Raw genomic sequence first — 72,089 nt, 5'->3', positions numbered from 1 at the left:
CATTACTAACTGCTACTGTCCTGGAAGTGGGGCAGACATTGTAACCTGAAGTTGTTGAAGCCGTGTTGTGTCTGGCAAGGGGTCAAGAGCTGAATCAATGGGTGAGTTGCTGTTATGAAAACCTTCATTGACCTTCATTCAGATGGTCAGGTGGTTGAGAGCAGGGAGGTCAGGGTGTGAGTGCGATGGAGAAGTAAAATAAAACATGACTGAGGTCTTGGAGGGTGGAAGAGAGTATAACTGGGGTGGTTGGGGTCTTCGATTATGTTGGTTGGAGTTAGTGGATGGGAGCTGAAAATGTGTTGCTGGAAAAGCGCAGCAGGTCAGGCAGCATCCAGGGAACAGGAGAATCAGCGTTTTGGGCATAAGCCCTTCTTTAGTGGATGGGAGGCTGGTTTGTATGACAGACAGGACTCTCTGTAATTGTTTGTAGTCTTAGGAAGACCAGTTGCCAAATCACACTGTGATGCATTCGGATAGGATACTTTCTATGGTGTATCTATAAAAATTGATAAGAGTCATTGAGGACATGTTGAATTTCCTTAGCCTCCTGGGGAAGTAGAGATGTTGTTGTGCTTTCTTGACCGCCATGTTAATACGAATGGACCAGGACAGATTGTTGGTGATCATCGCTCCCAGGGAGTTGATGCTCCCAGTTATCACCCCCTCAGCTCCATTGATCCAGACAGGGGTGTGTCCTCCACTCTGCTTCCTGAAGTCAAAGACCAGCTCCTTCCGCTTGCTGATATTGACACTGAGATTGCTGTCTTACACCACGCCACTAAGCACTCAGCCTCTTTCCTGTATTCTCTCTTGTCGTTGTTTGAGATCCGCCTGGGTCAGTGGCACTGTCAGCAAACATGTAAATGGAGTTGGGGTGGAATTTGGTGACTCAGTCGTGTGTGTATAAGGGGTACAGTAGGGGGCTGTGTACACAGCTTAGCAGGGCACCAGTGTTGAGGATGATTGTGGAGGAGACGTTGTTACCTACTCTTACTGATTGTGGTCTATGGGTCAGGAAGTCGAGGATCCAGTCACAGAGTGGGGAGCAGAGAACTGGGTCGTGGAGTTTAGAGATGAGATTGTTTGGGATTATGGTGTTGAAGATGGAGCTGTAGTCAATACGTAGGAGTCTGACCTAGGTATCCTTGTTATCCAGATGTTCCAGGGGTAAGTGTAAGACCGGGGAGATGGTGTCTGCTGTGGACCTGTTGTGCCAGTTGGCAAATTATAAAGGGTCAAGGTGGGCCGGGAGGCTGGAGATGATGTGAGTCATGACAAACCTCTCGAAGCTCTTCATAATGACGGCGGTCAGAGCCACCGGGTGGTGGTCATTAAAGATGCTGCATGATTTTTCTTTGGCACCAGGTTGATAGTAATCTTCTTGAAGCAGGTAGGGACTTCAGATCAGATAGGGAGAGGTTAGTGATGTCTGCGAGCATTCTGATGGTATCGTGAATGGTGTCAAAAGAAGAAGAAGCTTTCATCAAATCAGAATCTTTTCACCTCGGGTCACAAGTTCCACAAGTAGGGACCTGCATCTCTGATTTCAAAGGAAACTACTGAAAATGGAAGATCAGATCCAGTTGTTTCAATGCCAAAGATTAGTTCTGCAAGTTGCAACTGTAAAGAACAAATTACTAAGGTTTCATAATCAGTCTGTTTTGGAGTCAGTATAATTGTCAAAAAGCTGATATTTCCTAACATCAACCTGTCTCAACTAGTGCCATGAATGTGGACTGCTGTCTGTCTAGTTATATGATGTACTCGGAAATCCATTATTAATTTGGAATTGGGAAAATTTCATCTTCAAGTGATTAATGTTACATCATTACAAAGATGAGAAGGAACTGCAACAATTCCAGTGCTCTTCCGGCCTGCTTCCACCCTCTGTAAACTTCAGTTCATCCAAAACTCCGCTCCGAAATCTGATCCACACCATGTCCCATCCATTGGTGAGTTGTGAGGATAAGTGACTAAATTTGGGAAGGTACAGTATCAAGAAAGATCTGAATATGCAAAATGATAAAGTGGCTGGTGCGGCAAGGAGTAGAAAGTACTCGTCTAAAAAACTCAACAAGCAAGGCTATAGGCCATGAAAACAGTCAAAATGCAAAACTATGGGGTCTGTCGCTGAACGGAGGCAGCATTTGAAACAAAACTGATGAACTGATGACTCCAGTAGAAATAAATGTGGTTGCCAGTGTCAAGATAGGGCTGCAGGGCAACATCAATTGCATCCTGAAGACTATATGACATTTGGGAAGGACAGGGTGCTGGGAACAGGTGGAGAGGTGGCTCTGTTAGTTTATGATATTAATATCAGAATAGAGTGATTCAGGAAAGTAGGATGTGAAAGCTGTTTGGATGGACACAAGAAATGATAAAGGCAGGAATCGACTTGTGGATGTGGTGTACAGGACTTCTAAAAGTAACCAGATGATTGGAAGTGTATAAAGAATGAAAGAATGGGAGCTTGGCAGAATTGCACAGTGATAGTCATGTGGGATTTTAATCTCCATAGAGTTTGCAAAAGTAAATAGTCAAATGCAGCCTAAATAAAACGTTTATAGAATGGAATGATTTGAGAACACTATCTTAGAGCACATTCCAGAGTTAACTATGGAGCAGGCTATACTGCAATTGGAATTGTGCAATGACATTGGACTGATTAGTGACCTCATTATGAAGGGATTTCTAGAAAGCAGCAATCCATAATATGATGGCATTTTATCTTCAGTTTATGGGTGAGAAGAGTGAGCCTGAAGTCATATTCTAACCTTAAACAAGGCTAGTTCAGAGGGCATGACAGCAGAACTGGATAAAGTGAACTTGACACTCTTGACACTCTCCACCTCAGCAATGACCAGCTCCTTCATTTCACTGACGTTGATGGAGAGATTCCTGTCTTTACACCACGGTGCTAAGCACTCAATCTCTTTCCTGTATTCTCTCTCGTCTGTTGTTTGAGAGCCGACCTACAATGCTGGTGTCATCAGCAAACTTGTAAATGGAGTTGGAAGTGGATTTGGCCACACATTGGTGAGTGTATAAGGACTGGAGTAGGGGGCTGAGTACATAGCTCTGCGGGGCGCCAGTGTGAGGATTATGGTGGAGGAGGTGTTATCACCTATTCTTAATGATTATAGTCTGTGGGGCAGGAGGTCAGAGGGTGAATTGACAAATTAGATTAAGGCAGTGATCACTACAGGCGCAGTTACAGAGTCATAGAGTCATACAGCACAGAAACCAACCCTTTGGCCTGACCAGTCCACATGGACCATGGTCCCAAACTAAACTAGTCCCACCTGTCTGCGTTTGGCCTATATCCCTCCAAACCTTCCTTATTCATGTACCTTTCAAATGTCTTTTAACTGTATCCACCACTTCTTCTGGCAGTTCATTCCACACACAAACCACTCTGTTTAAAAAATGTTGCCCCTCATCTTTTTAAACCTTTCTCCTTTTACCTTAAAAATATGTCCCTAGTTTTAAACTACCCCACCCCAGGGAAAATACCCTTGTCATTCACCCTGTCGGTGCCCCTCATGATTTTATAACCCTCAATAAGGTCACCCGCCAACCTCCTACACTCCAATGAAAAAAGCCCCAGCCTATCCAATTTATTTTTATAGCTTAAACTTCCCAATCCCAGCAACATCCTGGTAAATCTTTTCTGCACCCTCTCCAGTTGAATAATATCCTTCCTACAGCAGGACGGTCAGAACTGGGTACAATACTCCAGAAAATGCCTCACCAATGCCCTGTACAACGTCAACATGACGTCCTAACTTTTATACTCAAAGGTCTAAGCGACGAAAGCAAGTGTGCTAAACACCTCTTAACCATCCTGTCCACCTGTGATGCACATTTCAAAGAATTATATCAGAGATTTAAGGAGCTATTTCAGAAAACAACAAAGATGTATGATGCTGTTAAACTTGAAAGAGTGCAGAAAAGATTTACAAGGATATTGCCAGGATTGGAGGGTTTGAGTGAGAAGAAGACGCAGTGGTGAGGGAGGGGGCTGAGAGGGCAGATGTTGTTGGGGGGGGGGGTCTGAGCAGTTGTTGGGGGGGTCTGTAGAGCTGTCAGAAAGCTGTCCCCTCCCAGTGACAGTTCGTTCGATCAGACACTGAATGCCTACAAATGAGAAGCCCTGCAGCTATAATGGTGGGGAACAGGGGTGACAGATTGGCAACAGGTCTCTCATCAGTGAATGCTCAAACCCCTATTAAACCTACTGGCACACAGAAAGTAAAATTCAACTTGTGATAAAAGAGAGAGCATTTCACTTTGACAATGAAATATTTCTTGTGTTCTGTTGTGTTGTTCATTGAAATGTCCTGAACTGTTCCAGTTAGTTTTTGAAGCAGATTTTCTGTGAACAAACACAGTGACAAGCCTCAATCAGCGAATTTTCAGGAAATATCCTGTTTCTGCACAAGGAAATGCCAGATGACCGATTCAGTACTCTGTTCTAACTCCTGTTGGATGTGTATGAAATGTTGTTGAGGGGATGTTCTGAAGTCCTGTTACTGCATTTTTTCCTGCTACCTGAAGAGGGCAGTAGGGTGCCCATTTAGCATTTTACCCAAATAGTTGTACCTCAGGTAGTGTTGCTCTCCTTTGGTGCCACATTGAAGTCTCACCCTATGTTGTGCTGCTCCAGCTTCCAGAGTGCATTTTGAGCTGACATATGTCAAATCTCATAGAGCAAAGAAAGGCTACACAATGTGCTGTCCTTTCATCGGCACGTCCAGTTTATTCCACAGCCCAGCCTTTTCGCCCATAACCCTGCAAATTAGTCCACCAATACACGTCCAATTGTCTTCTGACTGACCGTATGAAATCTACATTCTCGACCCTAATACCCCTTTGTGTGGAGACACAGTCTCAATTTCCCCTGTAATTATTTTGCTGATTATTTTATATTTGTGACTCTGGTCAATGATATATCAAAACTCTTTATTCTAGAATCCAGAACTAAGGGGAACTATTTTAATATGAGGCTGCTTTAAAGAATGCACAGCAGCAATACCTTTCCAGGTCAGGATGGTGAGTGGTTGGTGATGATTTATGATGTATTGGTCTTCCTGTGTGTCTGCTCCATTAGAACTCCCCTTAACCCTCTTTGCTGAGACACCGGTTCCCTCTTGCTGCTGCACAGCCACCTATGGGTCTTAGTCTCAGGATAAGTGATCAGTTGTTTATGGTTGAGAAGAGATGCCTTCACTTAGAGGATGGTAAATCTTTGGTATTCGCTACCTAAAAGGGTTGTGTTGAATTGAATATGTTCAAGATTGAATCGCTTAGTTATTTGAGGGATTCTGGTGTATGGGGAAATGTGGCAGGTTAGAGCTGACCAACATGATCTTCTTGAATAGTGGAGATGATTTGAGGGTCAAATGGTTGACTCCAGCTCTGTTTCATAGATTCCTTGATCTGAAGAAAGGAATCTCATCTCAGAGCTTCCAAAATCCAAAGCCCTTCCTGCCCCACCTTTGGTGTCAAGGGTCAAGGGTCAAGAGTGTGGTGCTGGAAAAGCACAGCAGGTCAGGCAGCGTCCGGGGAGCAGGAGAATCGGCGTTTCGGGCATAAGCCCTTCATCCTTGGTGTCAACCCTGACAGGTTTTCTGCCTGATAGCCTTCTTAAGATTGACAACCAGAACTGGTGCCACCTTCCAGCTGAAGCCTAACTCAATTCCAGATGTGATTCATTGAGTTAAAGTCCTACAGCTGCTGTGGAGGGATTTGAGCACATGGGCCCAGCACATTAGCCTGGATTGGCAGTTGGGTTAGGATGCTGCTGTCAAGCACATTGTTCTACCTGTCACACAATGAGTAAGGTACAAGTTTAGTGCTGGTGTGATGTAGGCCACAGCTACCTGGACTACACCTCCTCCCACCCCGCCCCCTGTAAAAACGCCATCCCATTCTCCCAATTCCTTCGTCTCCGCCGCATCTGCTCCCAGGAGGACCAGTTCAAAATACGCACAACACAGATGGCCTCCTTCTTCAAGGACCGCAATTTCCCGCCTGACGTGATCGACGATGCCCTCCACCGCATCTCCTCCACTTCCCGCTCCTCCGCCCTTGAGCCTCGCCCCTCCAACCGCCACCAGGACAGAACCCCACTGGTCCTCACCTACCACCCCACCAATCTCCATGTACAACGCATCATCCGCCGTCACTTCCGCCACCTCCAAACGGACCCCACCACCAAGGATATATTTCCCTCCCCTCCTTTATCAGCTTTCCGTAGAGACCACTCCCTCCGCGACTCCCTCGTCAGATCCATACCCTCCACCAACCCAACCTCCACTCCCGGCACCTTCCCTTGCAACCGCAGGAGGTGCAACACTTGCGCCCACACCTCCCCCCTCACTTCTCTCCAAGGCCCCAAAGGAAACTTCCATATCCTCCACAGATTCACCTGCACCTCCACCCACATCATCTACTGCATCCGCTGCAGCCGGTGTGGCCTCCTCTATATTGGGGAGACAGGCCGCCTACTTGCGGAGCGATTCAGAGAGCACCTCTGGGCCACCCGGATGAACCAACCCAATCACCCTGTAGCACAGCATTTCAACTCCCCCTCCCACTCCACCGAGGATATGCAGGTCATTGGACTCATCCACCGCCTAACCACAACAACGCGACGGTCGGAGGAGGAGCGTCTTATCTTCCGACTGGGAACCCTCCAACCACAGGGGATGAACTTGGACTTCACCAGTTTCTTCATCCCCCCTCCCCCCAACTTGTCTCAGCCGAATCCCTCCAGCCCGGCACCGCCTTCCTGACCTGCAGTCTTCTTCTTGACCTCTCCGCCTCCACCCTACTCCGACCTATCACCCTCACCTTGACCTCTTTCCACCTATCACATTTCCAACGCCCCTCCTCCAAGTCCCTCCTCCCTACCTTTTATCTTCTCCTGCTGAACACTCTCTGCTCATTCCTGAGGAAGGGCATGTGCCCGAAACGTCGAATCTCCTTTTCCCTAGATGCTGTCTGACCTGCTGAGCTGTTCCAGCAATAAAGTTTCAGCTGATGTAGGCCACCCATCCCAAAGATCATTCCAAACAACACATCTCTTTAGATGATACTGACAGATTAGCCCCAGTTTACGAAACGCAGTGTTCAACATTAGGTGTGATTCTGTAATTAGATAACATTTGTTATACAATCCTGAGTGCATTAGGAATTATGCTGACAACTAATTTAGGATTGTCAGTCAGCTCACTTGCCTATACTGGAAGCTACATACGTGGAATGTCAGGCAGCATCCAAGGAGCAGGAGAATCGACATTTCAGGCATAAGCCCTTCATCAGGAAGGGCTTTTGCCCAGTACGTCGATTTTCCTGCTTCTCGGATGCTGCCTGACCTGCTGTGCTTTTCCAGCACCACACTCTTGACTCTAATCTCCAGCACCTACAGTCCTCACTTTCTCCCATAAGTAAATGGGGCCTGTTCTTTATTGCTAGAAAGAACACCTACACACACTGCAGCTGTTTCAACTCAACAAAATATTGACAGCCATTTTCTGATTCATTCCTGAGGGCAATGTCTTGACTTATCAGAGTCAACCTGCTAGGTTTAAATTTAAAGAAATTTAGCAGTAATTGTCACTCATCATCTAACTGGTATGTTCTCCGAGGTAATACCACTATAATAAGAGGCCCTTTGGCTACCAGTTAGCAATCTCCTCTCATACATTATAAAATGTTGGCTTCCCTTTGTAAGGGAATTCTTGCAAAATGTCCTGGTGCATACGAGACAAAAAAAAGCTTCAACTTAATGTATTTTTTCAGGAATACACCGTCTGTTTTGGTGATGGATAAATGTTGAGCCAGATACCAGAGAGAATCACACACCGCACCCCTCCCCCAACTTTGGAAATAATGCCTCAGAGTCTTTTGCCTTCACGAGGGAGTGTGAGTCGATCTTAGTCTGAAATCATATCCAAAATGATGGCACCTCTGATAGTGCAGCTCTCCCCCACCTGACCAGTACATCTCACTGTATCTGTACAAATTTCCACTGTCTTTTCTCTTTCCCCGTAACTATTTCCATAACCCACTTTCAAACATTTATCCAATTACTTTTTAAATGTTAATATTGGCTCTGTTTCCCTCATCCTCTCGGGCAGTGTGTCCCAGATTTCTGCTCTCGTTGTTTTGTAATTATCCTAAAGCGGTGATCTCTGGTTACAGAGCAGTTCTGGGTGACAATGTTCCATGCCTCTTGTGCTCCTGTTAATTCCTCTCTGAAGACAGCACTCAAAGTGGGCCCTTATAGAGAATGGTGTTCATAAAGCAGCAATTATTCATTGTTGGAGACTGTGACACTGGGGAAGGGGATGCATTTTATGTTCCATTTTCCAGTGCAAATAACTTACAACCAATCGAGATAATGAGAATGAGGTACAATGAAACTCTTACAGAAGATTTATTTTGTACGAAGGAAACTTTTCTGTAAACCTGAATTAATCTGAGAGACAGATCCAGAACAGTTTAAGGAAAGAAAAATGAAATTTCAAGATTGGACGTATTTACCATGCAATTAAGGATGAGAATCTGGCTTCCAGTGAAGTGATTTATAATTCCTAATCCTGACTGAATGACAGACCCAGCTGGGAGGTAATATCACAACTGCATAGCCTCTGGGTCAAGTCCCAATGCATAGTGGGCGGCACGGTGGCACAGTGGTTAGCACTGCTGCCTCACAGCGCCAGAGACCCGGGTTCAATTCCCGTCTCAGGCGACTGACTGTGTGGAGTTTGCACGTTCTCCCCGTGTCTGCGTGGGTTTCCTCCGGGTGCTCCGGTTTCCTCCCACAGTCCAAAGATGTGCAGGTCAGGTGAATTGATCATGCTAAATTGCCGTAGTGTTAGGTGAAAGGGTAAATGTAGGGGAATGGGTCTGGGTGGGTTGCGCTTCGGTGTGGACTTGTTGGGCTGAAGGGCCTGTTTCCACACTGTAAGTAATCTAACCTTAACTAAACATGAGTACAAGGATAAGGCAGACACTTCACTGTAGTACTGAGGGAACGTTGCAGTGTCAGAGGTGCTGGCTTTCACATGGGGCATTAAAACAAAGCCCACTCCACTCGCTGGGTGGGGCTAGAAGCACCTGTGTCACAGTCCAGAGGATGAGCAGGAAAGTTATCTTTCTGTGCCCTGACCCAAGATTTATCCCTCAATTGAAATCTAATAAACAAGTCATTATTGAGTCACAGCTTTTGGGATCTGACTGGTTTGTTCTAAGACATCTGGTGGCTGTGGGAGGTGCTATATGAATGCAAGTCTTTCCTTTCTTCCCAGATGGAATTCTGACATGCCTACAGTTTGAGTGAGACAGCAGGGAAATGGCTTCAGGCTGATAATGAGCATGGAGTCACTGCTCACCAGCTTGGAGATTTGGGCTCCAATCTGGCCCAATGATCAGGTGCACAGCCTTTTAAAACATTTCTAATGGGCTGTGGGTGTCACTGACAATCCTGACATCTATTGTACACCTTTATTGCCCTTGAATTGAGTGTCTCACTGGGCCATTTCAGAGTCAACCCCATTGCTGTGAGACTGGAGTCACACAGGTAGGGGCAGACTGGGTACTGACAGCCAATTTCCCTCCCTAAACGATATTAGTGAACCCGGTAGGATTTTACAACAATCAACGATTATGTCATGGTCACAGTCACAAAGACGAGCTTTCAATTCCAGGTTTTATCCAGGAATTGTAATGATGGGATTTAATCATAAGGAATTAGCCTGGCCATCTGCAATCAGCATTCCAGTGACATCCCAGCATTCCATTGTCACCTTCCAAACTAACAGGCAGCTGTCACAACCAGTTCCTGGCTATGGTTCCCGACTGGGTTACTGTCCTTGATGGGATAATCCAAATCGCTAAGCTCCTGGTGAGAGGAGATGAACTAACCTAAGGGGTAACGTTTTCATGCAGAGGGTGGTGTGTTTATGGAATGAGCTGTCAGAGGAAGTGGTGCAGGCTGGTACAATTGCAACATTTAAAAGGTATCTGGATTCGTTTCAGAATAGGAAGGGTTTAGAGGGATTTACCTTTTATTACTTAGAGGGATATGGGCCAAATGCTGACAAATGGGACTAGATTAGGTTAGGAGATCTGGTCGGCATGGATGAGTTGAACCGAATACAGCTCTATGACTCTATAACTCTACAAATCCCTTTCTCCATTCACACACACACCCCCCAGATTGGCTGCAGCGAGGTTACTCTATCAAGATTGCCCTCCAGTTTTTTGTTCTTGGCGTGCATATAGATGGTGTACAGGCAACCACCAACTGATCCGACCAAACACACTGATCAGAACTTTGGATCCAGTCCTTCAGAGCTCCCTACGCGCCCTCATCCCACGTATTTCTCATGTAGGCGACATCTACTGCCTTCCAAAGGTACACAAAGCCAACACACCGGGACGTCCCATCGTGTCAGGCAATGGGACCCTACGTGAGAATCTCTCTGGCTATGTGGAAGGCATCTTGAAACCTATTGTACAGGGGATCTGCAGATTCTGTCGCGACACTACGGATTTCTTACAGAAACACAGCACCCACGGACCAGTCGAACCAGGAACATTCCTCGTCACAATGGACGTTTCCGCACTCTACACCAGCATCCCCCACAAGGATGGCATCGCGGCAACAGCCTCAGTACTCAACACCAACAACTGCCAGTCTCCAAACACCATCCGACAACTCATCCACTTTATCCTCGATCATAACGTCTTCACCTTTGACAACCAATTCTTCATCCAGACACACGGAACAGCCATGGGGACCAAATTTGCACCCCAATTTGCCAACATTTTTATGCACAGGTTCGAACAAGATTTCTTCTCTCTGCAGGATCTCCAACCAACATTATACACCAGGTACATTGATGACATTTTCTTCCTCTGGACCCATGGCGAGGAGTCACTGATAAAACTACACAGTGACATCAACAAGTTTCATCCCACCATCAAACTCACCATGGACTACTCTCGACTGTCTGTCTCATTCTTGGACAGGTGCGTCGCCATCAAGGACGGACACCTCAGCACCACACTCTACCGCAAACCCACAGACAACCTCACAATGCTACACTTCTCCAGCTTCCACCCAAAACATATTAAAACAGCCATTCCCTATGGACAAGCCCTATGCATACACCGGATCTGCTCAGATGAGGAGGAACGTGATGGACACCTGGAAGTACTCAAGGATGCCCTCACAAGAACAGAGTATGATGCTCAACTCATCGACCGCCAGTTCCGACGTGCCACAGCAAGGAACCGTAATGACCTCCTCAGGAGACAGACACGTGCTGCAACCGACAGGCGTTCAGTATTTCCCAGGGGCTGAAAAATTACACCATGCTCTTTGTGACCTGCAACACATTATCAATGAGGATGAGCACCTCACCAAGACCTTCCCCACACCTCCACTACTTGCCTTTAAACAACCGCCAAACCTCAAACAGATCATTGTTCGTAGCAAACTGCCCGGCTCTCAGGACAGCTCCATACAACCCTGTCACGGTGGACGGTGCAAGACGTGTCAGATTGTGGACGTAGATACCACTATTACGCGTGGGAACACCTCCCACCTTGTACATGGCAGGTACTCATGTGACTCAGCCAATGTTGTCTATCTTATACATTGCAGGCAGGGATGCCCGGAGGCATGGTACATTGGGGAAACCGAGCAAAGGCTACGACAACGGATGAATGGGCACCGCACAACAATCAACAGACAGGAGGGTTCCCTCCCAGTTGGGGAACACTTCAGTGGTCCAGGACATTCAGCCTCGGACCTTCGGGTGACCATCCTCCAAGGTGGACTTCGGGACAGGCAGCAGAGGAAAGTGGCTGAGCAGAGGCTGATAGCTAAGTTCGGTACCCATAGGGAGGTCCTCAACCGGGACCTTGGGTTCATGTCACATTACAGGTGATCACCATTGCACTACACACACACACACACACCCCCACAGATATTCCTACACACCTACACTCGCATACACACGGACACAGATACACACAGACGCGCACACAGACACCCACACACACACCCTTATAGACACACACTCCCACACATGCACCCCCTCACAGACTTAAGACACTCTGCACTCACCACACACACACATTCTCACACTCACAACCCCCACCCCAGACCGACACACAGACAGACAGACAAAGACCCATATGCACTCATATATTTTGTGTGGTGAATTTGTACTTGCAGAGTTACATTGCACTTTGCTCAAAAACTGCATACATTCATGTAGAACTCTGAGCTCAAAATCTGCATGAATTTATGTAAAACTCTGTTATCTCACTGTTTAGATTAGAATCAATCTAAACATCAGGTCATAGACAGAGAACACAGGGGGCTAACACCTTCAACATATTGTCCAGCTATCACCATTGTTAACAGCTAACCCAAGAATGCAACTTTTGAAAAAAAAGGGTTTTGTGATTTACACATGAAAGAAGTGAAACTATCACTGTATTCTAACAGATGAAAGGCTTAACAGACAATCAACTTTTCAATGTATAATTTCAGTTACATCACACTGCAAATTTTTGCTATAAATTCTGTGTTACGATCGAGCCCTCCACAATCACCTGATGAAGGAGCGTCGCTCCGAAAGCTAGTGTGCTTCCAATTAAACCTGTTGGACTATAACCTGGTGTTGTGTGATTTTTAACTTTGTAAACCTGGGAGAGAGAGTGAATAAAGAGTGACTTGATGATGGGATACTGGTCTCTGTGGAGTTATCACACCTTGCTTCACATAGGGCTCTGCCAGACACCCACTGAATTCACAAGTTTCCGCTGTAGCAGTCACTTTTAAAGCACATGCTTTGGAACTAAAATATGCCCACAAATACTTGAGGGTTCGGATCTATCATCCTGACAGCCCTGCTCCTCCACTGTGGGCAGAAGTTGCACATTTTTGACAAGAATTCTAACTTGCCTTTATGCAGCCTCTCCAATGTTCTTAAGGGAATGTTGCCAGAAAACATGTAAGTTGCTGTTGTTAAAACCAAAGCAAAACACTGGAATCTGGGAATCTGAAATGGGAACAGAACGTGTTGGAGATCCTCCTCAGATCTGACAACTTCTGTGGGGACCGAAAGAGGCTCATTTAGGGTTGAGGACCTTTCTCCAGAAGCATACTGAACACATTAGGGAACACATTAGAGAAAGTACAGAGTCAGGGAAAAGGAGTCAGAGTGGGAACAAGGAACACAAGGGAGGCTCTGAGATAGGGTGGGATTCAAAAGGAGTGATGGTGCAAGGATAAATAAAATGATAATGGGGCAAGTGAAGGAATAAAGGTGTAAACTGAGAAAAGCAAATTATCAAAGGATGAATAATATTTCATTTGTCAAAGAGGGAAAACCCTCCTGCTTCCTTCCCCAGTGAATTTTTATGTGTAATTTTGTCTTTACTCCTTCCTTATGGAGACTGATTTAAAAAGAGACAATTTAATTCCCCCCTTTCCATTAAAGCTAAGTAACCCATCAGTGAGTGAGAGGCAGGGATGGGACCATACTAACGGCTACATTAACCTGAGAATGAAGCTGAGACATCCTGCTCCACCTTCCAACCCTGATGGGAGCATTAACCTGTGTTTTTACTTCTCACAGTGAAGCACTATTCTCTTGATATTTGAGCCCGAATGGTCCATTCTTGCCCAAGTCCTTTCTCTTCTGCAGTTTTGTTCTCTCCTGTGGGCCCTGGGGTTTGTAGGACCTGACACATGAAGCCTCCCACTGCCTTGCGAAGTAACAATTCTATCCATCTATAACAGGACAGTGAACTCAAAAATCAAACACAAAACCTATTGAAAACAGGAGAGCTCTATAATTAAAAGTTGACCAATTTGTGGAAGGCTTCATGACTGTGATGTCTTTTGTTAATGTCCCTTTAACCTCAGGGAGAACAGTCTCGATCAGTGCAGTATCATTCTGGTCAATTGTTGCTGAAGTATCTCTGCTCCTGGGCCTATATAGTCCATTGCATCCTGTTTCTCCACACTAACTGCAATCCCCTTCAGAATGTAAAAGCAGAAAAACGATAAAGACACACAGTGTAAATGTTATTCTCTGGAGGTGGGGGTCAGGGGGAAGCACTGGGGCAAGTTGACCCTCGAGAAAATCTCAGCTCCTTCTTGTTTTGCTGATTGGGAACTGGGTGAGAAGGTTCATGGGAAGCTCTTTCCATTCGCCAACAGTTAAAGCCCTAAAATATTCAACTCACTGACACTTAAAATTCTCAACTCACCAGCTTCCTGAACATTGGCCTCCCCAGAGCATGGGAAAGTTGGCGGGTTTTGTACCTATTCTGTGAAGGTGGTAGAGTGTGATAATGGCTATTAGAAAGCAACACAGACTGCATTGAGATGAAGGCAATGGCTTTTGAAATGAAATCTGAATCGTGTTGGGGGCAAACACACACGCTGTAAGGGCCACTCAGTCACTCAGATCTACGCTGGAGGTTTCCTAGTTGAGAATATTCAAGTTGGAGATCCAAGATTTTTGCACATTGACAGAGTCAAGGGATATGGGAATGGGGCTGGAAATTGGTTTTGGGAATGTCCTCAATGATTATGCTGACTGTTGGAGGCTAGTATTGAAAGGCAGAAGAGCCTCCCACCGATCCAAACTCTTACATTTGCACAAGCAGCTATCCAACCCAATCTGACACTCCCCAATCTGACACTCCCCATTCTGACACTCCCCAATCCAACACTCCCCAATCCGACACACCCAAATCTGACACTCCCCAATCCGACACACGGCAATCCGACACTCCCCTATCTGACACTCCCAAATCCAACACACCCCAATCTGACACTCCCCAATCTGACACTCCCCAATCTGACACACCCCAATCCAACACTCCCCAATCTGACACACCCCAATCCAACACTCCCCAATCTGACACTCCCCAATCTGACACTCCCCAATCTGACACACCCCAATCCGACACTCCCCAATCTGACACTCCCCAATCTGACACTCCCCAATCCAACACTCCCCAATCCGACACTCCCCAATCTGACACTCCCCAATCTGATACTTCCCAATCCAACACTCCCCAATCCGATACTCCCCAATCTGACACTCCCCAATCTGACACTCCCCAATCTGATACTTCCCAATCCAACACTCCCCAATCCGATACTCCCCAATCTGACACTCCCCAATCTGATACTTCCCAATCCAACACTCCCCAATCCGATACTCCCCAATCTGACACTCCCCAATCCGACACACCCCAATCTGACACACCCCAATCCGACACTCACCAATCTGACACTCCCCAATCTGACACTCCCCAATCCGACACTCCCCAATCTGACACTCCCCAATCTGACACTCCCCAATTCAACACACCCCAATCTGACACATCCCAATCTGACACTCCCCAATCCGACACTCCCCAATCTGACACTCCCCAATTCAACACTCCCCAATCCGACACTCCCCAATCTGACACTCCCCAATCCGACACACCCCAATCCGACCCTCCCCAATCCGACACACCCCAATCCGACACACCACAATCCAACACTCCCCAATCCAACACTCCGCAAACTGACACTCCGCAATCTGACACTCCCCAATCCGACATTCCCCAATCAGACACTCCCCAATCCAAAACTCCCCAATCTGACACTCCCCAATCTGACACTCCCCAATCCGACACTACCCAATCTAACACTCCCCAATCTGACACTCCCCAATCTGACACTCCCCAATCCGACACTACCCAATCTGACACTCCCCAATCTGACACTCCCCAATCCGACACTACCCAATCTGACACTCCCCAATCTGACACTCCCCAATCCGACACTACCCAATCTGACACTCCCCAATCCGACACTCCCCAATCAGACACTCCCCAATCCGACACTCCCCAATCCGATACTCCCCAAAACAAATGCTTCACAATCCAACACACCCCAATCTGACACTCCCCAATCCGACACACCCCAATCCGACCCTCCCCAATCAGACACTCCCCAATCCAACACACCCCAATCTGACACTCCCCAATCCGACACACCCCAATCCGACCCTCCCCAATCTGACACACCCCAATCTAACACTCTCCAATCTAACACTCTCCAATCTAACACTCCCCAATCTGACACTCCCCAATCTGACACACCCCAATCCGACACTCCCCAATCTAACACTCCCCAATCTGACACTCTCCAATCCGACACACCCCAATCCGACACTCCCCAATCCAAAATTCCCCAATCCGACACTCCCCTAAATGACGCTCAACAATCCGACACTTCCCAACCGGGCACACCCCAATCCGACACTCCCCAATCCGACAATCCCCAATCCAACAAACCCCAATCCGACACACCCCAATCTGACACTCACCAAAACAAACACTCCCCAATCCGACACTCCCCTATCTGACACTCCCCAATCCGACACTCCCCAATCCGACACTCCCCAATCTGACACTCCCCAATCAGACACTCCCCAATCGGGCACTCCCCAATCCGATACTCCCCAATCTGATACTCCGCAAAACAAACGCTCCACAATCCGACACTCCCCAATCTGACACACCCCAATCTGACACTCCCCAATCCAACACTCTCCAATCTGACACACCCCAATCTGACACACCCCAATCCGACACTCCTCAATCTGACACTCCCCATTCCGACACTCCCCAATCTGACACTCCCCAATCTGACACTCCCCAATCCGACACTCCCCAATCTGACACTCCCCAATCCGACACTCCCCAATCCGACACTCCCCAATCTGACACTCCCCAATCCGACACACTCCAATCCGACACTCCCCAATCCGACACTCCCCAATCTGACACTCCCCAATCCGACACACTCCAATCCGACACTCCCCAATCCGACACACCCCAATCCAACACTCCCCAATCCAACACTCCCCAAACTGACACTCCGCAATCTGACACTCCCCAATCCGACATTCCCCAATCAGACACTCCCCAATCCAACACTCCCCAATCTGACACTCCCCAATCTGACACTCCCCAATCCGACACTACCCAATCTGACACTCCCCAATCTGACACTCTCCAATCCAACACACCCCAATCTGACACTCCCCAATCCGACACTCCCCAATCAGACACTCCCCAATCTGACACTCCCCAATCTGACACTCCCCAATCAGACACTCCCCAATCCAACACACCCCAATCTGACAATCCCCATTCCGACACTCCCCAATCAGACACTCCCCAATCTGACACTCTCCAATCTAACACTCCCCAATCCGACACTCCCCAATCTGACACTCCCCAATCTGACACTCCCCAATCTGACACTCCCCAATCTGACACTCCCCAATCTGACACTACCCAATCTGACACTCCCCAATCTGACACTCACCAAAACAAACACTCCCCAAACTGACACAACCCAATCTGACACACGGCAATCCGACACTCCCCTATCTGACACTCCACAATCCGACACTCCCCAATCCGACACTCCCCAATCTGACATTCCCCAATCTGACATTCCCCAATCAGACACTCCCCAATCAGGCACTCCCCAATCCGATACTCCCCAATCTGATACTCCCCAATCCAACACACCCCAATCTGACACACCCCAATCCGACACTCCCCAATCTGACACTCCCCAATCCAACACACCCCAATCTGACACACCCCAATCCGACACTCCCCAATCCAACACCCCCCAATCCAACACTCCCCAATCCGACACACCTCAATCCGACACACCCCAATCCGACACTCCCCTATCTGACATTCCCCAATCCAACACTCCCCAGTCAGACACTCCCCAAAACAATCAATGCACAATCCGACACTCCCCAATCCGACACTCCCCAATCCAACACTCCCCAATCCGACACTACCCAATCTAACACTCCCCAATCCAACACTCCGCAAACTGACACTCCGCAATCTGACACTCCCCAATCCGACATTCCCCAATCAGACACTCCCCAATCCAAAACTCCCCAATCTGACACTCCCCAATCTGACACTCCCCAATCCGACACTACCCAATCTAACACTCCCCAATCTGACACTCCCCAATCTGACACTCCCCAATCCGACACTACCCAATCTGACACTCCCCATTCCGACACTCCCCAATCAGACACTCCCCAATCCGACACTCCCCAATCCGATACTCCCCAAAACAAATGCTTCACAATCCAACACACCCCATTCTGACACTCCCCAACCTGACACTCCCCAATCTGACATTCTCCAATCTAACACTCCCCAATCTGACACTCCCCAATCTAACACTCTCCAATCTAACACTCCCCAATCTGACACTCTCCAATCTGACACTCCCCAATCTAACACTCTCCAATCTAACACTCCCCAATCTGACACTACCCAATCTGACACTCCCCAATCTAACACTCCCCAATCTGACACTCCCCAATCTGACACTCTCCAATCTGACACTACCCAATCTGACACTCCCCAATCTGACACTCTCCAATCTGACACTACCCAATCTGACGCTCCCCAAACCGACACACCCCAATCCGACACTCCCCAATCCGACAATCCCCAATCCAACAAACCCCAATCCGACACACCCCAATCTGACACTCACCAAAACAAACACTCCCCAATCCGACACTCCCCTATCTGACACTCCCCAATCCGACACTCCCCAATCCGACACTCCCCAATCTGACACTCCCCAATCTGACACTCCCCAATCTGACATTCCCCAATCAGACACTCCCCAATCGGGCACTCCCCAATCCGATACTCCCCAATCTGATACTCCGCAAAACAAACGCTCCACAATCCGACACTCCCCAATCTGACACTCCCCAATCCAACACACCCCAATCTGACACACCCCAATCCGACACTCCCAAATCCAACACTCCCCAATCCAACACTCTCCAATCTGACACACCCCAATCCGACACTCCTCAATCTGACACTCCCCATTCCGACACTCCCCAATCTGACACTCCCCAATCTGACACTCCCCAATCCGACACTCCCCAATCCGACACTCCCCAATCTGACACTCCCCAATCCGACACACTCCAATCCGACACTCCCCAATCCGACACACCACAATCCGACACTCCCCAATCAGACACTCCGCAATCCGACACACCCCAATCCAACACTCCCCAATCCAACACTCCCCAAACTGACACTCCGCAATCTGACACTCCCCAATCTGACACTCCCCAATCTGACACTCCCCAATCCGACACTACCCAATCTGACCCTCCCCAATCTGACACTCCCCAATCCAACACACCCCAATCTGACACTCCCCAATCCGACACTCACCAATCTGACACTCCCCAATCTGACACTCCCCAATCTGACACTCCCCAATCAGACACTCCCCAATCCAACACACCCCAATCTGACACTCCCCAATCTGACACTCCCCAATCCGACACTACCCAATCTGACACTCTCCAATCTAACACTCCCCAATCCAACACACCCCAATCTGACACTCCCCAATCCGACACTCACCAATCTGACACTCCCCAATCTGACACTCCCCAATCTGACACTCTCCAATCAGACACTCCCCAATCCAACACACCCCAATCTGACACTCCCCAATCTGACACTCCCCAATCCGACACTACCCAATCTGACACTCTCCAATCTAACACTCCCCAATCCGACACTCCCAAATCTGACACTCCCCAATCCAACACACCCCAATCTGACACACCCCAATCCGACACTCCCAAATCCAACACTCCCCAATCCAACACTCTCCAATCTGACACACCCCAATCCGACACTCCTCAATCTGACACTCCCCATTCCGACACTCCCCAATCTGACACTCCCCAATCTGACACTCCCCAATCCGACACTCCCCAATCCGACACTCCCCAATCTGACACTCCCCAATCCGACACACTCCAATCCGACACTCCCCAATCCGACACACCACAATCCGACACTCCCCAATCAGACACTCCGCAATCCGACACACCCCAATCCAACACTCCCCAATCCAACACTCCCCAAACTGACACTCCGCAATCTGACACTCCCCAATCTGACACTCCCCAATCTGACACTCCCCAATCCGACACTACCCAATCTGACCCTCCCCAATCTGACACTCCCCAATCCAACACACCCCAATCTGACACTCCCCAATCCGACACTCACCAATCTGACACTCCCCAATCTGACACTCCCCAATCTGACACTCCCCAATCAGACACTCCCCAATCCAACACACCCCAATCTGACACTCCCCAATCTAACACTCCCCAATCCAACACACCCCAATCTGACACTCCCCAATCCGACACTCACCAATCTGACACTCCCCAATCTGACACTCCCCAATCTGACACTCCCCAATCAGACACTCCCCAATCCAACACACCCCAATCTGACACTCCCCAATCTGACACTCCCCAATCCGACACTACCCAATCTGACACTCTCCAATCTAACACTCCCCAATCCGACACTCCCAAATCTGACACTCCCCAATCTGACACTACCCAATCTGACACTCCCCAATCTGACACTCCCCAATCTGACACTCCCCAATCTCACACTCCCCAATCTGACACTCACCAAAACAAACACTCCCCAAACTGACACAACCCAATCTGACACACGGCAATCCGACACTCCCCTATCCGACACTCCCCTATCTGACACTCCACAATCCGACACTCCCCAATCCGACACTCCCCAATCTGACACTCCCCAATCTGACATTCCCCAATCAGACACTCCCCAATCAGGCACTCCCCAATCCGATACTCCCCAATCTGATACTCCCCAATCCAACACACCCCAATCTGACACACCCCAATCCGACACTCCCAAATCTGACACTCCCCAATCCAACACACCCCAATCTGACACACCCCAATCCGACACTCCCCAATCCAACACCCCCCAATCCAACACTCCCCAATCCGACACACCTCAATCCGACACACCCCAATCCGACACTCCCCTATCTGACATTCCCCAATCCAACACTCCCCAGTCAGACACTCCCCAAAACAATCAATGCACAATCCGACACTCCCCAATCCGACACTCCCCAATCCAACACTCCCCAATCCGACACTCCCCAATCTGACACTCCCCAATCTGACACACCCCAATCTGACACTCCCCAATTATGACACTCCCCAATCCGACACTCCCCATTCTGACACTCCCCAATCCAACACTCCCCAATCCGACACACCCAAATCTGACACTCCCCAATCCGACACACGGCAATCCGACACTCCCCTATCTGACACTCCCAAATCCAACACACCCCAATCTGACACTCCCCAATTCAACACTCCCCAATCCAACACTCCCCAATCTGACACTCCCCAATCTGACACTCCCCAATCCGACACTACCCAATCTGACACACCCCAATCCAACACTCCCCAATCTGACACTCCCCAATCTGACACTCCCCAATCCAACACTCCCCAATCCGACACTCCCCAATCTGACACTCCCCAATCTGATACTTCCCAATCCAACACTCCCCAAACCGATACTCCCCAATCTGACACTCCCCAATCTGACACTCCCCAATCTGATACTTCCCAATCCAACACTCCCCAATCCGATACTCCCCAATCTGACACTCCCCAATCTGATACTTCCCAATCCAACACTCCCCAATCCGATACTCCCCAATCTGACACTCCCCAATCCGACACACCCCAATCTGACACTCCCCAATCCGACACACCCCAATCCGATACTCCCCAATCTGACACTCCCCAAAACAAACACTCCGCAAACCGACACAACCCAATCTGACACAGGGAAATCTGACACTCCCCTATCTGACACTCCCCAATCCGATACTCCCCAAACCGACACACCCCAATCTGACACTCCCCAATCTGACACACCCCAAACCGACACTCCCCAATCAGGCACTCCCCAATCCGACACTCCCCAATCCGATACTCCCCAAAACAAATGCTTCACAATCCGACACTCCCCAATCTGACACTCCCCAATCCGACACACCCCAATCTGACACTCCCCAATCCGACACACGGCAATCCGACACTCCCCTATCTGATACTCCCCAATCCAACACTCCCCAATCTGACACACCCCAATCCAACACTCCCCAATTCGACACTCCCCAATCTGATACTCCCCAATCTAACACTCCCCAGTCAGACACTCCCCAAAACAATCAATCCCCAATCGAACACTCCCCAATCCAAAACTCCCCAATCCGACACACCCCAATCTGACACTCCACAATCCGACACACGGCAATCCGACACTCCCTTATCTGACACTCCCCAATCCAACACACCCCAATCCAACACTCCCCAATCCAACACTCCCCAATCCAACACTCCACAATCCGACACTCCCAATTTGACACTACCCAATCTTATACACTCCAATCTGACACTCCCCAATCCAGCACACCCCAATCCAACACTCCCCAATCCAACATTCCCCAATCTGACACACCCCAATCCAACACTCCTCAATACGACACTCCACAATACGACACTCCCCAATCCGACACTCCCCAATCCGATATTCCCCAATCCAACACTCCACAATCCAACACTCCCCAATCCAACATTCCCCAATCTGACACACCCCAATCCAACACTCCCCAAACCGATACTCTCCAATCCAACACTCCCCAATCTGACACACTCCAATCTGACAATCCCCAATCCGACACTCCCCAATCCAACACTCCCCAATCTGACACTCCCAAATCTGACACACCCTAATCCGACACACTCCAATCCGACACTCCCCAATCTGACACTCCCCAATTCAACACTCCCCAATCTGACACTCCCCAATCTGACACTCCCCAATTTAACACACCCCAATCTGACACACCCCAATCTGACACTCTCCAATTCAACACTCCCCAATCCGACACTCCCCAATCCGACACTCCCCAATCCAACACTCCCCAATCTGACACACCCCAATCTGACACACCCCAATCTGACACACCCCAATCTGACACTCACCAATCTGACACTCCCCAATCTGACACTCCCCAATCCGACACTCCCCAATCTGACACTCCCCAATCTGACACTCCCCAATTCAACACACCCCAATCTGACACATCCCAATCTGACACTCCCCAATCCGACACTCCCCAATCTGACACTCCCCAATTCAACACTCCCCAATCCGACACTCCCCAATCTGACACTCCACAATCCGACACACCCCAATCCGACCCTCCCCAATCCGACACACCCCAATCCGACACACCACAATCCAACACTCCCCAATCCAACACTCCGCAAACTGACACTCCGCAATCTGACACTCCCCAATCCGACATTCCCCAATCAGACACTCCCCAATCCAAAACTCCCCAATCTGACACTCCCCAATCTGACACTCCCCAATCCGACACTACCCAATCTAACACTCCCCAATCTGACACTCCCCAATCTGACACTCCCCAATCCGACACTACCCAATCTGACACTCCCCAATCCGACACTCCCCAATCAGACACTCCCCAATCCGACACTCCCCAATCCGATACTCCCCAAAACAAATGCTTCACAATCCAACACACCCCAATCTGACACTCTCCAATCTGACATTCCCCAATCCGACACTACCCAATCTAACACTCCCCAATCTGACACTCCCCAATCTGACACTCCCCAATCTAACACTCCCCAATCTGACACTCCCCAATCTGACACTCCCCAATCTGACACTCCCCAATCTGACACTACCCAATCTGACACTCCCCAATCTGACACTCCCCAATCTGACACTCCCCAATCTGACACTCCCCAATCTGACGCTCCCCAATCCGACACACCCCAATCCGACACTCCCCAATCCAAAACTCCCCAATCCGACACACCCCAATCCGACACTCCCCAATCCAACACTCCCCAATCTGACACTCCCAAATCTGACACACCCTAATCCGACACACTCCAATCCGACACTCCCCAATCTGACACTCCCCAATTCAACACTCCCCAATCTGACACTCCCCAATCTGACACTCCCCAATTTAACACACCCCAATCTGACACACCCCAATCTGACACTCTCCAATTCAACACTCCCCAATCCGACACTCCCCAATCCGACACTCCCCAATCCAACACTCCCCAATCTGACACACCCCAATCTGACACACCCCAATCTGACACACCCCAATCTGACACTCACCAATCTGACACTCCCCAATCTGACACTCCCCAATCCGACACTCCCCAATCTGACACTCCCCAATCTGACACTCCCCAATTCAACACACCCCAATCTGACACATCCCAATCTGACACTCCCCAATCCGACACTCCCCAATCTGACACTCCCCAATTCAACACTCCCCAATCCGACACTCCCCAATCTGACACTCCACAATCCGACACACCCCAATCCGACCCTCCCCAATCCGACACACCCCAATCCGACACACCACAATCCAACACTCCCCAATCCAACACTCCGCAAACTGACACTCCGCAATCTGACACTCCCCAATCCGACATTCCCCAATCAGACACTCCCCAATCCAAAACTCCCCAATCTGACACTCCCCAATCTGACACTCCCCAATCCGACACTACCCAATCTAACACTCCCCAATCTGACACTCCCCAATCTGACACTCCCCAATCCGACACTACCCAATCTGACACTCCCCAATCCGACACTCCCCAATCAGACACTCCCCAATCCGACACTCCCCAATCCGATACTCCCCAAAACAAATGCTTCACAATCCAACACACCCCAATCTGACACTCTCCAATCTGACATTCCCCAATCCGACACTACCCAATCTAACACTCCCCAATCTGACACTCCCCAATCTGACACTCCCCAATCTAACACTCCCCAATCTGACACTCCCCAATCTGACACTCCCCAATCTGACACTCCCCAATCTGACACTACCCAATCTGACACTCCCCAATCTGACACTCCCCAATCTGACACTCCCCAATCTGACACTCCCCAATCTGACGCTCCCCAATCCGACACACCCCAATCCGACACTCCCCAATCCAAAACTCCCCAATCCGACACACCCCAATCCGACACTCCCCAATCCAAAACTCCCCAATCCGACACACCCCTATCTGACGCTCAACAATCCGACACTTCCCAACCGGGCACACCCCAATCCGACACTCCCCAATCCGACAATCCCCAATCTAACAAACCCCAATCCGACACACCCCAATCTGACACTCACCAAAACAAACACTCCCCACTCCGACACTCCCCTATCTGACACTCCCCAATCCGACACTCCCCAATCCGACATTCCCCAATCTGACACTCCCCAATCTGACACTCCCCAATCCGACACACCCCAATCTGACACTCCCCAATCCGACACACCCCAATCCGATACTCCCCCATCTGACACTCCCCAAAACAAACACTCCGCAAACCGACACAACCCAATCTGACACACGGCAATCTGACACTCCCCTATCTGACACTCCCCAATCCGATACTCCCCAAACCGACACACCCCAATCTGACACTCCCCAATCTGACACACCCCAAACCGACACTCCCCAATCAGGCACTCCCCAATCCGACACTCCCCAATCCGATACTCCCCAAAACAAATGCTTCACAATCCGACACTCCCCAATCTGACACTCCCCAATCCGACACACCCCAATCTGACACTCCCCAATCCGACACACGGCAATCCGACACTCCCCTATCTGATACTCCCCAATCCAACACTCCCCAATCTGACACACCCCAATCCAACACTCCCCAATTCGACACTCCCCAATCTGATACTCCCCAATCTAACACTCCCCAGTCAGACACTCCCCAAAACAATCAATCCCCAATCGAACACTCCCCAATCCAAAACTCCCCAATCCGACACACCCCAATCTGACACTCCACAATCTGACACACGGCAATCCGACACTCCCTTATCTGACACTCCCCAATCCAACACACCCCAATCCGACACACCCCAATCCAACACACCCCAATCCAACACTCCCCAATCCAACACTCCCCAATCCAACACTCCACAATCCGACACTCCCAATCTGACACTCCCCAATCTTATACACTCCAATCTGACACTCCCCAATCCAGCACACCCCAATCCAACATTCCCCAATCTGACACTCCCCAATCCAACACTCCCCAATCCAACATTCCCCAATCTGACACACCCCAATCCAACACTCCTCAATACGACACTCCACAATACGACACTCCCCAATCCGACACTCCCCAATCCGATATTCCCCAATCCAACACTCCACAATCCAACACTCCCCAATCCAACATTCCCCAATCTGACACACCCCAATCCAACACTCCCCAAACCGATACTCTCCAATCCAACACTCCCCAATCTGACACACTCCAATCTGACAATCCCCAATCCGACACTCCCCAATCCAACACTCCCCAATCTGACACACCCCAATCTGACACACCCCAATCTGACACACCCCAATCCGACACTCACCAATCTGACACTCCCCAATCTGACACTCCCCAATCCGACACTCCCCAATCTGACACTCCCCAATCTGACACTCCCCAATTCAACACATCCCAATCTGACACATCCCAATCTGACACTCCCCAATCCGACACTCCCCAATCTGACACTCCCCAATTCAACACTCCCCAATCCGACACTCCCCAATCTGACACTCCCCAATCCGACACACCCCAATCCGACCCTCCCCAATCCGACACACCCCAATCCGACACACCACAATCCAACACTCCCCAATCCAACACTCCGCAAACTGACACTCCGCAATCTGACACTCCCCAATCCGACATTCCCCAATCAGACACTCCCCAATCCAAAACTCCCCAATCTGACACTCCCCAATCTGACACTCCCCAATCCGACACTCCCCAATCCGATACTCCCCAAAACAAATGCTTCACAATCCAACACACCCCAATCTGACACTCCCCAATCTGACATTCCCCAATCTAACACTCCCCAATCTGACACTCCCCAATCTGACACTCTCCAATCTAACACTCTCCAATCTAACACTCCCCAATCTGACACTCCCCAATCTGACACTACCCAATCTGACACTCCCCAATCTGACACTCCCCAATCCGACACTCCCCAATCCAAAACTCCCCAATCCGACACACCCCAATCCGACACACCCCAATCTGACACTCACCAAAACAAACACTCCCCAATCCGACACTCCCCTATCTGACACTCCCCAATCCGACACTCCCCAATCCGACACTCCCCAATCTGACACTCCCCAATCTGACACTCCCCAATCTGACATTCCCCAATCAGACACTCCCCAATCGGGCACTCCCCAATCCGATACTCCCCAATCTGATACTCCGCAAAACAAACGCTCCACAATCCGACACTCCCCAATCTGACACTCCCCAATCCAACACACCCCAATCTGACACACCCCAATCCGACACTCCCCAATTCAACACTCCCCAATCCAACACTCTCCAATCTGACACTCCCCAATCTGACACTCCCCAATCCGACACTCCCCAATCCGACACTCCCCAATCCGACACTCCCCAATCCGACACACTCCAATCCGACACTCCCCATTCCGACACACCACAATCCGACACTCCCCAATCAGACACTCCGCAATCCGACACACCCCAATCCAACACTCGCCAATCCAACACTCCCCAAACTGACACTCCGCAATCTGACACTCCCCAATCCGACATTCCCCAATCAGACACTACCCAATCCAACACTCCCCAATCTGACACTCCCCAATCTGACACTCCCCAATCCGACACTACCCAATCTGACACTCCCCAATCTGACACTCCCCAATCCAACACACCCCAATCTGACACTCCCCAATCCGACACTCCCCAATCAGACACTCCCCAATCTGACACTCCCCAATCTGATACTTCCCAATCCAACACTCCCCAATCCGATACTCCCCAATCTGACACTCCCCAATCTGACACTCCCCAATCTGATACTTCCCAATCCAACACTCACCAATCCGATACTCCCCAATCTGACACTCCCCAATCCGACACACCCCAATCTGACACTCCCCAATCCGACACACCCCAATCCGATACTCCCCAATCTGACACTCCCCAAAACAAACACTCCGCAAACCGACACAACCCAATCTGACACACGGCAATCTGACACTCCCCTATCTGACACTCCCCAATCCGATACTCCCCAAACCGACACACCCCAATCTGACACACCCCAATCTGACAGTCCCCAATCTGACACACCCCAAACCGACACTCCCCAATCAGGCACTCCCCAATCCGACACTCCCCAATCCGATACTCCCCAAAACAAATGCTTCACAATCCGACACTCCCCAATCTGACACTCCCCAATCCGACACACGGCAATCCGACACTCCCCTATCTGATACTCCCCAATCTGACACACCCCAATCCAACACTCCCCAATTCGACACTCCCCAATCTGATACTCCCCAATCTAACACTCCCCAGTCAGACACTCCCCAAAACAATCAATCCCCAATCGAACACTCCCCAATCCAAAACTCCCCAATCCGACACACCCCAATCTGACACTCCACAATCCGACACACGGCAATCCGACACTCCCTTATCTGACACTCCCCAATCCAACACACCCCAATCCGACACACCCCAATCCAACACACCCCAATCCAACACTCCCCAATCCAACACTCCCCAATCCAACACTCCACAATCCGACACTCCCAATCTGACACTCCCCAATCTTATACACTCCAATCTGACACTCCCCAATCCAGCACACCCCAATCCAACATTCCCCAATCTGACACTCCCCAATCCAACACTCCCCAATCCAACATTCCCCAATCTGACACACCCCAATCCAACACTCCTCAATACGACACTCCACCATACGACACTCCCCAATCCGACACTCCCCAATCCGATATTCCCCAATCCAACACTCCACAATCCAACACTCCCCAATCCAACATTCCCCAATCTGACACACCCCAATCCAACAGTCCCCAAACCGATACTCTCCAATCCAACACTCCCCAATCTGACACACTCCAATCTGACAATCCCCAATCCGACACTCCCCAATCCAACACTCCCCAATCTGACACTCCCCAATCTGACACACCCTAATCCGACACACTCCAATCCGACACTCCCCAATCTGACACTCCCCAATTCAACACTCCCCAATCTGACACTCCCCAATCTGACACTCCCCAATTTAACACACCCCAATCTGACACACCCCAATCTGACACTCTCCAATTCAACACTCCCCAATCCGACACTCCCCAATCCGACACTCCCCAATCCAACACTCCCCAATCTGACACACCCCAATCTGACACACCCCAATCAGACACACCCCAATCCGACACTCACCAATCTGACACTCCCCAATCTGATACTCCCCAATCCGACACTCCCCAATCTGACACTCCCCAATCTGACACTCCCCAATTCAACACACCCCAATCTGACACATCCCAATCTGACACTCCCCAATCCGACACTCCCCAATCTGACACTCCCCAATTCAACACTCCCCAATCCGACACTCCCCAATCTGACACTCCCCAATCCGACACACCCCAATCCGACCCTCCCCAATCCGACACACCCCAATCCGACACACCACATTCCAACACTCCCCAATCCAACACTCCGCAAACTGACACTCCGCAATCTGACACTCCCCAATCCGACATTCCCCAATCAGACACTCCCCAATCCAAAACTCCCCAATCTGACACTCCCCAATCTGACACTCCCCAATCCGACACTACCCAATCTAACACTCCCCAATCTGACACTCCCCAATCTGACACTCCCCAATCCAACACTACCCAATCTGACACTCCCCATTCCGACACTCCCCAATCAGACACTCCCCAATCCGACATTCCCCAATCCGATACTCCCCAAAACAAATGCTTCACAATCCAACACACCCCAATCTGACACTCCCCAATCTGACGCTCCCCAATCCGACATTCCCCAATCCGACACTCCCCAATCCGACACTCCCCAATCCGACACTCCCCAATCCGACATTCCCCAATCCAACACACCCCAATCCGACACTCCCCAATCTGACACTCCCCAATCTGACATTCTCCAATCTAACACTCCCCAATCTGACACTCCCCAATCTGACACTCTCCAATCTAACACTCCCCAATCTAACACTCCCCAATCTGACACTCCCCAATCTGACACTCCCCAATCTGACACTCCCCAATCCGACACTCCCCAATCTGACATTCTCCAATCTAACACTCCCCAATCTGACACTCCCCAATCTGACATTCTCCAATCTAACACTCCCCAATCTAACACTCCCCAATCTGACACTCCCCAATCTGACACTCCCCAATCTGACATTCCCCAATCCGACACTCCCCAATCAGACACTCCCCAATCTGACACTACCCAATCTGACACTCCCCAATCTGACACTCCCCAATCTGACACTCCCCAATCTGACACTACCCAATCTGACATTCTCCAATCTGACATTCTCCAATCTAACACTCCCCAATCTGACACTCCCCAATCTGACACTCCCCAATCTGACATTCTCCAATCTAACACTCCCCAATCTGACACTCCCCAATCTGACACACCCCAATCTAACACTCTCCAATCTAACACTCCCCAATCTAACACTCCCCAATCTGACACTCCCCGATCTGACACTCCCCGATCTGACACTCCCCAATCTGACACTCCCCGATCTGACACTCCCCGATCTGACACTCCCCAATCCGATACTCCCCAAACCGACACACCCCAATCTGACACACCCCAATCTGACACTCCCCAATCTGACACACCCCAAACCGACACTCCCCAATCAGGCACTCCCCAATCCGACACTCCCCAATCCGATACTCCCCAAAACAAATGCTTCACAATCCGACACTCCCCAATCTGACACTCCCCAATCCGACACACGGCAATCCGACACTCCCCTATCTGATACTCCCCAATCTGACACACCCCAATCCAACACTCCCCAATTCGACACTCCCCAATCTGATACTCCCCAATCTAACACTCCCCAGTCAGACACTCCCCAAAACAATCAATCCCCAATCGAACACTCCCCAATCCAAAACTCCCCAATCCGACACACCCCAATCTGACACTCCACAATCCGACACACGGCAATCCGACACTCCCTTATCTGACACTCCCCAATCCAACACACCCCAATCCGACACACCCCAATCCAACACACCCCAATCCAACACTCCCCAATCCAACACTCCCCAATCCAACACTCCACAATCCGACACTCCCAATCTGACACTCCCCAATCTTATACACTCCAATCTGACACTCCCCAATCCAGCACACCCCAATCCAACATTCCCCAATCTGACACTCCCCAATCCAACACTCCCCAATCCAACATTCCCCAATCTGACACACCCCAATCCAACACTCCTCAATACGACACTCCACCATACGACACTCCCCAATCCGACACTCCCCAATCCGATATTCCCCAATCCAACACTCCACAATCCAACACTCCCCAATCCAACATTCCCCAATCTGACACACCCCAATCCAACAGTCCCCAAACCGATACTCTCCAATCCAACACTCCCCAATCTGACACACTCCAATCTGACAATCCCCAATCCGACACTCCCCAATCCAACACTCCCCAATCTGACACTCCCCAATCTGACACACCCTAATCCGACACACTCCAATCCGACACTCCCCAATCTGACACTCCCCAATTCAACACTCCCCAATCTGACACTCCCCAATCTGACACTCCCCAATTTAACACACCCCAATCTGACACACCCCAATCTGACACTCTCCAATTCAACACTCCCCAATCCGACACTCCCCAATCCGACACTCCCCAATCCAACACTCCCCAATCTGACACACCCCAATCTGACACACCCCAATCAGACACACCCCAATCCGACACTCACCAATCTGACACTCCCCAATCTGATACTCCCCAATCCGACACTCCCCAATCTGACACTCCCCAATCTGACACTCCCCAATTCAACACACCCCAATCTGACACATCCCAATCTGACACTCCCCAATCCGACACTCCCCAATCTGACACTCCCCAATTCAACACTCCCCAATCCGACACTCCCCAATCTGACACTCCCCAATCCGACACACCCCAATCCGACCCTCCCCAATCCGACACACCCCAATCCGACACACCACATTCCAACACTCCCCAATCCAACACTCCGCAAACTGACACTCCGCAATCTGACACTCCCCAATCCGACATTCCCCAATCAGACACTCCCCAATCCAAAACTCCCCAATCTGACACTCCCCAATCTGACACTCCCCAATCCGACACTACCCAATCTAACACTCCCCAATCTGACACTCCCCAATCTGACACTCCCCAATCCAACACTACCCAATCTGACACTCCCCATTCCGACACTCCCCAATCAGACACTCCCCAATCCGACATTCCCCAATCCGATACTCCCCAAAACAAATGCTTCACAATCCAACACACCCCAATCTGACACTCCCCAATCTGACGCTCCCCAATCCGACATTCCCCAATCCGACACTCCCCAATCCGACACTCCCCAATCCGACACTCCCCAATCCGACATTCCCCAATCCAACACACCCCAATCCGACACTCCCCAATCTGACACTCCCCAATCTGACATTCTCCAATCTAACACTCCCCAATCTGACACTCCCCAATCTGACACTCTCCAATCTAACACTCCCCAATCTAACACTCCCCAATCTGACACTCCCCAATCTGACACTCCCCAATCTGACACTCCCCAATCCGACACTCCCCAATCTGACATTCTCCAATCTAACACTCCCCAATCTGACACTCCCCAATCTGACATTCTCCAATCTAACACTCCCCAATCTAACACTCCCCAATCTGACACTCCCCAATCTGACACTCCCCAATCTGACATTCCCCAATCCGACACTCCCCAATCAGACACTCCCCAATCTGACACTACCCAATCTGACACTCCCCAATCTGACACTCCCCAATCTGACACTCCCCAATCTGACACTACCCAATCTGACATTCTCCAATCTGACATTCTCCAATCTAACACTCCCCAATCTGACACTCCCCAATCTGACACACCCCAATCTAACACTCTCCAATCTAACACTCCCCAATCTAACACTCCCCAATCTGACACTCCCCGATCTGACACTCCCCGATCTGACACTCCCCAATCTGACACTCCCCGATCTGACACTCCCCGATCTGACACTCCCCAATCCGACACTCCCCAATCTGACACTCCCCAATCTGACACTCCCCAATCTGACACTCCCCAATCTGACATTCTCCAATCTAACACTCCCCAATCTGACACTCCCCAATCTGACACTCCCCGATCTGACACTCCCCGATCTGACACTCCCCGATCTGACACTCCCCAATCTGACACTCCCCGATCTGACACTCCCCGATCTGACACTCCCCAATCTAACACTCCCCAATCTGACACTCCCCAATCTGACACTCCCCAATCTGACATTCTCCAATCTAACACTCCCCAATCTGACACTCCCCAATCTGACACACCCCAATCTAACACTCTCCAATCTAACACTCCCCAATCTAACACTCCCCAATCTGACACTCCCCGATCTGACACTCCCCGATCTGACACTCCCCAATCTGACACTCCCCGATCTGACACTCCCCGATCTGACACTCCCCAATCCGACACTCCCCAATCTGACACTCCCCAATCTGACACTCCCCAATCTGACATTCTCCAATCTAACACTCCCCAATCTGACACTCCCCAATCTGACACACCCCAATCTGACACTCTCCAATCTAACACTCCCCAATCTAACACTCCCCAATCTGACACTCCCCGATCTGACACTCCCCGATCTGACACTCCCCAATCTGACACTCCCCAATCTGACATTCTCCAATCTAACACTCCCCAATCTGACACTCCCCAATCTGACACACCCCAATCTGACACTCCCCAATCTGACACTCCCCAATCTGACACTCTCCAATCTAACACTCTCCAATCTAACACTCCCCAATCTGACACTCCCCGATCTGACACTCCCCAATCTGACACTCCCCAATCTGACACACCCCAATCTGACACTCTCCAATCTAACACTCTCCAATCTAACACTCCCCAATCTAACACTCCCCAATCTGACACTCCCCGATCTGACACTCCCCAATCTGACACTCCCCAATCTGACACTCCCCAATCTGACATTCTCCAATCTAACACTCCCCAATCTGACACTCCCCAATCTGACACACCCCAATCTGACACTCTCCAATCTAACACTCTCCAATCTAACACTCCCCAATCTAACACTCCCCAATCTGACACTCCCCAATCTGACACTCTCCAATCTAACACTCTCCAATCTAACACTCCCCAATCTGACACTCCCCGATCTGACACTCCCCGATCTGACACTCCCCAATCTGACACACCCCTATCTGACGCTCAACAATCCGACACTTCCCAGCCGGGCACACCCCAATCCGACACCCCCCAATCCGACAATCCCCAATCCAACAAACCCCAATCCGACACACCCCAATCTGACACTCACCAAAACAAACACTCCCCAATCCGACACTCCCCTATCTGACACTCCCCAATCCGACACTCCCCAATCCGACACTCCCCAATCCGACACTCCCCAATCTGACACTCCCCAATCTGACACTCCCCAATCCGACACTCCCCAATCTGACACTCCCCAATCTGACACTCCCCAATCTGACATTCCCCAATCAGACACTCCCCAATCGGGCACTCCCCAATCCGATACTCCCCAATCTGATACTCCGCAAAACAAACGCTCCACAATCCGACACTCCCCAATCTGACACTCCCCAATCCAACACTCCCCAATCCAACACTCTCCAATCTGACACACCCCAATCTGACACACCCCAATCTGACACACCCCAATCCGACACTCCCCAATCTGACACTCCCCATTCCGACACTCCCCAATCTGACACTCCCCAATCTGACACTCCCCAATCCGACACTCCCCAATCTGACACTCCCCAATTCAACACTCCCCAATCTGACACTCCCCAATCTGACACTCCCCAATCCGACACACTCCAATCCGACACTCCCCAATTTATGGGCGGCACGGTGGCACAGTGGTTAGCACTGCTGCCTCGCAGCGCCAGAGATCCGGGTTCAATTCCCGCCTCAGGCGACTGACTGTGTGGAGTTTGCACGTTCTCCCCGTGTCTGCGTGGGTTTCCTCCGGGTGCTCCGGTTTCCTCCCACAGTCCAAAGATGTGCAGGTCAGGTGAATTGGCCATGCTAAATTGCCCGTAGTGTTGGGTAAGGGGTAAATGTAGGGGTATGGGTGGGTTACGCTTCAGCGGGTCGGTGTGGACTTGTTGGGCCGAAGGGCCTGTTTCCACACTGTAAAGTAATCTAAATCTAAAGTAAAGTAATCTAAAGTAAAGTAATCTAAAGTAAAGTAATCTAAAATCTAATCTAAAGTAATCTAATCTAAAAAATCCGACACACCACAATCCGACACTCCCCAATCAGACACTCCGCAATCCGACACACCCCAATCCAACACTCCCCAATCCAATACTCCCCAAACTGACACTCCGCAATCTGACACTCCCCAATCCGACATTCCCCAATCAGACACTCCCCAATCCAACACTCCCCAATCTGACACACCCCAATCTGACACTCCCCAATCCGACACTACCCAATCTGACACTCCCCAATCTGACACTCCCCAATCCAACACACCCCAATCTGACACTCCCCAATCCGACACTCCCCAATCAGACACTCCCCAATCTGACACTCCCCAATCTGACACTCCCCAATCAGACACTCCCCAATCCGACACTCCCCAATCAGACACTCCCCAATCTGACACTCCCCAATCTGACACTCCCCAATCCGACACTCCCCAATCAGACACTCCCCAATCTGACACTCTCCAATCTGACACTCCCCAATCTGACACTCTCCAATCTGACTCTCCCCAATCTGACACTCCCCAATCTGACACTCCCCAATCTGACACTCCCCAATCTGACACTCCCCAATCCGACACTACCCAATCCGACACTCCCCAATCTGACACTCCCCAATCCAACACACCCCAATCTGACACACCCCAATCCGACACTCCCCAATCCAACACCCCCCAATCCAACACTCCCCAATCCGACACACCTCAATCCGACACACCCCAATCCGACACTCCCCTATCTGACATTCCCCAATCCAACACTCCCCAGTCAGACACTCCCCAAAACAATCAATGCACAATCCGACACTCCCCAATCTGACACTCCCCAATCCGACACTCCCCAATCCGACACTCCCCAATCTGACACTCCCCAATCTGACGCCCCCCAATCCGACATTCCCCAATCCAACACACCCCAATCCGACACTACCCAATCTGACACTCCCCAATCAGACGCTCCCCAATTCGACACTCCCCAATCTGACACTCCCCAATCTGACGCTCCACAATCCGACACTTCCCAACCGGGCACACCCCAATCCGATTCTCCCCAATCTGACACTCACCAAAACAAACACTCCCCAAACCGACACAACCCAATCTGACACACGGCAATCCGACACTCCCCTATCTGACACTCCCCAATCCGACACTCCCCAATCCAACACTCCCCAATCTGACACTCCCCAATCCAACACTCCCCAATCAGACACTCCCCAATCCAACACTTCCCAAACCGACACTCCCCAATCAGGCACTCCCCAATCCGATACTCCCCAATCCGACACTCCCCAATCTGACACTCCCCAATCTGCCACTCCCAAATCAGACACTCCCCAATCCAACATTTCCCAAAACCGACATTCCCCAATCTAACACTCCCCAATCCGATACTCCCCAAAACAAACGCTCCACAATCCGACACACCCCAATCTGATGCTCCCCAATCCGACACACCCCAATCCAACACTGCCCAATCCGACACTCCCCAATCCGACACTCCCCAATCCAACACTCCCCAATCTGACACTCCCCAATCCGACACTCCCCAATCCGACACTCCCCAATCCAACACTCCCCAATCTGACACTTCCCAATCCGACACTCCCCAATCTGACACTCCCCAATCCAACACTCCCCAATCTGACACTTCCCAATCCGACACACCCCAATCCAACACTCCCCAATCTGACACTCCCCAATCCAACACTCCCCAATCCAACATTCCTCAATCCGACACTCCCCAATCCGACACCTCCCAATCCAACTCTCCCCAATCTGACACTCCCCAATCCGACACACCCCAATCCAACACTCCCCAATCTGACACTCCCCAATCCAACACTCCCCAATCCAACATTCCTCAATCCGACACACCCCAATCCGACACATGGCAATCCGACACTCCCCTATCTGACACTCCCCTATCTGACATTCCCCAATCCAACACTCCCCAATTCGACACTCCCCAATCCGACACACCCAATCCAACACTCCCCAATCCAACACTCCCCAATCCAAAACTCCCCAATCCGACACACCCCTATCTGACGCTCAACAATCCGACACATCCCAACCGGGCACACCCCAATCCGACACTCCCCAATCCGACACTCCCCAATCCGACACTCCCCAATCCGACAATCCCCAATCCAACAAACCCCAATCCGATACTCCCCAATCTGACACTCCCCAATCTGACACTCCACAAAACAAACACTCCGCAAACCGACACAACCCAATCTGACACTCCCCAATCCGACACTCCCCAATCCGACACTCCCCAATCTGACACTCCCCAATCCAACAGTCCCCAATCCAACACTCCCCAATCCAACACTCCCCAATCCAACACTCCCCAATCCGACACTCCCCAATCCGACACTCCCCAATCTTACACTCCCCAATCTGACACTCCCCAATCTTATACACTCCAATCTGACACTCCCCAATCCAGCACACCCCAATCCGGCAAACCCCAATCCAACACTCCCCAATCCAACAGTCCCCAATCAGACACTCCCCAATCTGACACTCCCCAATCCGACACTCCCCAATCTGACACTCCCCAATCTGACACTCACCAAAACAAACACTCCCCAAACTGACACAACCCAATCTGACACACGGCAATCCGACACTCCCCTATCTGACACTCCCCAATCCGACACTCCCCAATCCGACACTCCCCAATCTGACACTCCCCAATCTGAAATTCCCCAATCAGACACTCCCCAATCAGGCACTCCCCAATCCGATACTCCCCAATCTGATGCTCCCCAAAACAAACACTCCCCAATCTGACACTCCCCAAACTGACACAACCCAATCTGACACACGGCAATCCGACACTCCCCTATCTGACACTCCACAATCCGACACTCCCCAATCCGACACTCCCCAATCTGACACTCCCCAACCTGCATTCCCCAATCAGACACTCCCCAATCAGGCACTCCCCAATCCGATACTCCCCAATCTGATACTCCCCAATCCAACACACCCCAATCTGACACACCCCAATCCGACACTCCCCAATCTGACACTCCCCAATCCAACACACCCCAATCTGACACACCCCAATCCGACACTCCCCAATCCAACACTCCCCAATCCAACACTCCCCAATCCGACACACCCCAATCCGACACACCCCAATCCGACACTCCCCTATCTGACATTCCCCAATCCAACACTCCCCAGTCAGACACTCCCCAAAACAATCAATGCACAATCCGACACTCCCCAATCCGACACTCCCCATCTGACATTCCCCAATCCAACACTCCCAAGTCAGACACTCCCCAAAACAATTAATGCACAATCCGACACTCCCCAATCCGACACTCCCCAATCCGACACTCCCCAATCTGACACTCCCCAATCTGACGCTCCCCAATCCGACATTCCCAATCCAACACACCCCAATCCGACACTACCCAATCTGACACTCCCCAATCTGACACTCCCCAATCCGACACACCCCAATCCGACACACCCCAATCCAAAACTCCCCAATCCGTCACACCACTATCTGACGCTCCACAATCCGACACAACCCAATCTGACACACGGCAATCCGACACTCCCCTATCTGACTCTCCCCAATCCGATACTCCCCAATCCGACACTCCCCAATCTGACACTCCCCAATCCAACACTTCCCAAACCGACACTCCCCAATCAGGCACTCCCCAATCCGATACTCCCCAATCCGACACTCCCCAATCTGCCACTCCCCAATCCGACACTCCCCAATCCGACACTCCCCAATCCAACACTCCCCAATCCCACACTCCCCAATCCGACACACCCCAATCCGACACATGGCAATCCGACACTCCCCTATCTAACACTCCCCTATCTGACATTCCCCAATCCAACACCCTCCAATCCGACACTCCCCAATCCGACACACCCAATCCAACACTCCCCAATCCAACACTCCCCAATCCGACACTCCCCAATCCGACACTCCCCAATCCGACACTCCCCAAAGTGACACTCCCCAATCCGACACTCCCCAATCCGATACTCCCCACTCTGACACTCCCCAAAAGAAACACTCCCCAATCCGACACTCCCCAATCTGACACTCCCCAATGGGACACTCCCCAATGGGACACTCCCCAATCAGTCACTCCCCAATCCGCCATTCCCCAATCCGATACTCCCCACTCTGACATTCCCCAAAAGAAACACTCCCCAATCCGACACTCCCCAATCTGACACTCCCCAATCAGTCACACCCCAATCCGATACTCCTAATCTGACACCATTCAGAACAAAGCAGCCTCCCCCTTGACTGGCCCCACATCCAGAAACATCCACTCCCTCCACCACCGACGCTCAGTCACAGCAGTGTGTACTATCTGCAGGATGCACGTCTGAAATTTACCAAAGATCCTCAGACAGCACCTTCCAAACCCACAACTGCTTCCATCTAGAAGGACAAGGGCAGCAGATAGACACGAACACCATCCTGTGCAAATTCCTCTCTGAGCCCCTCACCATCCTGACTTAGAAATATATTGATATTCCTTCAGACTCATTGGGTCAGAGTCCTGGAATCCCCTCGCTAAGGGCAGTGTGGGTCTACCCTATAGCACATGGATTGCAGTGGGTCAAGAAGACTAGTTCCACCTTTGCTAGGGGAGGTAGAAATGGGCACGTAATGCTGGTCTTGTTAATGATGCTATTTCACAGGATTAATTCTCTTAAAATAAGAGATAATTATTCATGTAGAAATAAGGTTTATGTTGATGAAGAAAGCCCAGGAGATTGGTTGTAAGGTATGGTGCTCATTTGGAAAGCCAGTGTGCACACTATGGGCCGAATGGCCTACTCCTATGCTGTACCAGTCTCTGATTCTTTAAGAACAGAGGATTTCTCCAGATCCTAGTCAACGTTTACCCCTCAACCTCTCTACAAACAGATTATCTGATCATTATCACATTGTTTTCTATGGGCTCTTGCTGTGCTCAAAATGGATTCTATGTCCCCTGACTGTACAACAGTGACTATACTTTGAATGTATTTCATTGGCTGTAAAGTGTTTTGACGTGTCCTATGAGTGTGAAGGGTGTTATACAAATGCATTTTTTTTCACCCTTTTTGTATTTTGCTTCTCCAAGTGCAATGCTTGGCAAAGAGACCTTGAAACCTTTACGTTCTGACAAAGTAACCTTTCGGCTGATTAGAAGCTCATCAGGACAAACGTCAGAGAAAACATTAATCCTTTATGTCCAACTTCGACAAATGACTTAACAGGTGCCCTCTTGTGTTTGTTACAGATATAACATCAACAGGGGAGAGAAACGCCATCGGAATCTTTTCGAATGTAAGAAGAATATCAGAGAAAATTATGACAGGTTTTGAGCGGAGAGGTGACAATTATTGCAGCTTTGACTCTTGAAAATGGACTAATATCAATGAGAGAAAGACTTGCATTCACATAGCACCTTATACAAGCTCAGCCCATTCCAAAGGCCTTTGTAACCACAATCAGCAGTGACCAGGTCATCGGTCGGGCTCATTTTGGTTGAGATAAGTATTAGTTTTAGGCTGAGCGGCGAGATATTTCCTGCTCTTTACTGGGCGATCTATTCAAAGACTGGTTGTAAAGATTTCTCTGTAAGCCTTTGGTTGCCCTTTATAATTCTGAACGCCTCGATCAAATCTCCCCAGACCCTCTTTGCTCTGAAGAGACATGTCTCTAGTCTGAAGCCCTCATCCTTTGGACCATTTCAATGAATTTTCTCTCAATTTCTCCAAGATTTTGACATTTTCCCCAAACATGCAGCTGGTTTGGAAAAGATTTTTTAAAAAAGGTTTAACACAACTTCACTCAAACAATGGCTAGACTGTCAGTAGGTGGGTTACTACCTGTGTTTATTCATTAAATCATGGCAGAGTCTGGGGGGAGGGATCTAAGACCATGGTTGTTTACAGATGATGTAAACAATCTGAATATTATAATATTTCCAAATTTGTTGATGATCTGTTGCTGAACAAAGAGATCTTGGGGTATAGGTTCATTGTTCCTTGAAAGTGGAGTCACAGGTAGATAGGATAGTGAAGAAGGTGTTTGGTATGCTTTCCTTTATTGGTCAGAGTATTGAGTACAGGAGTTGGGAGGTCATGTTGCAGCTGTACAGGATGTTGGTTAGGCCACTTTTGGAGTACAGGGTGATCTGTTACAATTTGTGTTTTGTTAACGCGATCGACAAATTGGGGATACTGTTTCTAAAGTGCAAAATTTTAAAATGTGTGTTGGCTGTAACGTGATTACATCGCCAACACTTTAAACGCTGTTTCTAAAGTGCAATCTTTCAATAAAACGGGGTTGTACAAGAACGCATCCATCATGTTATCAAAGAGCTACAGGTACTGCATTCCGTTCTGGTCTCCTTCCTTCAGGTTGTGAAACTTGAAAGGGTTCAGAAAAGATTTACAAGGATGTTGCCAGGGTTGGAGGATTTGAGCTATAGGAAGAGGCTGAATAGGCTGGGGCTGTTTTCCCTGGAGTGTTGGAGGCTGAGGGGTGACCTTATAAAGGTTTACAAAATTATGAGGGGCATGGATAGGGTAAATGGACAAGGTCTTTTCCCTGGGGTGGGGGAGTCCAGAACAAGAGGGCATAGGTTTAGGGTGAGAGGGGAAAAATATGAAAGAGACCTAAGGGACAACTTTTTCACACAGAGGGTGGTACGTGTATGGAATGAGCTGCCAGAAGAAGTGGTGGAGGCTGGTACAATTACAACATTTAAGAGGCATTTGGATGGGTATATGAATAGGAAGGGTTTGGAGGGATATGGGCCGGGTGCTGGCAGGCGGGACTAGATGGGGTTGGGATATCTGGTCGGCATGGACGGGTTGACTGAAGGGTCTGTTTTTGTGCTGTACGTCTCTATGACTCTATGAATTGAAGTTGGATGAGAAGGTAAATCGTGCGGATGGTGCGAGAAGCCTTCAACAGGATGTGAACGAGCAATGGGAATGAGCTCAAACATGTCCGATGGAATGGAATGTGAATAGATGCAAAGTTATTCACATTGGTGGAGAAAACAGAAAGACAGGATATTTCTTAATTGCTGAGATTTCTAAAGGAATCTAGGTGTTCTTGTCCACAAGTGTCTGAAAACAAGCGTGTAGCTGCAACAAGGAATTGGAAGGACAAGCACTAATTGGCTTCCATTTCCAGGGGATTTGAGTACAGGAGTAACAATGTTTTGCTGAAGTTCTGTCAGGCTTTGGTGAGACTGCAGCTGCAATGTTACATACACTTTTGGGCTCCTTCTGTAATGGAGGATGCACTCACCACAGATGGAGGCCAGCAGGGATTCTCCAGATTAATCCTTGCAACTGCAGGCCTGTCCTATGAGGAGACTCGGTCTGTATTCGATGGAGTTTCAAAGAATGTGAGGTGATTGTTTTGAAGCTTACAAAATTCTTACAGGATGTGGATCATAGAATCCCTACAGTGTGGAAGCAGGCTATTCAGCCCATCAAGTCCTTGATGAGCATCCCACCCAGACCCTCCTCCTTGTCACCCTGCATTCCCCATAGCTAACCCACCCAGCCTGCACGCACAGGGTAATTCAGCATGACACTCTAACCTGCCCATCATTGGATTGTGGGAGGAAACAGGAGCACCCAGAGAAAACCCACGCAGACACGGGGAGAATGTGCAAACTCCACACAGGCAGTTGCCCGAGCGTGGAATCAACCCTGGATCCCTGGCGCTGTGAGGCAGCAGTGCTAACCACTGAACCACCTATGGGATGGTGCGTCTAGGACCAGGGAAAATAATCTCAGGGGTAGGCCCTTTAAGCTGGAGATGATGATGATTTCCTTCACTCAGAGGGTGGTGAATTTTCTAGCCCAGAGAAGTGTGGAAGCTCAGACATTGAGCAGCTTCAAGGCTGACATCGCTAAGTTTCTGGGGACTAATGACATGGAGGGATACGGAGACAGTGTGGGGAAAATATGGCTGTAGGGATGATCAGCTTTGGTCTGAATGGTGGGATGTGCTAAATGGACTGAGTGGCTACTCCTGTTCCTGAGTACCGGCCTCCATGCCCTTTTAAAATGATAACTTAACAAAGTGAACTCACATTTAAACAACACTTTTATGTTGTAAAAGGTCAAAAGGCACTTCACAGAGGTGTGTCCTGGCCAATATTCATTCCTTAAGCAGCATCACTGAACACTTGTTTGCTGTGTAAAAGCTGGTTAATGTATTTACTACATTACAACAATGACTACAGTTCAGAAATACCTCCTCCCTGTCTGGAAAAATGACCCTGAGCTTCCAGTTGCCTGCCACCTCAACACACCACTGTGTTCCCATGTCAACGTCCCTGTCTCAGCCTTCTGCAGTGTCCCAGTGAGGCTCGGTGTAAGCTGGAGGAGAAGCTCCTCACTTTCTGCCTGGAGCCCTTATAGGCCTCAGAACTCAACATTCAGTTTAACAAATTTAGAACGTGACACATTCCTTCACGTTCATTACCTGGGGCCTGTACTCCCTGCTCAGCCAACACATCTTTAACCAGTTTCCAGTTGCCATACCACATGACGTTTCTCTCCCTCTCACCTTATTGTCAATAATCCCTGTGTTTGCCTCTCTAATTTCTGTCTCTCTCTCAGCATCTTTTCCATTTATTCTATTCACTCCTTCCTTAACCATACCCCTCTAACCCAAAAGCTGCTATTACTTCTAAAGAAGGATCACTGGACTCAAAACGGAGGAGACAGTGAGGCCTGCAGATGCTGGAGATTGAGAGAGTGGTGCTGGAAAAGCACAATAGGTCAGGCAGCATCCGAGGAGCAGGAGAGTCGACGTTTCGGGCCGGAGCCCTTCATCAGGAAATCCTGCTCCTCGGGTGCTGCCTGACCTGTTGTGCTTTTCCAGCAACACGCTCTCGACACTGGACTCAAAACATTAACTCTGTTGCTCTGTCTATAGATGCTGCCAGACTTGCTGAGTTTCTCCAGCAGTTTCTGTTCTCGTTTCAGAAGAGCCTTGGAACTGGGGTGAGGTGGGGGAAAAGGGGAAATGAGGGAACCGGTGAAGTCCACATTGATGCCCTGGGGTTGAAGTGTTCCGAGGCGGAAGATGAGGCGTTCACCTATTCTGTCATTAGGGAGAACCAAATGATGGGGGTTTAACCTGAGGGTCACCGTGCCTCAGGGAGAGGTTGAGAAGGTGCATGGTAACCTCAGCTGGTGCAGGAATTGAACCCACACTGTTGGTATCACTCTGTTTGCAAACCAGTTTACCAAGCTGAAGCAACCCTCCCATTGTTGGCTCTGAAGCACTTTGTGATGTGTGGTGATCTTGAGCGACATGACTGAAAACCTTTAAAAGATGAAATTGTGATGGATGGCTCATAGTGTTACCTGAGGGAGCGTCACCTGTTAATGTTCTTTGTACTACGCTGCCAGGAAATGTGCTAAAGAAATTCCTTGCTCACCTTGAACCAGTATGAAACAATTCCTTTGGTCAACTAATCGTTTAGTTTGGGAGGTGCCCAAGAAACGAATTCCACTGATGAGCCAGCCTGCTGTGAAGCAGGCAGTCAAGTATAGGCGACTGCAGAAATCGCTGCAAGTCACAGGAAGCTCTTTGTTATTTTAATGAAAATTCCTCTGTGCTGCGTAACCACAGATGCTGAGCTTTGAAGTGAATGTCAGGTTATTTCACCTCAGGCTCTGGACTGGGGGCATGTGGTAGTGTACTTCCATAGGCTCTGACGTTGTCCTCTCCTGACAGACCTATAAATACGAGCGCAGCAGCAAGTAACAACACAACAGAGAGACAGACGGAATGCTCCTGAGTGAAAGTGAGGTGAGAATGAGAATGGCGTCTGTCACTGGACGATCTTTCATCACACTGAGTGGTAAGGCACAGTTCATATTGCACTTGCGTGGATTTCTCTTTATCTGAACAACTTTTTAACCCTTCAGTCACCTCCAGAGGTATGCTGCGATATGGGAATTATCACTTCTCTAACCCACAAGGGAGAATTAGAGAGGGCTCAGAGCTGTGGAGTACATGTCATTCTCATCTTCACACAACAGAATGAGGGGAGTTCATAGGAACAAGTTTGTGTGTGTGTGTGCCTGTGTGCCTGTGCCTGTGTGCCTGTGCCTGTGTCTGTGTGTGCATGTGTGAGTGTGTGTCTGTGTGTGTGTCTTTGTGTGTGCGAGAATGTGTGCATGTGTGTGTATGTCTGTGTGCATGAGAGTATATGTGTCTGTGTCTGTATGAAAATGATTGTGTGTTTGAGTGTGTGTGTGTGCATCTGTTGGTGTGTATGAATGAGTGTGAGAGTGGGCTGGTGTGAGTGAGTGTGTTACTGAGTGAGCATTTGAGTGTGAGTATGTGTATATGAGTATGTGTGTGTGTATGGTTGAGTGAGAGAGAGTGTTTGTGCGTGTCTGTGTGTGCGAGAGGCAGTGTGTGTTTGTGCATGTGTATCTGTTTGTGTGTGAGAAAGAGAGTGTGTCTGTGTGTGTGTATGGGTCTGTGTATCTGTGTGTGTGAGAAAGAGAGTGTGTGTGTGTATTCAGAAATGTGATCCGAGGTTCCTGAGCCAGTCAGAGTGAATGAAAGTCATTTTGGGGTGTTCCTGAGATGTGATACTTCAGTGAATGTGGAGAGACTGGAGAACCTGGGATTGTTGTCCCGGGAGCAGAGCTGGTTAAAGGGAGATTTTAAGAGAGATGTTCAGAATCATGAAGGATTTTATTGGAACAAATAAGAGAGAGCAGTTTTCTCTGATCAGAGGTCAGAAAATGGGGAGAAGTAAATTGAAGACATTGGAGAAAAGAATCAGACAAAAGATAAGAACAATATTTTAACAGATCAGTTATTGTGATCTGGAATGTGCTGCCAGAACTGTTGGTGGATGCAGATTAAATAATGAATTTTAGAAATGGGGATGTAGAGCAAGATTTATGAAGGAGAGGTTTGGAGGGTTAGGGATAGAGAACAAGAAAGTGGGACCAATTGACCAGTCGAATTACAGAGAGCCAGTATAGGACTGATGGGCTGAATAGTTTTCTTTGGTGAAAAATTCTCGACAGAGTCAATTTCATTCTTCAGTGGGAGGATCTACACATTCCATTCACAGGTAGTTCAGAATAATTCAGCTCGTTAGTTATTTATTTAAATACAGTAGAAACAAGTGATGCCAGAGTGAATGTCTACAGTAAAGAATGTCACTCAATGTTGCTGCTGAATATGAGAAAAGTTAGGGTGGCCTCAAGGATCTTTAGACATGGTGGTAATGTCCTTACCTCTGGACAAGGATGCGTGAGTTCACATCCCACTGCATGGAGCATTTATCATAAGATGTTTGAACAGCTTAATTAAAAGAAAATTATCTTTGGGTAAATCACATAGGAGGTAGGGTCAATGCTGAGGGAGTGTCGCACTGTCGGAGAGTCAGTGCTGAGGGAGCGCCGCACTGTCAGAGGGTCAATGCTGAGGGAGTGTCGCACTGTCAGAGGGTCAATGCTGAGGGAGTGTCGCACTGTCAGAGGGTCAGTGCTGAGGGAGTGTCGCACTGTCAGAGGGTCAATGCTGAGGGAGTGTCACACTGTCTGAGAGTCAGTGCTGAGGAAGTGCTGCACTGACGGAGGGTCAGTGCTGAGGGAGTGCCGCACTGTCAGAGGGTCAGAGCTGAGGGAGTGCCGCACTGTCAGAGGGTCAGTGCTGAGGGAGTGTCACACTGTCAGAGGGTCAGTGCTGAGGGAGTGTCGCAGTGTCAGAGGATCAGTGCTGAGGGAGTGCTGCACTGTCAGAGGGTCAGTGCTGAGGGAGTGCCACACTGTCGGAGGGTCAGTGCTGAGGGAGAGCCGCACTGTCGGAGGGTCAGTGCTGAGGGAGTGCCACACTGTCAGAAGTAACTGCTGAGGGAGTGCCGCACTACCGGAGGGTCAGTGCTGAGGGAGTGCCGCACTGTCGGAGGGTCAGTGCTGAGGGAGTGCCGCACTGTCGGAGGGTCAGTGCTGAGGGAACGCCACACTGTCGGAGGGTCAGTGCTGAGGGAACGCCACACTGTCAGAGGGTCAGTGCTGAGGGAGTGTCGCACTGTCAGAGGGTCAGTGCTGAGGGAGTGTCGCACTGTCAGAGGGTCACTGCTGAGGGAGTGCTGTACTTTCAGAGGGGTCAAGCAGCTGCTACCAGTGGTTGGGCAAAGGAGGTGAAGACCCGTGTGAGAGATCAGAATTTGAGAAACTATCTTAGTCAGTATTTCAGAATTATGTCGACTGTACAGGTGGAAACAGGCCATTCAGCCCAACTCAGCCAGGCTGTGTTTACACTCCATATCTGCATGCTCCAGCTTGTCTTTATGTCACCCTGTCAACGTTTATTCCTTCCCCTCACACTTCTCCATAAAGGTATCTGTCATAATCAGCTCAACCACTCCCTAGAGCAGTACATTTCAAACTCTCACCACTCTCTGGGTGAAGAACCTTTTCCTGAATTGTTTGCATATTTTATAGTTTTGGCAGCAGTTCTGAGGGAGGGTACGGAGATGTGGAGAGAGTAGAACACAAGGCTGAGAATTTTAAGCGCAGTGTTTTGTCAGGGTGGGAGAGACAGTGTATCGGTGAGCAGTGAGCACGGTGTCTGGATGGGGCTCATTGTGACGATGGATATTAGCAGCAGAGTTCAGAGAATGGAGAATGTCCCAAAGAGAATTGGAGTCGACCGTTCATGTACCACCTACAAACAACCCAGCATAGTCTGTCGCTCATTCCATTTTGATTCTATTCATTTTTCATTCTGTTCCCAGTAATTTTTGCTGCGGCTGTTGCACCGAGTGAATTGACTGAAGTGCCCTTCACTGAATCCCTCCACACCCCTGGTGTGTCTGAAAATACATCAGCTACGCTGGAGCCTATCACAGGAGAGCACAGAGGTAAGCTACAATCATCTTCCAGCCTGAATACACTGGCTTTGTTTTGGTGGCAAGAGTCTTGTCTTCAATCATTTAAAAATCAATAACTTTTCCATTCTACAGATACAATTGTAGTTCTTTGATAAGCTGTATTATGAAGGTATATCCTCACTAGTTATAGTGAGGATACAGACATTCTAGTTTTAAATACAGAATCACCTTTCATTAATTGTCGATTAATCCCAGCACCATCCACAGACTTACTAACCAGATCCAGCCAATGCTGACACTCACATTGACAATAATTTTATTTCTATGATATGAGGAAGACAGTGTGTTGGTGCCACACTGAGTGACTGAGTTAGGCTGCGATGTGAGGGGCTTAGCCCACAAAGGAGTACAGGAAGCTTTCTCTCCATTGTACAGAGGTGCCTGAGAGACACCAGTCTGCAGGAGTGCAGTGAGATAAGGAGGGAGGTGTGTCCTCTGTAAATTTCCACAGCCAGGGCAGAGTTTGAAGCCACACTATAAAATCAGACAGTTCAGAAGAGTGCCTTCAGCCCATTGAGTCTGTGCTGGCAAACTACACTAAATCTACTCTTTCCAGCACGTGGCCCATAGCCTTGAATGTTGTGTGCTCATCCATATACTTGTTAAAGGTTGTGAGGTTTCCCGCCTCAACTACTCTCCCAGGCAGTGCATCCCAGACCCCTGCCACCCACAGGGAGAAAGAAAAATTCCGCAACTCGCTCCAAGCCTCAGCAGGTCATAGATTCAAATCCCACTTCAGGCACTTCAATATGAAATCCATTGTGACACTCCCAGCGTGAGAGTCTTTCAGATGTAATATGACTGAAACTCCATTTACTCTCCCAGGTAAATGTGGAAGGTGCCATTGCACCATTTCAAAGATGAGTAAGGAGCGCTCTCTCTAAAGTCCTGGGCTAACATCACTGAATACTGCAGAAAAAGATGAAAATACTCAGCAAGTCTGACAGCGTCTGTACTGAGAAAAACAGAGTTAATGCTCAAGGTCAACGGCCTCTGTCAGGCTTACTGAGCACTATTTTTTACAAAAACGGGATATCTGGTCATGATCATGTTGCTGTGCACAGACTGATGGCGGTAATTCCTAGTGCTTTGCAATTGTTCTAAGATTGTGAAAAGACAGGATGGATAAAAATAAACTGTTCCCACTGGTTGGGGATTAGGGCCATACCACTCAGGAGAGGTGTTAGAAAGCACTGCTACACACAAGGGAACTCTCTTCCAAAAACAGCAGTGGATGCTGAACCAGTTGTTAATTTTAAATCAAGTTTTGTTGAGTATGTGTATTGGGGATATGGATGAAAGGCAGGTATATGCAGTTAGGTCGCAGATCAACCATAAATAGTGGGAGAGAATCGATGGGCTGAATGGAAGTGTGATATTAATGCAAACCTTTCTTTTCCTTTTGTAAAAGTATGAACAATTCCATCCAACATTTTGATAACACAAGGTGTCACAGGACCAGCCTGTGTAGCGTTAGTGTGGATAGCTTTGCCATGTCAGCTCAGGACTTGTAAAGACCAGCAGAGGAAGTGCTGGACTCACAGGACAATACTTTTGGTCAATGGGTAAAATGATCAGAGTGACAGTTTGCAGTAAAGTGATCACCCCCTCCCCCCTTCAGGGATGTAGGTGTCATTGACAAGACTGACATAGATTGACCATCCCTAACTGTTCCTGATCTGGGTGCCTTGCTCAGCTATTTCCGAGGGCAGGTTAGGAGACAGCCACATTGCTGTGGGTCTGTACGCCTGACCAGGTAAGGACTGTCTGTGTGGAGTTTGCACATTTTCCCCATGTCTGTGTGGGTTTCCTCTGGGTGCTCCAGTTTGCTCCCACAGTCCAGAGGTGTGTAGGTTAGGTGAATTGGCCCTGGGGAATGCAGGGTTACAGGGATAGAGAAGGGGTGTGGGTATGAATGGGATGGTCTTCAGAAGGTCAGTGTGGACCTGATGGGCTGAATGGCCTGCTTCCATACTGCAGGGATTCTATGATTTAATCTATTGTCACATTAATAAATTGTAAACTCCACTCGCTACCATCCTGGGATTTGAACTCTTGGCCACAGAACCAACCTGTGGATTAGTAGATCTAATGACATTACCACAACACGGTGAGTTTTGTGGCTTGTCTTTATCCAGAGAGCGGTGAGAATCTGGAACTCTTCAAAGTGAAGAATAGCAATGCATTTCAGGCAAAGCTGGATGAACACATGAGGGAGAAAGAAACCAAGGGTCATAGTGATTGGGTGGAATGAGGTCATGTGGGAGTAGACTCATGTGCATTAAATAGTATCAGCCAGAGGGGCCAAATGGCCTGCTTGGCAAGTGCTATATGAACAAAGCACTCATTAGAGATCAGAGTTGTCCATTAGAATTGTTAGGAAGCGTTTAGGGGTCTGGAGCCACTTCCACCTTGAACTGAACTTATCGGTGAGCACAACATCACTGTAACAGGTAGCTGATTTGATCTTTTGCATACTAACATTAGTCTGAACAGAATCCTGGAGTCTATGTGCTGATAATGTGATGTGGGAAAGCACCATTGGCTGACTAAGATATTTATAGAAACGTTGGATGTTAATTGCATTCCTTGATGATGAGCAGTTCCCACAATAACAGCAACAACTTGCTTTTCAAAACTGCCCAGAGAGTAGCTGAAGGTATCCAACAGTAATCCAGTACAACACCGAATGGTGTAAGGAGACAGGGGATCACATACTTGGTCATAGAGTCAGAGAGCCACTGAGCACAGAAACAGACCCTTCAGTCCTACCAGTCCATGCCAACCCTAATCCCAAACTAAAGTAGTCCCACCTGCCTGCCTTGTCCCTCCAAACATATCCCTTCTATTCATGTTAAGGTCAGGTTTAAGGAGCATCTTAAATGGAGAGGCATAGAAAGTCATAGATGTTTAGGCAGGGAATTAGATTACTTACATTGTGGAAACAGGCCCTTCGGCCCAACAAGTCCACACCGACCCACTGAAGTGGGCCCACCCAGACCCAATCCCCTACATTTTACCCTTGCACCTAACACTACGGGCAATTTAGCATGGCCAATTCACCTGACCTGCACATCTTTGGACTGTGGGAGGAAACCGGAGCACCCGGAGGAAACCCACGCAGACACGGGGAGAACGTGCAAACTCCACACAGTCAGTCACCTGAGGCAGGAATTGAACCCGGGTCTCTGGTGCTGTGAGGCAGCAGTGCTAACCACTGCCACCGTGCCACCCACATCTTGATCTTAGCTCCCAGGCAGCTGGAAGTAAGGCAGTCAATGGTGAGGCAATGGAAATTGTGAATGTTCATCAAAGGAGTGTCAAAATCTCAGGGGATAAGGTCGTGTGAGGTTAGAGAGAGATAGAGAGGGATAAGGAATAGAACAGGAATATTGGAGTAGACCATTCAGTCTGTCAAGCCTATACCACCATCCAAATCAATTATAGCTTCAAATGCCTTTTACCCACCCCATCCCCAGAACACCATACATGATTGGGTAATCAGAAATCTATCAATCTCTCCTCTAAACATCCTCATTGTGTGAGCTTCCACAACTCCCTGTAAAAGGGTGAATTTGAAAGGTAGGAGAAAGTGAGGGCTGGAGATTAAAGTCGAGAGTGTGTCGCTGGAAAAGCACAGCAGGTCAGGCAACATCCGAGGAGCAGGAGAATCAACATTTCGGGCATTAGCCCTTCATCAGGAATCTGAAAGGTGTCAACTGTCTGAATCTGAGATCAAGGAGCTGGTCGTTCAATGTTAAAATATATTTAGCCATGAATTTCATGTCCTTGATGATTATAACCTTTTACTGTTTGACAGGGTCATCTTCATTGTACAGCCCAGGCTTCAGTACCTCCTGACCATTCTCATAACGCACCAGTGTAGTGATTATCGGGGAATATGTAGGGATGTAGAGGAGAGGTTACTGACTGGTGGGGTAGTATTGAAGACTGAGTGGCTGTGCTGCTTGTGTGATAAGACATGATGTATCAGCAGAGAAATTTGAGCATGCGAAATATATTTAACCTACCATACAATGTTTCTTAAAGAGCAGCACGGGGATGTGTCCCATCTCCAAAATGCAGCCACTCACTGTGGCTCCTTCAACACCACACAGACTCCAATGGATGAAGAAAGCAGCTCATTGATTGTCTTCTCAAGGGTAATTAAGGATGGTCAACAAAAGTGTGAAGGTAAAGGATAATGCTTGTTGGCACAGAGTCCCTGGTTTGCTGCTGAGAGATTGTCCCGAGCTCAAGGATCTGCTAAAAGAACAGAGAAGATGCTGGCGATTCTAAAGTGCTGATCACAGACTCAGGATGTCCCTGAGTAAAGCCAATAGAACAGCCTGGCTGATGAAGGGCTTATACTTGAAATGTCGACTCTCCTGCTCCTCGGATGCTGCTTAACCTGCTGTGCTTTTCCAGCACCACATTCTTCGACGCTGACTCTCCAGCGTCTGCAGTCTTCCCTTTCTCCCAGGACAGCCTGGCTGTGCAGTCATGCAGAAAATTGCAACTGCTCTTTTGTGCACAGCAGGATCCCACAAAGGGCAATGTGATAATGATGAGGAAATCTGTCTTCATTGATGAAGGTTGAATATTGGACATGACACTAAGGGAGAGCTTTGAAACAGTGCCATGGGATCTGAGATGGTAAATGGGCCTTGGTTTCATTTTCGACAGAGCAGCTGTCCTTTAGTGTCGCACTGGAAGTGTCAGTCCCTAATTTATGATCAAGAATGAGTATTTATTTTTCTTCTTGCTTTTTTTAAATCTGTACTGCTCAGAGTCCGGGTAAGGGCATTTGAAATAGATTCAATGGGAGCTTTCTAAAGTAATTGAGATAATTATCCGAAAAGGAAAACAATACCAGGCTGTGGACAAAGAAAGAAGGGTGAGGAAGGCATTCGGTATGCTTGCCTTTATCGGTCAGAGTACTGAGTACAGGAGTTGGGAGGTCATGTTGCGGCTGTACAGGACATTGGTTAGGCCACTTTTGGAATATTGCATGCAGTTCTGGTCCCCTTCCTATCGTAAGGATGTTGTGAAACTTGAAAGGGTTCAGAAAAGATTTACAAGGATGTTGCTGGAGTTGGAGGATTTGAGCTATAGGGAGAGGCTGAATAGCTGGGGCTGTTTTCCCTGGAGCATCGGAGGCTGAGAGGTGACTTTAAAGAGGTTTATAAAATCATGTATAGGGTAACAGACAAGGTCTTTTCCCTGGGGAGGGGCGTGTCCAGAACTAGAGGGCACAGGTTTAGGATGAGAGAGGAAAGATGTAAAAGGGACCTAAGGGGCAACTTTTTCACACAGAGGGTGGTACGTGTATGGAATGAGCTGCCAGAGGAAGTGGTGGAAGCTGGTACAATGACAACATTTAAAAGGCATCTGGATGGGTACACAAATTGGAAGAATTTAGAGGGATATGGGCCAAGTGCTGGCAAACGGGACTAGATTAATTTAGGATATTTGGTTGGCATGGACTAATTGGACTGAAAGATCTGTTTCTGAGCTGTACACCTCTATGACTATCACTAAGAGGATAGTTCTTTGAAAGAGCCAGTACCATGAGAATGGACCAAATGGTCTCCTTCTGTGATCTTTTATTCTATATTAAGAACATAGGGAATTATGAACGAAGACATTTCTTCCTCACCAATGTAAACTCCAACAGCTTCTCTGAAAGCAGTTCTGTGTGCGGAAATGTACCCTCTGCAAAATATTTCACATCCCTGTCTGGGTTTCCAGCATCTGCTATTCCCCCATCTCCTCTGCTCACGACCCTCACTGACCTGAGACAACAGTACATGGATTACAACATGCTCACCCTTGTGTTCAAATTCCCTGTGTTCTCACCTCTCCCTATCTCTGTCACCTCCTCCAGCCCCTACATCCCTCCTCCAGCCCGAACACCCCCTCCCTATCTCTGTCACCTCCTCCAGTCCGAACACCCCTCGCTATCTCTATAACCCCCTCCAGCCCTATCCCTGTAACTGCCTCAAGCGTGTACACCCTCCCTATCTCTGTACCTCCTCCAGATCCTATACCTCTCCCTATCTCCGTCACTCCCTCCAGCCTGCTATCCTCATCCCTCTGTCACTGCATTTCCTTAAATTCTGGATTCAGGAGTGTCCCTGAGTTGCATCATCCCACCATTGGTGGTCCTCCCATTGACTGTTTGGGCACTGAGCTCTCCCCCTCCTGCGTCCCTACCTCTGCCTCTCTTATCTCGTGTGAGATACACCCTAAAACCTACTTCTTTCATCAATCTTTGGCTACTTCTCTTCATACTGGTTTATAACTTGCTCAGCAATACTCATTTGAAATTCCTTAGGACCTTCTGCCACTTTTGAGATGCTATGTAAATGCCAGTTGTTGTTGAATTTTGCTGACCTCACATTTCTCCATTGAATAGGTAATCCCGAGACACCGAAGACGTTGAGAGTGAGGCAGCAGTGTTACGAAGGTGGTCAGAGCTATTGTATGAATGGTGACTGTAGATACCATGAAGATCAGGATCAAATCACCAATTATCGCATCTGTGTGTAAGTCAACAAGACTCTTAGTTTATTTTTAACCACATTTAAAACTCAGAGTTGACATATCTTGTTGGAAGAGAAGGTTAATCAGTTTCTCTAAGGATTGTCCAAGAATTAAACAGTAACTTCATGGGCAATGTAGGGAGCAAAATGGACTGGGTGTGGAATTGTATGAACATTACTAGATTATGAAACTTTTAAGAAAATAGATTATTTGAGGTTTTGTTTGAACAGGGAGGAAGGGAGGGGAGAAAGGACTGTTTTAATGAGAATTGGGGGAGGGGGGGGCGGGCAAGCAAGGAAACAGACAAAGGACCTGATTACCCCAGGGACGGTGGGGGGAAAATGGGAGTGGGGGGGTGTGAGGGGAGGGCGAGGGGGACCTTTGTTGAGGCACAATGGAGAAAAGTGAGAGCTTTTGATTCCACTTGCAGGAATCTGCCCAGGCAGAATTAGCAGAGGCATTTTCAAACACTGAAACAAAGAGAGCACTGGAGAAACTCAGGTGGTCTGGCTGTGTCCGTGGAGAGAAAGCAGAGTTAACACCTTGCGTCCGGTATAACTCTTAGACGATAAGACCATGAGAAATACGAACAGGATTGGGCTGTTCAGCCCCTTGAGTTGAAAAGGATGGTGTTGTAAAAGCACAGCAGGTCAGGCAGCATCCAAGGAGCAGGAGAGTCGACGTTTCGAGCATAAGCTCTTCATTGGGAATGAAGGGGCAGCCCAAGGGGGCTGAGAGATAAATGAGAGGGTACGGGGCTGGGGGGTGGGTAGCTAGGAATGCGATAGGTAGATGAAGGTGGGGAGTGAAGGTGATAGGTCAGAGAGGAGGGTGGGGCAGACAGGTGGGAAAGAAGATGGACAGGTAGGACAGTTCAGGAGGGTGGTGCTGAGTTGCAAGGTTGGACCTGGCATAAGTTGGGGGGAGGAGAAATGAGGAAACTGGTGAAATTGACATTGATGCCGTGTGGTTGGTGATTCCCAAGGAGGAAGATGAGGTGTTCTCCAGGCATCAGGTGGCTAGAGTTTGGCGGCGAGGAGGCCCAGGACTTGCAACTTGCGAAACATTTCAAAGAATGTCTCTGGGACACCCGCACTAACCAACCCCCCCACCCCCCACCCCTCCCTCCCCCCACCGTGGCTGAACACTTTAACTCCCCCTCCCAAGGACATACAAGTCCTGGGCCTCCTCCACCGCCAAACCCTTACCACCTGACGCCTGGAGGAAGAACACCTTATCTTCCTCCTTGGAACTCTCCAACCACACGGCATCAATGTCAATTTCACCAGTTTCCTCATTTCCCCAACTCCAACCTTATGCCAGATCCAACCTTCCAATTTGGCACCACCCTCCTGAACTGTCCTACCTGTCCATCTTCCTTCCCACCTGTCTGCCCCACCCTCCTCTCTGACCTATCACCTTCAACCCCCACCTTCATCTACCTATCACATTCCCAGCTACCTTCTCCTCAGCTCCAACCCCCTCTCATTTACCTCTCAGCCCCTTTGCTCCACCCCCATTCCTGTTGAAAGGCTAATGCTGACTCTCCTGCTCTTCAGATGCTGCCTGACCGGATGTGCTTTTCCAGCACCACACTTTCGAATCTGATCTCCAGCATCTGCAGGCCTCACCTTCTCCTTTAGGCCCTTCGAGCCTGTTCCACCAGTCAACAGGATGGGGGCTGATCTGACATTCCTCACGTCCACTTTCCTGCCCTTTCCCCATTCCCCCCGATTCCCTGACTAATCAAGAATCTCTCCCTATCAGCCTTAAATATACACGAGGACTCTGCCCCCACACCTCCCAGTGGCCAGGAGTTCCAAAGACTCACAACTCTCGAAAGGAGAAATTCCTCTTCATCTCCGTCTGAAATGGGTGCGTCCTTATTCTGAGATTCCAGAGGTGGTGATTGAAATGGTGATATGTAAATGATCAAACAGGACATGCAGATTTAGCGATGCTGATAACGCTGCAGACAGGATCTAGACTATACATTCCACCTGATTATGGTCTTGTCAAAGTTGATGAAGACTAAAAGCATATACACACGATTCACTGGATGCACTATATTTCCCAAGTGTGAATTAGTTTCAAAGTCACCTGTCCATTGCCTTCCTTAGAACTAAGTTAAAAACCACACAACACCAGGTTATAGGTAAAAACAATGACTGCAGATGCTGGAAACCAGAGTCTAGATTAATGTGGTGCTGGAAAAGCACAGCAGTTCAGGCAGCATCCGAGAAGCAGGACAATCGACATTTCGGGCAAAAGCCCTTCATCAGGATTAGAGAAACAGGATCAGCTCTAATCCTGATGAAGGGCTTTTGCCCGAAATGTCGATTTTCCTGCTCCTTGGATGATGCCTGACCTGCTGTGCTTTTCCAGCACCACTCTAATCTAAACACCAGGTTTTAGTCCAACAGGTTTATTCGGAAGCACTAGCTTTCGGAGCGCTGCTCCTTCATCAGGTGGTGTTGAAGAAGCAGCACTCTGAATGCTAGTGCTTCTGAATAAACCTGTTGTACAACCCAATCCAACACTGTCTCCTCCACATCATTCCATAGAATAGGTGTTTTATTTTAGTTGAGTTATTTCATGTTGTCCAAGTATAATCACCCAAATAGCGGGGGTGGGATAAGACAGCATTCCAATTGTCACAGTCTGCCAGATAACCTGTAACAAAACCTGCCAAGGCAAGGCTGAGGTACGGTCTGATAGAGGTCAGAATATTATGAAAGGTTTTAACAGGAAAGACAGAGAGAAAACATTTACAGCTGTGGGGGAGACCAAAGCGAGGGGTCATTAATATGAGAGAGTGGTAGATAAACCCAGTGGGGAATTCAGGAGAAACCTGTTCACCACAGAGTGATGAGAATGTGGAACACACTCCCCTCCCACAGGGAGTGGTCAGTGAAAGCTGGATTGATCGATGAAGAATGGAAGGATATGCCGATAGGGTGAAATAAATGGGATGAGAGCAGTTTACACTGGGCACAAGTACTGTCAAGGAAATGTTGGGCTGAATGGCCTGTTTCCACACTGTGGGGATTTGAAAAAAAGGATTCAGATGGAGCTGCTCGACCTGAGTATGTTCCTCAGGGAACCACACCAATTATTTTGTGTCAATGCATTCGGGATTTGTGTCTGGTTCTGGGATCTACACAGTTTAGCAAGGATTTCCAGACTTTGGAGTTGGTGCAGGGGAGATTTACTAAGATAGGGGTGCAGAACTTTAATGATGTGGAGAAACGTGGGAAGCTGAGATTGTTTGCCTTAGAGAAGAGAAGTTTCAGGGAGATTTCATAAAGTTGTTCAGAATTATGAAGGGTGTTGGTAGAGTAACGATAGTAAAAATGATTCCACTGAAAGGAGGGTCAGTAGATAGAAGACACAGATAGATGATGGTTACTCAAAGAACCAGAGCAGAGTTGAGGAGATTTTGCTTTCAGTTGTTGTGATCAGGAACACAAGGGCAGTGAAAGCAGATTCAACACAAACTTTCAAAAGGAAAATCAAATAAATTCGTGGAAAGGGGAAAAAAGCTGTAAAGTTTATTGAGGAGGAGAACGGACAATGGGATTAATTGGATTGCTCTTTTAAAGAGCTGGTACAGGCACAAAGGGATGAATGGCCTCCCTCTGTCATAAGATCAACAAGTAATTACATCATCCTGACGCTGTCTGGTCAGCCGGATTCATGTGTGACTGTGGTGGGAACCCACAGACATTGTTCTGTCCTGACTGTACCCAAACAATGAGGAATGTTTTGGTGTCACACAAATATCCTGATCCCTTCTCTCCAGATGTGAAATGTCTTCAGTAAGAGTGGAAGGCCATGAGTCATAAATATGGTAAAAGTTGTTTAGTGGATGGAGTACAATAGCAGCTCATTAATTAAACAGGGTATTAGTGAGGCTGGATCTGGAGCCCTGTGCACTGTACTGCTCCCATACTTACGGACGGATGTTCATGTGTTGGACACAGCTCAGAGCAGGTTTCCCAGACTAATCCCTGGAACGTGGGGATTGCCTGATGAGGAAAGGCTGGACAGACTGAGACCTGTATTCTCTGGAGTTTCGAAGAGACAGAGGAGACCTTATTGAAACATTTCAGATCCTGAGGGACCCTGACCAGGTGGATGGTGAAAGGACGGCTCCACTTGTGGGAGAGTCTGGGGTCAGAGTTAAAACTGGGGGTCATATAAAATAGAGATAAAGGATTTTATTTCTCAGAGGATTGTGAGTGTTTGGAATTCCCTTCCTCAAAAGGCAGTGGGTGCAGAATCTGTAAATATTTTTAAGGCTGAGATGGATAGATTCCTAATGACCAAGGGGATATACAGGAATGTAGAGTTGAGGTTCAAATCAGATCAGAGAGGATCATATTGAATGGTGGAGCAGGCTCGAAGGGCCGAGTGGCCTCCTCATCCATATGTTTGTATCACCACGGCAAACCCAAGTTGTATACCTCAACTAAAACAACAATATATGAAGTCAGAAGAAGAGTAACTGCACAGCGGGGAGGCTATTCAGCCCATCACATGCTTGGCAGAGCTCAACAGAGCAATGCAGTCAGTCCTGTCCCTTCCCACTGCCCACGGTCCCCTTCATCCTTTCAATACCCCTGTTATTTTATTTCCCTCAAGTGTCCATTCAGATCCCTTTCAGAATTTGTGACTGTCCGTGTTCCAGCACCCTCATAGACAGAACATTCCGGATCATTACTATTGCCACCTGCAATAAATTCGTCCTCACTTATATCTCTTACCTGAATCTTTAAATCTGTGTCCCTAATCCTCATGAAATCATCTGTGGGGGCAGGTTTAAACTTGTCATAACCTTGTGCTTCTTTTTCACATCTCCCTGTCAATCTTCTATACTCCATGGTCCCAGTCCCAGAGACTCCAACCTCACCTTGTGGCTAAATCCCCGGTAAAGCTCCCTCACATACCATCAACATGCATTTATATAGTGCCTGAGATATAACGAAACATCTTCACAGCACTGGTAATGATTGGAAACTTGATGTCAGGAGATATTAGAGAGATGTCTGAAAGGTCAATAAAAAAGGTTGTGTTTAAAGGTTTGGAGAGTTTACAGCTGAGTCATTGAAGGAACAAATAAAATTGAGGGTACGCAAGGGGCTGTAATTGGGAAATCACAAAAGCTTGGAATTTTATAGGGCTGGTGAAAAGATGGGAATGTGCCCATTCAGCCCATCGGGTCTGCACTGCCAATCAATCAGATCAATGCTGATCATCCACCTCAACACTACTTTCCTACAGTCGCCATATTCCTTAACGTCATTAGTCTTTAGAAACCTACAGATTCCTGTCCTGATGATTGAGCTTCCACAGCACTCTGGGCTGGAGAATTCCAAAGATTTCCAGCCTGCTGAATGAAGGAATTCCTCCTTATCCCAGTCTTAAATGGCCTACTCATTCTCCTGAGATTATTTTCCCTGGTTTTAGACTCACCAGCCAGGGGAAACATCCCATTGATAGTCAGCCTGTCCCAGACTGAAAGAATTCTTTTGAGATTTAATGAGATCACTTCTCTCTCTTCAAAACTCTTGAGAGTAAGGTAGACGCAGAAACCCTCACAACAGGGATGAGGAATTTAGATGTGTGCTGGGAAATGGGATTAGAACAGTCTGGTGCTTGGTATTGGCTGGTGCAGATGTGATGGGCTGAAGGGTATTTTTGCTGAGCTGTAAATCTCTGGCATATGGAATGAACTTCCTGAGGAAGTGGTGGATGTGGGTACAATTACAATGTTTAAAATACATTTGGTTAAATACATGAATAGGAAAGGTTTGGAGAGACAAGGGCCAGGAGCAGGGCAGGTGAGACCAGTTTAGTTTGGGATTATGTTCAGCATGGACTGGTTGGGCTGAAGGGTCTGTTTGGGTGCTGTATGACTCTAATACAGACCCAGGGATGGAAACTGCTGTCTTTATCCAGTCTGGTCCATTTGTGTCTCCAGACCTACAGCGATTTCATTGACTCCTGGGCAATCAGGGATGGCTCAGCCAGCAACACACGCATCCTGTGATGGAATCAAAAATGAAAATTCCTCAAGTGGGAGTCGGGGAATTGAAACATTAACTCTGCTTTCTCTCCACAGAAACTGCCAGACCTGCTGCTTTCTCCAGCAGTTTCTGTTTCAGATTTCCAGCAGACTCAGCAAACAATTGTACTATTTCCAAATTTGTTGAAGACACAAAACGAGATTGGCACACAGACAGAAATTACTGGAGAAACTCGGCAGGTGTTGCGGCATCTGATGAGAGCAATTAATTAATTAATTAATTAATAGACGTGTTGACTGAGACTAGTAGGGCGTGTTAGTGATTTTAGAACTAAGACGGGTGAATAGGTTCAATCTGCAAACCAGTGAGGATCTTAGTGAAACTGGGTGTGGAGCTGATAGATTGCCTGAATTTCCGGCTTCCTGATGTTCCCTCTGACTGCATTGTTCTCAGTCCAGAATATTTCAGGTGGAGATTTAATCAAACTGTTCAAAATGATGAAAGGTATTTTTACAGAATCTCTTCTGTTCCACCTTCCAGTTGTAAACCAGGCTACATGGGAGAGAGGTGTGAGCACCTCACGCTAACGACTCACACTAGCCTGGAATCGGAACGATACTTATACATCTCCATTGCCATTGGGATTGGCTTGGTCTTCAGTGGTCTCACTGTCCTTCTTTACTGCTGCTGTCGAAACAGGTAAGCTCAAAGAGAAGAAACTTGCATTTATATAGTGCCTTTCTCTCCCTCAGGAGGTCCTGAACCTTTTCAAAGCCATTAATATACCTCAGGAAGCGTAGTCACAGGTGTGTTGGATTAACAAAGGCAGCCAATTTACACATCGCAAAAGCCCATTATAATCCAGTTATTGTTGTCTGGAGGCTGAGAGTTGACCAACAGACAAGGAGGACCACTCCCCTCCTCTTCTTCGGCCGAGTGGCTGTAAGCTGTCTTGTGTCCAACTTGTGAGGGGGTCTACAACCCTTCCATGTCTTTGTGCCGCTCCAGGTCTGGTCTCGATGGGCTGAAAGGCCTGCTCCTTTGAGCAACCCCAATTTTACTCAGTCTACCACTGGTGGCTGTCAGCTGCCTTGAATTCCCACTTGACACCTGCTGACGACCTGCCCTCTGTTCCTAAGACACCTCTCCTGGCCTGGTGTCATAAAGCTGCCTGATAATCTCTGGTGAAGAGTGTGACGTTTTATCATTTTAAAGGAATACAACAGTTCTGTTCTGATATATCATTCATTTAGTGGTTGGTAGAAATATTATGGCCCCGAAGGAGTGGGCTCAGCACTGGCTCTCTGAGTGAGTCCTCACTTTCCATTGAACGAGGAGGTCGGGCTGGGGCTCCAAGTGAATGGCCTCACAGGCAGTTCATTTTCCATTCTTCCCTCTTTCCTCATCTCCAATGGATGTCCAGGCTTGGTCACCGTTTAAAAATGATTCATAAAAGAAAGACGTGAGAGACAAAGAAAGGGAGGTTTTAGAAGGAAGGTAGAGAACAAATGCTTTAGTTTCAGGCACAGAGTTGTTTTGTGTAAGGAGAGGTGCTGGAGAATTACTTGGAGCAGAGGAAGATAATGGGGATGGGGGGGAGCAGGAGAATGGGGATGGGGGAGAGGGCAGGAGAATGGGGATGGGGGAGAGCAGGAGAATGGGGATGAGAGAGGGAGCAGGACAGTTTGGATGGGGAAGGGAGCAGGACAGTGGGGATGAGGGAGAGGGCAAGAGAGTGGGGATGAGGGAGGGAGCAGGACAGAGGGGAGGGGGAGGGAGCAGGAAAGTGGGGATGGGGAGGGAGCAGGAGGGTGGGGATGGGGGAGGGAGCAGGACAGAGGGGATGGGGGAGGGAGCAGGAGAGTGAGGATGGGGGTGGGAGCAGGACAGTGGACATGGGGGAGGGGGCAGGACAGTGTGGATGGGAGAGGGAGCAGGACAGAGGGGATGGGGGAGGGAGCAGGAGGGTGGGGATGGGGGAGGGAGCAGGACAGAGGGGATGGGGGAGGGAGCAGGAGGGTGGGGATGGGGGAGGGAGCAGGAGAGTGGGGATGAGGGAGGGAGCAGGACAGAGGGGATGGGGGAGGGGGCAGGAGAGTGGGGATGGGGGAGAGTGCAGGACAGTGGGGATGAGGGAGGGAGCAGGACAGAGGGGATGGGGGAGGGAGCAGGAGGGTGGGGATGGGGGAGGGAGCAGGACAGAGGGGATGGGGGAGGGAGCAGGAGGGTGGGGATGGGGGAGGGAGCAGGACAGAGGGGATGGGGGAGGGAGCAGGAGAGTGGGGATGGGGGAGGGAGCAGGAGAGTGGGGATGGGGGAGGGAGCAGGAGAGTGGGGATGGGGGAAGGGGCAGGAGAGTGGGGATGGGGGAGGGAGCAGGACAGAGGGGATGGGGGAGGGAGCAGGACAGAGGGGATGGGGGAGGGAGCAGGAGGGTGGGGATGGGGGAGGGAGCAGGACAGAGGGGATGGGGGAGGGAGCAGGAGGGTGGGGATGGGGGAGGGAGCAGGACAGAGGGGATGGGGGAGGGAGCAGGACAGTGTGGATGGGGGAGGGAGCAGGACAGTGGACATGGGGGAGGGGGCAGGACAGTGTGGATGGGGGAGGGAGCAGGAGAGTGGGGAATGGGGAGGGAGCAGGAGAATGGGGAATGGGGAGGGAGCAGGAGAGTGGGGATGGGGGAGGGAGCAGGAGAATGGGGAATGGGGAGGGAGCAGGAGAGTGGGGATGGGGGAGGGAGCAGGAGAATGGGGATGGGGGAGGGAGCAGGAGAGTGGGGATGGGGGAGGGAGCAGGAGAATGGGGAATGGGGAGGGAGCAGGAGAGTGGGGATGGGGGAGGGAGCAGGAGAGTGGGGAATGGGGAGGGAGCAGGAGAATGGGGATGGGGGAGGGAGCAGGAGAGTGGGGATGGGGGAAGGGGCAGGAGAGTGGGGAATGGGGAGGGAGCAGGAGAGTGGGGATGGGGGAGGGAGCAGGAGAATGGGGATGGGGGAGGGAGCTGGAGAGTGGGAATGGGGGAGGGAGCAGGAGAGTGGGGAATGGGGAGGGAGCAGGAGAGTGGGAAATGGGGAGGGAGCAGGAGAGTGGGGAATGGGGAGGGAGCAGGAGAATGGGGATGGGGGAGGGAGCAGGAGAGTGGGAAATGGGGAGGGAGCAGGAGAGTGGGGAATGGGGAGGGAGCTGGAGAGTGGGGAATGGGGGAGGGAGCAGGACAGTGGGGATGGGGGAGGGAGCAGGACAGTGGGGATGGGGGAGGGAGCAGGACAGTGGGGATGGGGGAGGGAGCAGGACAGTGGTGATGGGGGAGGGAGCAGGACAGTGGGGATGGGGGAGGGAGCAGGATAGTGGGGATGGGGGAGGGAGCAGGACAGTGGTGATGGGGGAGAGGGCAGGAGAGTGGGGATGGGGGAAGAAGCAGGAAAGTGGGGATGGGGGAGAGGGCAGGACAGTGGGGATGGGGGAGGGATCAGGAGAGTGGGGATGGGGAGGGACCAGGAGAATGGGGAATGGGGAGGGAGCAGGAGAGTGGGGATGGGGGAGAGGGCAGGACAGTGGGAATGGGAGAGGGAGCAGGAGAATGGGGATGGGGGAGGGAGCAGGAGAGTGGGGAATGGGGAGGGAGCAGGAGAATGGGGGATGGGGGAGGGAGTAGGAGAGTGGGGATGGGGGAGGGAGTAGGAGAGTGGGGATGGGGGAGGGAGTAGGAGAGTGGGGAATGGGGAGGGAGCAGGAGAGTGGGGATGGGGGAGAGGGCAGGACAGTGGGGATGGGGGAGAGGGCAGGTCAGTGGGGATGGGGGAGAGGGCAGGACAGTGGGGATGGGGGAGGTGGCAGGACAGTGGGGATGGGGGAGAGGGCAGGACAGTGGGAATGGGGGAAGGGGCAGGACAGTGGGGATGGGGGAGGGAGCAGGACAGTGGAGATGGGGGAGGGAGCAGGAGAGTGGGGAATGAGGAGGGAGCAGGAGAGTGGGGATGGGGGAGAGAGGGCAGGACAGTGGGGATGGGGGAGGGAGCAGGAAAGTGGGGAATGGGGAGGGAGCAGGACAGTGGGGATGGTGGAGAGGGCAGGACAGTGGGGATGGGGGAAGGGACAGGACAGTGGGGATGGACGAGAGGGCAGGACAGTGGGGTTGGGGGAGGGAGCAGGACAGTGGAGATGGGGGAGGGAGCAGGAGAGTGGGGAATGGGGAGGGAGCAGGAGAGTGGGGATGGGGGAGGGAGCAGGAGAGTGGGGATGGGGGAGGGAGCAGGAGAGTGGGGATGGGGGAGGGAGCAGGAGAGTGGGGAATGGGGAGGGAGCAGGAGAGTGGGGAATGGGGAGGGAGCAGGAGAGTGGGAATGGGGTGGGAGCAGGAGAGTGGGGATGGGGGAAGGGGCAGGACAGTGGGGATGGGGGAGGGATCAGGGCAATGGTGATGGGGGAGAGGGCAGGAGAGTGGGGATGGGGGAGGAAGCAGGAAAGTGGGGACAGTAGAGAGGGCAGGAGAGTGGGAATGGGGGAGAGGGCAGGATAGTGGGGATGGGGGAGGGATCAGGAGAGGGAGGATGGGCGAGGGAGCAGGAGAGTGGTGATAGGGGAGGTATCAGGAGATTGGGGATGGGGGAGGGAGAAGGACAGTGTGGATGATGGAGAGGGCAGGACGGTGGGGATGGGGGAGGGAGCAGGAGAGTTGGGAATGGGGAGGGAGCAGGAGAGTGGGGAATGGGGAGGGAGCAGGAGAGTGGGGAATGGGGAGGGAGCAGGAGAGTGGGGAATGGGGAGGGAGCAGGAGAGTGGGGAATGGGGAGGGAGCAGGAGAGTGGGGAATGGGGAGGGAGCAGGAGAGTGGGGATGGGGGAGGGAGCAGGAGAGTGGGGAATGGGGAGGGAGCAGGAGAATGGGGAATGGGGAGGGAGCAGGAGAATGGGGAATGGGGAGGGAGCAGGAGAGTGGGAAATCGGGAGGGAGCAGGAGAGTGGGGAATGGGGGAGGGAGCAGGACAGTGGGGATGGGGGAGGGAGCAGGACAGTGGGGATGGGGAGGGAGCAGGAGAGTGGGGAATGGGGCGGGAGCAGGAGAGTGGGGAATGGGGAGGGAGCAGGACAGTGGGGATGGAGGAGTGGGCAGGACAGTGGGGATGGGGGAGGGAGCAGGAGAGTGGGGATGGGGGATGAGGGCAAGATAGTTGGGATGGGGAGGGAACAGGAGCGTGGGGATGGGGGAGGGAGCAGGACAGTGGGGATGGGGGAGGGAGCAGGTGAGTGGGGATGGGGGAGGGAGCAGGACAGTGGGGATGCGGGAAAGGGCAGGACAGTGGGGATGGGGGAGGGAGCAGGAGAATGGGGGATGGGGGAGGGAGTAGGAGAGTGGGGATGGGGGAGGAAACAGGAGAGTGGTGATGGGGGAGGAAACAGGAGAGTGGGGATGGGGGAGGGAACAGGAGAGTGGGGATGGGGGAGAGGGCAGGAGAGTGGGGATGGGGGAGGGAACAGGAGAGTGGGGATGGGGGAGAGGGCAGGAGAGTGGGGATGGGGGAGGGAACAGGAGAGTGGGGATGGGGGAGAGGGCAGGAGAGTGGGGATGGGGGAGGGAACAGGAGAGTGGGGATGGGGGAGAGGGCAGGACAGTGGGGATGGGTGAGGGAGCAGGACAGTGGGGATGGGGGAGTGGGCAGGACAGTGGGGATGGGTGAGGGAGCAGGACAGTGGGGATGGGGGAGAGGGCAGGGCAGTGGGGATGGGGGAGATGGCAGGGCAGTGGGGATGGGGGAGATGGCAGGACAGAGGGGATGGGGGAGAGGGCAGGGCAGTGGGGATGGGGGAGATGGCAGGACAGTGGGGATGGGGGAGAGGGCAGGACAGTGGGGATGGTGGAGAGGGCAGGGCAGTGGGGATGGGGGAGATGGCAGGGCAGTGGGGATGGGGGAGATGGCAGGACAGTGGGGATGGGGGAGAGGGCAGGACAGTGGGGATGGGGGAGAGGGCAGGGCAGTGGGGATGGGGGAGATGGCAGGACAGTGGGGATGGGGGAGAGGGCAGGACAGTGGGGATGGTGGAGAGGGCAGGACAGTGGGGATGGGGGAGATGGCAGGACAGTTGGGATGGGGGAGAGGGCAGGACAGAGGGGTTGCATTTCGGGGCTGCCACTAGCGATGTGTTGGGCCGAGCAGCCTCCATTGCTGGTTACTGGTTTCCCTTCAGCGTTGTGACAGTGGCTGTACTTGTTTGCAGGTGTCAGAGATCGAAGTCAATGTACAACAAATGCTGTGAGGAGGCGAGAGTTTGACCTTCTCTGTGACTGATTCCCATGACCAGTGACAAAATAATCCTTGGTGCTTTTATCGACGAACGGCATTGAGCTTTGGTGGAACTTCTTCAACACCAAGAAATAACTTACAAGAGACCTCTGTCTGTTTGTGTCAACATGATGTACTTACATAGCTCTGGAAGAACAAAGCAGAGCATTACTTGTTGGATTTGTGGCCTTGAGCTCCTTAGTCAATGCAGTGATATTTCAGAAGGTCCTATGTCAATAACGATGAGACTAATTACAGTCTGCACACCAACTTCAAACAGCAGGCTGACTGCCCAGAACAACCCTCATCCAGGTTCCTTTCCTGGTCATGTTGGTCACAGAAGGAGACTCGGTCCAGATTGAAACCGGTTCCCAAACACTATCTGCCCATTCTGCCAGAAAGCCCACTTTTGGGTTTCTGTTGGATGAGACTGACTTTTTGAGGCCTAAGGTTTGATTTCCAGTTGCCATGTGTTACCTGACCCCTTGCTCCTCGTGGACTGAAGAGAAAACAGGCAAAGCTCCATCTACAGAATCCTGAAAATGTAACACAACAGGATGGCCGTCAGCCCAGAAACACTCAAGGTGCTCAACCAGGGAAAATGGTATAAGAAGAGGCCATCAAACCACTTCCCTCCAATCATTTAGATAATGATCTGTGTCTTAAGTCCAGCTAGCACAGTCCCCTCACCCCCTTGTTTCCATAGTCCTTAAGATCCTTACTCAATAAAGGTTTGCCAATCTTGGTTCTGAAATTTGCAACTGACCTCCAAACCCTCTGACCTCCAAACTCTTTGTGGGAGAGTTAATGTAACAGCGAACGAGCAGTCACGGGAACTGGTGTGAGTTGGAGAGAGAAAGGTTTCTGAGCAAGTAAGGGAGCTAGGAATAGAGGAAGGGGAGGAAAGAACAGATGGAATGTTACGGTTAAGGTAAGGGTTAGGGCTGGGCTTAGGGTTAGGAAGTTAAAAACCACACAACACTAAGTTATAGTCCAACAGGTTTATTTGGAAGCACTAGCTTTCAGAGCGCTGCTCCTTCATCAGGTGGTTGTTGCTCCGAAAGCTAGTGCTTCCAAATGAACCTGTTCGTGTAAAACCTGATGTTGTGTAGTTTTTAACTTTGTACACCCCAGTCCAACACCGGCTCTTCCAAGTCATTAATCTTAGGGTTAGGATTAAGATTAGGATTTGGGGTGCAACAGGATGGAAAACCTGAAAAATTAAACGCAAAAGGGATAATGTTGCAAGGAGACAAGAGATGAAACAGGTCAAATGAAGAACTGCAAGGTGGTTCCAGGGTCCAGAGGAGGTGCAAAGAACAAGAGTAAGATTGTCACCAACAGCAAACACAAACAGACTCTCTCTGGTCTATCCTACGAAACCTTGAATAGATTACCCATTAAAGCCAGTACTTGGGGTCAGAGGTGATAGGGTCTTGTGGGGCCCTGGAGCTGCATGGTGGGTCTCCCAGCTGCAGGGCCCAAGTGGTCTCCCTCTGCAATGAGATCCTGGGATGGACTAAGGATGGAGCTGGGTAACTGCTGTCCTCGTTTCCATCTCCAACAGCCTGTCCTAAATCCTTCAAACACTGTGGAAGTTTCTCTCCTTGCTCCTGACTGGTGGTTGCTGTGCCTGAACACAGGAGTGTAACTGTCACCTCAGTATTTGACTGAAATAACTTCCCTCTTCTTCACAACCTCTGTCGTCCTTTCCTGTACAGACAGAGAACTTACTGCCTCACATTATATCAAACTGAAGACCATGATAACTTACAAAAACAACACAAATGAAATTGTCAACAAACTTCATGCATTGTCAATATTTATTCATTGGAAAAATATAATTTATTTCTATTAAATGTAGAATCAATTAAAAGTATAATAACTACATCACAATGTGTAGTAATATTCTTGGAAAATTGAATTATGTTTGAATGAACAGTATTTACATCATGGAACTGATATCTATTGTGGACTCTATTGTTTTTATAGGTTTTAAATCAATAATGTCATTTACTCAATGTCTCTAGTCGATCTTGAATATTACAGTTCTCCATGAACTGCCACAATCTACTAAACATCGAAAATGGGAACACCTTAGGCCATTCGGCCCCTAGTTGCTGCTTTGCCCATTCGTTATGATTATGGCTGATCACGCAACTCAGTGCCCTGTTCTCCAAATAGTCCTGGCTGCCTTTAAAATCTGAAAATGTTTCAATCTCTTTCTTGAACACATTCAGTGACTTGGTCTCCACAACCTTCTGCGGTAAAGAATTCCAGTGGTTCATTATCTTTAACGGGGCATCAGTTTCAGGGGGAGATGAGGAGCAATTTCTTCTCTCAGAGGGTTGGGAGTCTTTGGATCTCCTTACCGCAGAGAGCTGTGGGGGCAAGGTCTTTGTGTGCATTTAAGGCTGAGAGAGAGAGATTCCTGGTCAGTCGGGTAATCAGGGGTTATGGAGAAAGGGCAGGAAAGTGGACGTGAGGAATGTCAGAGCAGCTCCGATCTTATTGAATGGTGGAGCAGGTTCGAGTGCCTACTCCTGCTCCTGTTTTGTGTGGTCTTATGGGTTTGAGTTAACAATGTTTTCCTTAGCTCAGTCCTAAATGGTGTACCATGTATCCTGAGACTGTGAGCCCTGGTTCCAGACTCCCCAAACAGGGGAATCCTCCTCTCTACATGAGTCTGTCCAGGCCTGTGAGAATTTTATACGTTTCAATCTGATCCTCTCAGATCTTTCTAAACTCTAGTGAGTACAAGACCAGTTGGGCAAAGGTGCAGCCACAGTGCTGTCTCATGACACAGCTCCAGGGTTTGTACTAAGTGACACTGAAGGAGCAGGTGATACATGTTCAGCATCCAATCGGACAAGGTGATCGAGTTGTTATTTCACTGGTGCCTTGTTACCCTCTGCACTGTTTTCAGTTCACCCTGTCAACAAGTTACACTGAGGGGGTGCTGGGGAAATTCAGACAACTGATATAGCTCAATATCCCACTAAACTGTTTACATAGAGTCATACAGCAAGGATACAGACCCTTCAATCCAACTCGTCCAAGCTGACCAGATATCTTAAATTAATCTAGTCCCATTTGCCAGCATTTGGCCCATATCCCTCCAAACCCTTCCTATTCATATACCCATCCAGATGCCTTTTAAATGCTGTAATTGTACCAACCTCCGCCACTTCCTGTGGCAGCTCATTCCATACACGTACCACCCTCTGTGTGAAAACGTTGCCCCTTCGGTCCCTTTTATATCTTTCCCTTCTTACCTTAAACCTATGCCCTCTAGTTTTGGACTCCCCTACCCTGGGAAAATGACTTTGTCTATTTATCCTATCCATGCCCCTCATGATTTCATAAACCTCTATAATGTCACCTCTCAGCCTCTGATGCTTCAGGGAAATTAGCTCTAGCCTATCCACCCTCTCCCTAGAGCTCAAGCCCTTCAGCCCTGGCAACATCCTTCTTCATCCCTAAGATATGGGTGTTACTGGCTGGGCCCATCCCTAGTTGCCCCTTGAGAAGGTGGGGGGTGAGCTGCTTTCTTGAACCGTTGCGGTCCATGTGCTGTGGGTAGACGCACAATGCCCTTAGGGAGGGGATTCCAGGATTGTGACCCAGTGACACTGAAGGAACGGTGAGATATTTCCAAGCCAGGATGGAGGGGAACTTGCAGGGGGTGGTGTTCCTATGTATATGGTGCCCTTGTCCTGCTATGTGGAAGTGATCATCTGTTTGGAAGGTGCTCTTTAAGGAGCCTTAGTGAATTTCTGCAGTGCATCCTGTAGATGGTACACACTGCTGCTACTAAGCGTCCATGGTGGAGGGAGTGGGTACTTATGGAATTGGCTCACCACCTGCATCTGTTGAACTTGTGTGTAACTGTGGTCAGTTTCTGTAGCAGATGTTAATCCACCTTGGAAAAGAACTCATGGCTTTTGAACGAGAAAGCACCACCTGGATTGTTTAATTTGTCGGACAGGCTGTATTTATTTGCTGGGCTTGCAGACCAGAGAGTTGCATAGTCTACAAAACTGGAAGATTTTTTTTACAAGCTGAAACTCTTAAGTGCTTTAAAACATTTCAAACTTTAAAATCTCACTGCGTCATGTAGCCAAATGATGGAAACTCAGATTTCATTGACAGTCACCATCTGATAAAACTCTGACAAATCGCTTCACATTTCACATCACCGCTGACGATGAGTCATTGAAATGTTAGCTTGCTCTCTCTCCATGGCTGCTGTCTGACCCGTTGTGATCCCTAGCATTTGCTGCTTTCTGACAAGCCTCTGTCTTTCCAATTCTGTACTTTGGTTTCATTGTGTCATCAAATTGCAGAATAGTATAACAGGAGGCCATTTGGCCCAGTGAGTCTGAGCTGGCTCTTTCAAGACCAATCCAGTTAGTCACCTTCTCATTCCCCATATTGCTGTGAACCTTGCCCCACAGAATATTTAATTGACTTCCTTTTAAAGGCTGCTGGTGAAGTTATTTCTCCTTGTCTACCAGGCTGCACATTCCAAAGTTTAACCACTTATTTCATAAAGACGTCTTCCTTCATATCATCGCTGGCTCTTTTCCCATTCGCCTCAAATTGTTTTGTTGTGATATTCAACCCTTCAACCACTACCTGTACCTGAAACACTGTGTGCAGTTTT

General features: G+C 49.6%; 1 protein-coding gene and 1 long non-coding RNA gene across 2 annotated transcripts in view; both read left to right on the top strand.

The window, feature by feature from the left end:
* LOC148139888 (uncharacterized) overlaps positions 1 to 11,338 on the top strand; it is a 132,338-nt gene extending 121,000 nt beyond the window's left edge. Inside the window, exon 3 of the long non-coding RNA XR_015753300.1 lies at positions 10,234 to 11,338. This is a non-coding gene — a long non-coding RNA (uncharacterized LOC148139888). The remainder of the gene's footprint in view (positions 1 to 10,233) is intronic.
* Positions 11,339 to 45,221: 33,883 nt separating this feature from the next.
* epgn (epithelial mitogen homolog (mouse)) lies at positions 45,222 to 69,313 on the top strand. Its single transcript, XM_043674483.2, has 5 exons — positions 45,222 to 45,506; positions 48,414 to 48,539; positions 54,988 to 55,117; positions 61,685 to 61,843; positions 67,359 to 69,313. Exons 1-5 carry the CDS (start codon positions 45,434 to 45,436, stop codon positions 67,411 to 67,413), a joined length of 543 nt encoding a protein of 180 aa, XP_043530418.1. The 5' UTR covers positions 45,222 to 45,433; the 3' UTR covers positions 67,414 to 69,313.
* The last annotated feature ends 2,776 nt before the right edge of the window (positions 69,314 to 72,089 follow it).

The sequence above is a fragment of the Chiloscyllium plagiosum genome, unplaced genomic scaffold (genome assembly GCF_037043375.1).
Source record: "Chiloscyllium plagiosum isolate Xiang-an unplaced genomic scaffold, Cpla_swu_hap1 HiC_scaffold_36, whole genome shotgun sequence".
NCBI lineage: Eukaryota > Metazoa > Chordata > Chondrichthyes > Orectolobiformes > Hemiscylliidae > Chiloscyllium > Chiloscyllium plagiosum.
The sequence above is the reverse complement of the archived record's forward strand: the minus strand, read 5'-3'. Positions and strand labels throughout refer to the sequence as shown.

What these genes read in the sequence shown, in the direction of transcription:
- epgn (XM_043674483.2), top strand. Translation starts at nt 45,434, where the DNA reads ATGCTCCTGAGTGAAAGTGAGGTGAGAATGAGAATGGCGTCTGTCACT. An exon ending in ATCTTTCATCACACTGAGTG is followed by an intron (nt 45,507 to 48,413) that starts GTAAGGCACAGT and finishes TTCTGTTCCCAG; the next exon opens with TAATTTTTGCTGCGGCTGTT. An exon ending in TATCACAGGAGAGCACAGAG is followed by an intron (nt 48,540 to 54,987) that starts GTAAGCTACAAT and finishes TCCATTGAATAG; the next exon opens with GTAATCCCGAGACACCGAAG.